Here is a 58,287-nt window from a genome sequence, read left to right as displayed (position 1 = left end):
TGTGGTTAAATGTCTGTTATGGTCATATGATTATGATTAGGTTGATTAAAATGCGCTTCCACTCGTATCGACACTTGGCCCGCAGCTGTGTATTAATGTGCGTCGCCTGCCGAGCGCTGTCCTTCCTCCGTTCGAGGAACATTCCCATTCAATTGCAATTGCGCATACGTCCTGTGGGCGACAGGATGATTCGACTTCACAGCAGCCTGCTCTCAGCAACGCCTTTCAATTTGCTCACAAAGGCACTCATTAGGACCCATCATTATGCACATCGAGATGCGCTTATTGGAATCCTTCGAAGGTTTTCTCCCTTTCACTTTTCAAGCAAACTGAACGACTGAATCCAGGTCGGATTCTTAGAGCTGATTCTGTTCAAATAGATTATATTGAATTGAATTGTTGTTTCTAAATATATTTTTTTTTTATCTTGAAATTATCTATGAAAGTACATAACTTATAGCCGCGACACTTTTATATTTAAATCTTACTTTATTCGGAGTTCGAAATCTTCTTAATTATAAATTTCTAAAATTGTAATTAGCTTGTAAACTTATTTTTTCCATGATGTCCGTGTCCATGACCATGTCCGTGTCCACTTCCGCCGGCACCACCGACAAGCACCGGCTTGACCACAACGACGGGCTTTGGAAGATAGGCCCTCCAGAAGCTGCTTAGGATCCGAAATAAAGGCGGGCTTCGGCTTGATAAGCTTGGATGACAGAGTGGATAGGAGTTGGCTTGGATCCGGAAGGTTGATCGGCTTCAGGGCGACTGCTTTGGACTTGCTGAGAGTGGGCGTGGCCAGGACACAGAGCGTCAGACAGACGGTCGTGGTCAGGAGCAGCAGATAGCTCTTGAGTGGATCCATTGTGAGTGTGGAGGCCACAGAATGTCGACATCTATTTATTGTGAGTGATGCGCGGCCACCGAAGCTCATTGGCATGCACCACAAGCTGCTCGATCTGTGCGAGCATTTATTCAAATTTCATTCGACTGATCGAGGCTCCTCAGCAAGCCGTCGCCAGGCGGAAGGTGGCAGGTGGCGGCATTCCATGTGCTTGTTGTTGCTGCATCGTCGGAAGAATTCCCCATGTGTAATTTGAATTCACAATTATGCGGCAGGGCAGGGTTTTCCTAGTCGTAATTCTGCCCAACTTTTGTTCATGATCGCTCCTAAAGTAGCCAGAAAGTGCTCACTTGATCCGAGTTGCCATTCAGAAGGCGACTCGCCAGATCCAAATCAGACATGACGTCTGTAGCTCTCCCGCATTCGCATGCTTAATGCTTAGCAAGAGTTGACATAATTTCTGATTTTGTTGTTCTACCCCTAGGCTGAAGACGGAAATAGAAATTTCCAGTATTTTATTAAGCCTCATAAATGATTTTCATGTTACAGGTACATATCAAGAAGCAAACAAACTAAACTCGAGTGGTTTTAAATTTTAGAAAATAAATAGCAAATAAAAGTAAATTGAATTCCGATTATATTTTAGAATTTCGCCCGCGACCTATCCTTGTAATATATACGTACTCTGCAACATTTCATCACTAACCATACAGTATATAGATGTGCCAGTTCATACCACGAAAGCGTCACACACTGGCTAGCGCGTTGAGTACCCCAGAGTACTGACGCGTCAACATGAGAGAGAACGCAGAGAGAACATCTTTGCATGTGTGGGTACACACGCAATATATTTCGACAAAAATATGTGATTGTATGCTTTTTCAGATTTTTTTAACTCTCTCAGGTCTGGTTCTTTTTTGCCTCCAGCATGTTTTAGTGTATGGGTGCACATGCATTCTCACGTACTTTGCGTGTGTGTGTTTAGTATTGCTGGCCGCTAGAACTGAAATTTGAGTTTGGTTCTTGTTTTGGGTCTTTTGATGAACTGACCTACCGCCACAAAATAAATAAAGAATGGGCAGGGGTGGGGGTATGGTACACATTTATTTCCTTTATAACTAAAACAATGATGTATCTAAATATACAATATAAGAAAAAATATATATATGTATACTAAAATAAATATGCATAAATATATATATTTCTTTCTATAAATAGAGGATATAGCTTAAGAATGTTCATATATGTAACTGCATACATATATATAGTTAAATATCCGCAACTCGATTTTAAGTTTTTTAAAAAAGACTTTTATTTTACAACTTAAATATCTTTATGTCACAAGATTTAAATGAATTCCCCGACTTGACTTTGGGTCTGCTTGTCTCAAACGGAACTGATCTCTCTGCTGCTGGCTAGTTTCCATGAGCCCTTCTCTTGGAACTCCCGACTCTGGCTTCGGGCGTTGCTTTCCTCGGCTGCATCTTCGTGTCGGTGGCGTACGTGCCTAGATCGATATTTGGGGATGCCTCGGCTTTGATGAAAGGCATCCACTGCTGGCGATCGGTGTTGCATTACATGGCGGAGCTAGGAATGTGATACTCCTTGGTTTTATGTCTAGCTTTGATTGGTCCTCATGAGTGGCGTGATTCTAAAGAATCGATTTCTCGTGAGTGGCGTGATTCTAATGTTGATGAAACAATGTGGTCCATTGTTTATATTATGGGGCGCCCTAGCTTGGAGTATGGGAAGAAACAGTTATTGATTCTTGAGTGGGGTCCTGTTACTTGTGTGGATGGGGTGGATGAATTGTACATAAACATAATGTGTATGGGATGTGGGGAATTATGGATATGTCACTCCCCCGTTTGTTATTAGCCTGTCCCTAGGCGATTACCCTCGGGTATAGTGACGGGGTGTCAAGTGCGGTGGCTGAGGTTGGTTCCTCTTCTGCTTCTATTATAGGGTTAATACATTTAACCGTGACTCTTTTAGAAGTTTTCTTAAATTTAACAGCTACATAACTTAGTAGTACTAATATAATTATGACAAATGAAACTAGTAGACTTATTTGTAATAGGTTACTATATTTGGTGTATTGCATTATTATTTCATTAGTTTGGACATACGACAGTGGTTTTATTTTAGTTATGTTGTTGTTGACATAAACATTCTGGGCAAAATCTAACATTGTGTTTGATATTGTAAATTCATTTAATTGGATTGAACAGTTGTAGATTTTTATAATGGTATTTCCTTCCGCTATGATTTCTTGGTTTACACAATTCTGGTTTAGCGTTGTTTTTGGAAGATTCCATGTGATTAGTATATTGGGTTCAATAAAGTTTATTTGAAAGTTTTGAAAAGTTTTGGAATATGGACATTTAGTGGGAATTTGCATTAAAATTCCTATTATACAATTGTCATTGGTTTTCAATCTAGTTTCTTTAACAAATACTTCTTCATTTTTTATGTAGTACTTGTCGTATGTCATATCTGTTAACATGTTATTTAATTCGTCTGGATACGGAACGATTTTATAGATTGGTACTTTTGTAATGTCTTTGGGAATGTTGGAAATTATTAGAATTTCGTTGGTATCGGATTTTAGCCATGTGGAGGTTTTTATATTTAGTATATTCTCAGAATTTATTTGTTCCAGGTAGTCTTGTTTTAATAATTTTGGATTAAATATACCGAGCCTAGTTAATTGCATACCTAGTTCTATATCTTCGATATATTCTGTGAAATGTTGTAGATTGAATATCAAAATTTCTATTTGTTGATTCCTGTCTTTTTCTTCATTTAGTTTGTTTATAACGTTTATTCCGCTATTAACTGCATCTATTACCAAATTTAGTTCATTCATTTGAATGCTATGGCTGGCTAAATTTTCTATTTTTTGTTCCAAATCGACTTTATCTTCCTGATCTAGTGTTCCAAAGAGATATTTGTAGGCTGTTCCTACTATATTGATTAGGCCTCTTTTATTTCTTTTGCTTATTTTTAGCCCGTTCATTTCTCTTTGCAATTTGTCTACTAGATATTTTATTTGGATTATGTCCTGGAATTTAGTGGCTTGCATTAATAAATTTTGGTATAGTTCTTCGGTTTTAGTTACATTAACAGTTAGATAATGGTATTCGTAATTGATAGGTATGTTAATCGATCCAGTTTTGAATATCATATATCCGTTTTGGGATTTTATAGGATTTATTTCTATGTTTTGGCCCTGTGCCGTTACGATGGTAATTATGAGGAAGATGAGGATTTTAATTGTGTTGAAGTTCGCCGATTCCATTAACTTCCTCGGTTTCTCTGGAATTATTATATTTGCTTCTATTAGATTTCTTCTTTTTCTTGAATTTTGATTTATAATGAGTTATTTTCCTACCCCTATTCTTTTCTTCAAAAAAAAACGAAAAACATTCGTCTACCTGTCTAATTTCGCCCGTCCTTTTGAAAGGATTTGTTACCTTAGACTTAACTAGAGGTGATAGTTTATAGCGGGTATCTACTTCATACTCTATGCGGTTTTTATTTAATTGAGTGATTTTATTCACTTTATTTAGTTGGGTGTCATACTCAGGTAAGCCTGCATAAATGAATATATCAGCTGGTGTCCTATTTGTGGTATTATGTTTGGTTTTATGATTATAAGTATAAAGAATTAATTCAAACTTCGTGAATCTATTTTCTGGGTTATCCTCGCTAGATATTATTCTTAATTTTTCATTTACTGTTTTATGAAATCTTTCTACGTCAGATATTCCATTTTTGCTGGAAGTGATCTCTATTATGACGTTTTCCGCCTTCAGCCATGCTTGCAATGCTGTGCACATAAAAGCTGAATCTTTATCGGCTTTGATTTCAATTGGTTTGCCCATCTCGTTAAAAACTTTCATGATGGCTCTTTTTGCTTCTAAACAGTCACGACTTTTTACTTCTACAAGAGTGGCAAACTTCGAGTATACGTCAATACATGATAAGAACTGTTGGTTACCAACCATATAGAAATCTATGACGTATTTCTCTCTGATGTTCAGTATTTCCGGTGTAGTTTCGAATGCCAACTTCGTATTTCTATGCTCTCTTTTGGCAATATTACAAGTAGGACATTCGTTTATGATGTTTTGGATTAGTGTTTGATAATCCGGGTAATAGTATTTTCCCTAAACCAATTGACTGTTTTCTCTATCCCTGGATGGAGTAAGCCTTTATGATTCTTTAATATGGTTTCTTTAAATTCAGTGTAATTCTGAATATCTAGGAGTTTCGTGCTTGATTTAATAGCTTTGGTTATATTGTTAGAATTAATGATTTCTAAATAGGCTTTTTGGAAAGGAGGAAAATCTATTTCGTTATGGAAATATAATGCGCTCTTTTTGGTGCATAGATATTCCTTTATTATATCCTTCGCTAAGGTGTTAGTCATTTCCTTATACGTGATCTTGATGATTAGCTTGTGAAAATAACGAATTGTTTCTACCTTATCTTCATTGCCTTTTATTAGCTCAATTTGCCGATTGAAATAGTTAATTGGTCTTTCCGTGATAGCAATGTGATTTGTATTGTCTTCCTGTGCGCTATGTACAGTTGCACCAACGCTATTGGAAGCTTCTCCAAGGAGATTTTCATTAATCTTTACCCTTGAAAGGCATCAGCTACATGATTTTCTTTGCCTGGTAGATATTTCCTTTTAAAATCAAACTCATTTAGTCTTATTTTCCTCCTTTGTAATTTCATATTTGGCTCCTTGAGGTTGTTCAACCAAATCAAGGGTTTATGATCGCTTTGTATCTCGAATGTTCTACCGAACAGGTATGAACGGAAATACTTGGTTGCCCATACGATCGCTAATAATTCCTTTTCGATGGCTGAATAGTTTATTTCATGTTCATTTAGGGTTCTGCTAGCGTAGCAGATCGGTTTGTGTTCTTGTGACAAAACCGCTCCCAATGCTATGTTACTAGCGTCGGTTGTTACCGTGAACATTTTGTCAAAGTCTGGGAACGCAAGGATAGGGTCTGAGGTGATGAGTACTTTTAGTCTCTCAAATGCCTCGAAGTACTTTTCTTCCTTGGGGTCTATGACAGCTCCTTTCTTTAGTTTGAGTGTCATGGGTTTTGCTATGTTTGCAAAATTAGGAATGAATTTCCTGTAGAACCCGCACAGACCTAAGAATGACTTTATTTGTTTAGTCGTTTCTGGTATTGGAAATTTGACAATGGAAGAGATTTTGCCTGTATTTGAAACCCTCCCTTCAGGAGTGCCTACATGACCTAGGAATTCAGTTTCCTTTTTCATGAATTCACATTTATCCATTTGTAGCTTCAAGTTGGCGTCTCTCAACTTTCCAAATACTCTCCTTAGTGACAACAAGTGTTCTTCCAATGAAGTGGAAAATATAATGATGTCATCTAAGTATACAAAGAAATCTTTGAAGATTAACTCTTCTAGCAGATTGTTCATACATCTTTGGAAGGTAGCTGGGGCAGTGGTTAGCGCAAAGGGCATACGAGTGAACTCGTAATGTCCATGCTTAGTGGAGAACGCAGTTTTGGGGATTGAGCTAGGTTCCATGGGTATTTGATGGAAACCTTTTGCTAAATCGATTGTCGTAAAATACTGACATTTACCTAGTTTGTCTAGGATTTCATCCATTCGTGGAGTTGGGAATTTGTCCTTAACTGTTATTTCATTTAGACTTCTATAGTCTACTACCATTCGATATTTTTGCTTTCTTGAAGCATCTATCTTCTTCGGAATGATAGATATGGGCGAGCAGTAAGGAGAATTCGACTTTCGAATTATTCCCTGCCTGATCATATCTTTGATTTGCTGGTTTACCTCCTGATCATGTATCTGGGCATATTTGTATGGTCGTCTGTAGACCGGGTCTTCATGTTGAGTTTTGATCTCGTGCTTGATTGTACTTGTGAAAGTCAAATTGTCACCTTCTCTGTACTGCACATCCTTAAACTCATATAAGACCTTCTTTAACTCTTCCCTCTCTTCGTCGATTAAGTGTTCAAATCTTAATTGATTACATTCCCTTAATTCACTGTCTAGAGCGGAAGCGAAGTATTGATCTCCCTCTGGAGATGGGTCAAGGCACTTAGGTGCGATCTTCTCTTCTTTTGTAGAGGGATCAGTGCACTTCTGTGCGGTCTTGCCGGCTTCAATAACTTCTCCACTCTGAATGATTGGGTACGACCTAGCTCCTAGTGTTACAGTGTCATTTCTGTAATCGATGAGGGCTTTACTTGCCATCAAGTATTCTCTTCCTAATAAAATATCATAATTTTCGGAAAAGTTATGTATGTAGAACTTTTGTTCGGACGGACATGTTTTGTTCGCATTCCTCATTATACTCTTAGTTAAACGGACAGGTCCATTGATGGTATGGACCGTAAGGTTATCGTCTTTTATCTCGGAATCTGTATAATTTTCTTTCATGATGTTGATCGATGATCCCGAGTCAGCGATACACCTTAATATTCTTTTATTAATGGTAATGTTTATATAGGGTCCTCCTCGGTTTCTTCCGAGGCGGCTTGATGAAAATTTACGTCCATCTTCGTTTGGCCACTCTGGCTCTCCCTCCCTCTTTTAGTAGGTTGGTTGGGTCCACTCCCACTAGCTTGGTTTTGAGATATTTGCTGATTGAATGGATTCTGAGCCATACCTTGATTCAAGGAATTTTTGAACTCATTGTATAATCCAGGATTTTGGAAATTTTGATTTTGATTTGTTCGATTAGTCTGACCTGTTCCAGATGAACTCTGAGTTTGATTGTGATAGTTAGTAGTATTATAATTTGGATAATAGTTTCCAACATTCTTTCGATTTGATTGAGACGATTTCGATTGATCTTTATTTGTACCTGAATCTGTTGTACTAGCTTCGTACAATCCTTCTTCTTGTGCTGCCTTCTTAAGATTAGACAATGTGGTAATATCTTTTCTTGCTAAGGTCATGAACATTCTGTCAGGAAGTTTTCGAGTAATGACATCTTTAATTGTGTTGTTCAAAGCGTTTTTATAAATGACATTATTTTCTGGAATGTTTTCTAAGTTTAGCTTATTGTTTATTAATAATGCTTTTATCTCTAATTATTCTATAAACTTACGAAGACTGCCGTTGAATATGGTGGTGTATAGTTGTCGTAAGAGTTCTTCAAGTGTGATTTTTGAACTCGTTGATCAGCGCCGTCTTCAGTTCGAGCCACGTGTTGGGTTGTATCATTTGCGATATGCGTTGTGCCTCTCCTGACAGTTGGATCTCGGTCGCTCCAAATAGGATCCTTTGTTGGCGAAGATCTTCAGTTGGATATAATCCGCATACATATTCGATTCGTTTGATAAATGAGCTTAGCTGTCCAGATGAACCGTCATAGGCAGGTATTTGTCTGATCGACAGCAGTGCCTGGTTCAAGTGGATTTCGCTCAATGATAGTGGTGGTAACGCCATGTTGTTGGTGTTGATTGGGTTTTGTTTTGTTTTCAGTAGTTTTTAACTTTATTTTGGTTCACTTGTAAGTTTTTTGATTTTGTATTTAGTGTTTCACTGTTCTTGGTGGATCACTATCTCCGCTTACTTCAGTTCACTTAATTTTAGTTTTGCAAATCGTATGTGCTCGTAACACATAGGTTCTTTGGCGGATTTCACAATTTTATTAACGATTCCGGGATTACGTGATCACAGTAATTAGAAATTACACAAGCTGACCATTACCGAAATATAGGAGTTAATTTTAAACGAAATCCTACCGACTGCGCCAGTTAAATATCCGCAACTCGATTTTAAGTTTTTTAAAAAAGATTTTATTTTTAGTACTTAATTTCTTTATGTCACAAGATTGGCTGAATTCCCCGACTTAACTTTACGTCTGCTTGTCTCAAACGGAACTGATCTCTCTGCTGCTGGCTAGTTTCCATGAGCCCTTCTCTTGGAACTCCCGACTCTGGCTTCGGGCGTTGCTTTCCTCGGCTGCATCTTCGTGTCGGTGTCGTACGTGCCTGGATCGATATTTGGGGATGCGTCGGCTTTGATGAAAGGCATCCACTGCTGGCGATCGGTGTTGCATTACATGACGGAGATAGGAATGTGATACTCCTTGGTTTTATGTCTAGCTTTGATTGGTCCTCATGAGTGGCGTGATTCTAAAGAATCGATTTCTCGAGAGTGGCGTGATTCTAATGTTGATGAAACAATGTGGTCCATTGTTTATATTATGGGGGGCCCTAGCTTGGAGTATGGGAAGAAACAGTTATTGATTCTTGAGTGGGGTCCTGTTACTTGTGTGGATGGGGTGGATGAATTGTACATAAACATAATGTGTATGGGATGTGGGGAATTATGGATATGTCACTATATACGTAAATACATATGTATGTATGTACTTAAAGTCGCCACTCAAATTGGCTCCCGATTGAAGATCGGTACCCAGGGAACACCACGAGGAGGCCATTATATATTAAATGGCATCAAAAATTAATCTGACCTTTGAGTCGACATGATATGACTTAATTTCAAGACTTTTAAGTAATTAAGTCACATCCATGTTCCCCGCCTAAAATTAAATCTGTTAGATATATGTACATACATATAAATGAAAATAAAAAATAAGCAAAATATAATAAACTTATACATAAATTTTACAAAATGAAATAAAATATCCTACTGCCGCAAAATTTTGAGCTTCTTCTCGTATGATTTTGTATTTTGATTCCCTATCATCCTATCTGTTAACCATTTTTTCTAATCAAAATCAATACAAACTGATTGAGCAGATGATTTCGGTGTACAAAGCACGGATCGGAAAATTTAAACCAGTCTGCATATTCATCTATTTTTATACCCGATACTGAAAATGAGTATTGGGGTATATTAGATTTGTGGTGAAAGTGGATGTGTGTAACGTCCAAAAGGAATCGTTTCCGACCCCATAAAGTATATATGTACATATATTCTTGATCAGCATCAATAGCCGAGTCGATTGAGCCCTGTCTGTCTGTCCGTCTGTCCGTCCGTCCGTCTGTCCGTCCCTATCAGCGCCTAGTGCTCAAAGACTATAAGAGCTAGAGAAACGACGTTTTATATCCAGGCTTCTGTGATATGTCACTGCTACCAGTATATTTCAAAACTGTGCCCCGCCCACTTCCGCCCCCACAAAGGACGAAAATCTGTGGCATCCAGAAATTCAAAGATACGAGAAAACAGAAAACGCAGAATCGTAGAGAATGACCATATCTTTAAGACTGCAGAATATGAGTTGGATCGTAATATTATTAAACCCAGCATCAAGAAAACAATTTCATTTTTTCTCGCCCTGTCTCTCTCTAACACACACGTAGCATAGCCGGCTTTGCTTAGAGTAAAACATTAGCGCCTAGATCTCAGAGACTATAAAAGCTAGAGCAACCAAATTTGGTATCCACACTCCTAATATATCGGACCGAGACGTGCTTGTTTCAAAATTTCGCCACACCCTCTTCCGCCCCCGCAAAGGACGAAAATCTGGGGATATTCAAAAATCTCAGAGACTATTAAGGCTAGAGTAACCAAATTTGGTATCCGCACTCCTGTTAGATCTTACTATAAAACGTGTATCTCAAAATCTGTTGCATCCACAATATTGCACATTCGAGAAAACTAAAAACGCAGAATCATAGATAATGACCATATCTATCAGATTGCTGAATCTGGATCAGATCAGATCATTTTTATAGCCAATAGGAACAAATCAATTTGCAGTGGCTACGCAGCGCCCGACGTCACGCTCAGACTGATTTTCTGTCTCTCTCGCACGCACTCTTTGTCGTGTCGTTTAATATTAGCGGCGTCTGCCGGAGGAGAGCCATACTGACTTAGTATCGGGTATAACCGTAGAGTTGCGGTCTCCGCAGCAACTCACAACGTTCCCCCTCGTTATACCCGATACTCAAAATGAGTGTTGGGGTATATTAGATTTGTGGTTAAAGTGGATGTGTGTAACGTCCAGAAGGAATCGTTTCCGACCCCATAAAGTATATATATTCTTGATCAGCATCAATAGCCGAGTCGATTGAGTCCTGTCTGTCTGTCCGTCCGTCCGTCTGTCCGTCTGTCCGTCCCCTTCAGCGCCTAGTGCTCAAAGACTATAAGAGCTAGAGCAACGATGTTTTGGATCCAGACTTCTGTGATATGTCACTGCTACAAAAATATTTCAAAACTTCGCCCCGCCCACTTCCGCCCCCACAAAGGACGAAAATCTGTGGCATCCACAATTTTAAAGATATGAGAAAACCAAAAACGTAGAATTGTAGAGAATGACCATATCTTTAAGACTGCGGAATCTGAATTGGATCGTTTTATTATTATAGCCAGCATCAAGAAAACAATTTCATTTTTTCTCGCCCTGTCTCTCTCTAACACACACGTAGCATAGGCGGCTTTGCTTAGAGTAAAACATTAGCGCCTAGATCTCAGAGACTACAAAAGCTAGAGCAACCAAATTTGGTATCCACACTCCTAATATATCGGACCGAGACGAGTTTGTTTCAAAATTTCGCCACACCCCCTTCCGCCCTCGCAAAGGACGAAAATCTGGGGATATTCAAAAATCTCAGAGACTATTAAGGCTAGAGTAACCAAATTTGGTATCCGCACTCCTGTTAGATCTTACTATAAAACGTGTATCTCAAAATTTCGCCCCACCCCCTTCCGCCTCCACAAAGGACGAAAATCTGTTGCATCCACAATATTGCACATTCGAGAAAACTAAAAACGCAGAATCATAGATAATGACCATATCTATCAGATTGCTGAATCTGGATCAGATCAGATCATTTTTATAGCCAATAGGAACAAATCAATTTGCAGTGGCTACGCAGCGCCCGACGTCACGCTCAGACTGATTTTCTGTCTCTCTCGCACGCACTCTTTGTCGTGTCGTTTAATATTAGCGGCGTCTGCCGGAGGAGAGCCATACTGACTTAGTATCGGGTATAACCGTAGAGTTGCGGTGTCCGCAGCAACTCACAACGTTCCCCCTCGTTATACCCGATACTCAAAATGAGTATTGGGGTATATTAGATTTGTGGGAAAAGGGGATGTGTGTAACGTCCAGAAGGAATCGTTTCCGACCCCATAAAGTATATATATTCTTGATCAGCATCAATAGCCGAGTCGATTGGGCCCTGTCTTTCTGTCTGTCTGTCCGTCTGTCCGTCTGTCCGTCCGTCCGTCTGTCCGTCCCCTTCAGCACCTAGTGCTCAAAGACTATAAGAGCTAGAGCAACGATGTTTTGGATCCAGACTTCTGTGATATGTCACTGCTACAAAAATATTTCAAAACTTCGCCCCGCCCACTTCCGCCCCCACAAAGGACGAAAATCTGTGGCATCCACAATTTTAAAGATATGAGAAAACCAAAAACGTAGAATTGTAGAGAATGACCATATCTTTAAGACTGCGGAATCTGAATTGGATCGTATTATTATTATAGCCAGCATCAAGAAAACAATTTCATTTTTTCTCGCCCTGTCTCTCTCTAACACACACGTAGCATAGGCGGCTTTGCTTAGAGTAAAACATTAGCGCCTAGATCTCAGAGACTATAAAAGCTAGAGCAACCAAATTTGGTATCCACACTCCTAATATATCGGACCGAGACGAGTTTGTTTCAAAATTTCGCCACACCCCCTTCCGCCCCGCAAAGGATGAAAATCTGGGGATATTTACAAATCGCAGAGACTATTAATGCTAGAGTAACCAAATTTGGTATCCGCACTCCTGTTAGATCTCACTATAAAACGTATATCTCAAAATTTCGACTGGCTACGCAGCACCCGACGTCACGCTCAGACTGATTTTCTGTCTCTCTCGCACGCATTCTTTGTCGTGTCGTTTAATATTAGCGGCGTCTGCCGGAGGAGAGCCATACTGACTTAGTATCGGGTATAACTGTAGAGTTGCGGTCTCCGCAGCAACTCACAACGTTCCCCCTCGTTTTTTTCTTCTGTTTCGACCCTCTTCTTAACGCTGACGTGTACTTTTAATTCGATTCTTCGCAGCGCAATTTAATTAAAAAGCAGACGCAACAAGCTGATTAAGGTAATCGCACTCCCGACCTGCCACGCCCGCTCCCCTCACACCACACACACGCACTTACCAGGGAGCATAGAACATAACCAATGTCGTCTCCTGCTGCTTCAGTGTGGATGCGAAGTTGTCGTCCCCCAGGTCCAGGACATCACTCTCGGCGGCTGATGTAGTGGCAATGTAGCCGAAAATTAGCATGGCAGCTGCCAGACACCGCATTTTAATCATGTTTAGTCAGTACTACAATCTGAAGCAAATATATTTCTCGACGCGGCAACTGCCTGCTGCGACTATACTAACTGTGCTATGTAGCCGTGTACTAGACCGGTAAATTTCTTTATAGCGATTGATAAAATTCGGATGTGCTTACACTAGTGTCTGCGTCTCGGCAATGTAAAGCTCTCGATTGTCGTCCAGCACGCGATTGAGCGCTTCCAGAATGTCGGTGGAGGCCAGATTCAGTTCGTCCAAGATGATCCAGTAACCCTGACGCATGGCCTGCACGAGGACACCCTCCTGGAAAGTGAGCTTGCCCTCCAGATCGGCCGCATAGGTGCCAATGTACTCCTGAAGGTCGGTATGCTCGTGGTTGTTGATGCGCAGACAGCGATTGCCACTTCGGCAGGCCACGTAGTCGATAAGACTAGTCTTGCCGGCACTGGTGGGTCCCTGGAGCAGGATGGGCAGCTTGCCAATCGATATGATGCGCGCGACAGTCCGTGTTGGGGTTCATGCAGGCGAAGATGCGAAAGTCCGGATGCCGCTTGACGGGCATGAAATCGCCCCGCTCCAGCAGCACAACCGATCCCTCTGGCTCTAGGATGGTCGACAGGCATTCCAGGGTCTCGGCCGATGCCAAATTGATCTCGTCCAGCAGCCTTTGCTGATGCAGTTCACCAGAGAACCGGGTATGAAGGCAAACGAAATGTTAATGCTCTTGTCCAGCTGTGTCTGCAGCTTCTGCAGCTTCTCGCAAAGCGTGCGCCAACGCGGCACCATCTGGTGGCTCGTTAGATCCGTGTTCCTGAACACCTGATAGCACAGGCTGATCATAGTGCGTATGATGACACTGTGCCGGCCGCTGTTGTAATGCGTGGCAAAGATCCGGAGGAACTGCATATTCTTCTCGGCATTGAAGGTCTCGCAGAGCAAGTGCACGTAGTTGAGTTCGACGGGCTTGAATCCGCCCACGAGATCCGAGACATCCGACTGGTTGTTCATGTTCACGACGACCAGCTTGTGTTCGGTGCGCTCGGCCAGATACTGCACGGAGGAGGTCTTGCCCACACCCGTCTCCCCCACCAGCAGCACGGGCTCCGAGTGGCTCAAACAGACGGCAATCCGTTCCAAGATGCAGCTGGCGAGACGTGTAAACGAGAAGGTGGCACGCTTGACGCTGGTCTGGCCGATGGCCCTCCTGGTCTGCTCGGTTAGTTTCTGTCGCTTCAGGTCTTGCTCTGAGAGCTGCTCCCCATTCTCATTATTGGACAGCAGCTCGGACGTGCCAGTCTCCTGGCCAAGTCCGATCTTGATAATCTCCAGTCCAAAATCCACATCCGGTTTGTATTCATTAGCGAAATGCTCGCATCTGGAGCGAATGATGCCCAACTTGGCGCCGATGCTCGTGATCAGCGTGATCTTCTCCCTACTCTGCGGCAGATACGAACAGAATACATCGACGGCATTCTGGAACACAAAGTAGGCACACTCGGCGCTGGTCACCGAGAACTGGGCATTCGAACGCTGGCACAGCTTGACCAGATCCCGGGTCGAGACCAGGCGGCCCGAGTTGGGACTGGATGAGAGTGTGACCTGCTTAAAGGGCAGCGCCACGTACTTCTCCGTGTTGTCCGCCTTGTCGTTCGAATCCTGCTGACGCAGATTGTCGGCGGCCATGTGATTGCCACTGGAGAAGGTAAGGAACACGTCCACCACTCGATTGGCGACGGTCGCCAGCTTGGGATAGTTGGTGCTGACCACCTTGCACAGCTCGTTGCGGGAAAGCGGCAAAACGTTGATCGTATACAGATATTTATCCAGAAGCGAATAGAGCGATTTCTGTCCCGAATTGCTGGCCGATTTGTTGGTCCTAAAACAGAGAAAATGTTTAGGATAAAGATGCTTTGAATGCTCCATGGACTCTTACCGCACTGTGACAAACAATTGAAAGCCTGGCTTAATCTTCACAGAGTCGCGAAAGCCGGGAACGCTCAGGCACTGCCTCTCCAGCAAACTGTTCAGAATTGTGTAGGTGTCTTGGGTGGCGGCATCCAGATCCTCCAGCAACAGCCAGTAGCCATGCATGACAGCCTAAAAGTGCAAATAATCATTCATATAATAGAACCCTCGTTCAGTTTAATCAATTCCTTCTCACCTGCGTGAGGACACCAGGAAGCTAAACGAATTCCCCAGGCACATCTGTGCAGCGATATTGGCCCAATAGCATTTTGCTGTCGGTCTGGTCGCCCAGCTGTATCCGTAGAAAGCCATGCTTTTGCGACATTTCACCCAGATCCAGCAATGCCTGGTCGATGGGAAGGTCCTCCTCCAGTTTCCGCTTCTTATGTTTCCCCTTTTTTCCTTTTTTTGGTGTCAATAATTTGTCCTCCTCTTCAGCCTTTCGCAGCGCCTTTTCGCGAGTGTCAATCTCCTTGGGCTTGGGGCAAATGCGTCCCGTCTTGCGGGCCAGATACTCAATAAGCGTCGTCTTGCCACAGCCCACAGGACCGGAGAGGCAAATCGGCTTGGTCGCTGCGACGCCGAGGGCAATGCTCCGCAGATTTACAACCGTCGAATCCACCTTTACAATGCGATCGTAGCAGCCGTCAGTGCTTGCATAGAATTCCTGATTCTTCTTGTTGAATGTCGGCAAGAGTACGCCCTCAATGTTGGTCACACTCTGGTTGAGGCTCAGGCTCAGCATCTTTTCAGGCGTTTCGTCTTCGGGAGAATAGCAGCAGCCCTCGGCCTGCCTGGCTACGGCCCATGACTGTTCCTTCTCGCGTTAAAATCGGAGCTGTGCTTTTGTGGATATCTTGGCATTTTGGGCATTCCGCTGTGTTGGGCTCATATTCGTGAGCATGGCCATGATGTAGTTGCAGTAGAGTTGTATCATCGGGCAGGGGGTCTCGAGGTGCGAGTAGGTGGCAATGAAGCCACAACTCACGGAAGTAGGACGTGTCACTTCGCAGCAACTGGTAGCAACATTTCAAGAGCTCCAGTTCATCTAACTTTTGGCTGGCCTTTGCGTTCTTTGCCCTTTTGCTGAGGACACTGCTGGAATTACTTTGGCTTTTCTCGAACGGTGCTGGCTTGTTGTGGAAGTAGCTCTTTGTAAACCTATACGGGTGTCAGAGGGAATGTGTGCTTTTGAGACTGGTCATCCGATACAGGGACCTCTACTTACCTCTGCGCATCCACAGAGATGTCCATTAGCTTTGACAGGGCGATGCACTCCTTATGATATTGATGGATATCGTCTCCAGCCGAGTCCCATCGCAGGGCCATGCTAAGGAGCAGCAACAGTTGCTCCTCAAAGCTCACTGCCAAGGGAACGGTGTAGGCCGGACACGCAAGTTGCTCGCTGAGACTGCAGAACAGACGATCCACGTCTTGAGGCACATATTTCTAAAATATGATCATACCCTTACCTTTTCTCTGATGAACTTCTGTACATTTTGAACAAACAAATTGTCTTGGGGCTCGTTGGCAGTCAACTGCAGAAGTCGCTGTGCACAAAGTCGTAGCTTGATGGCATTTACCTCCATTGCCTTGGTAGCCGGTCAACAGTATTCGGATACTGTTATTTCTTTCGAGCTACTTTTAACTGCTTTCGAATTAATTTCAGAGCTCAGACCCGGGAATGAACAAGCAACACACGCGAATTTGAAACATGTGCAGCGCACCTTGCAATGGTTGCCACACAGTTCAATGCGAACATCTGTGTGCGGTAGTCTGGCAACCTTCCGGTTTGTTTAGGTTTGGCATCCCCAAAACCGGCATTGCGCCAAATTGTTGTGAGTGGGAGTGGAAGCACAATAGAGCCTCCAAAATAATTGCTGAACCGGTGTGATTTGTAAAAGTTAAAAGCCAGCTTAGACAACACATTGCAACCTTGAACGATTAACGAAAGTTGTATATTGGAAGAAACATTAATATGTTTGCAAGTATGCGCATAGTATTTAACGCTGCCATTTTTTTTTGTTAAGCAACGCAAAACCAATTTTAGGAAAATTAAATCTTGCGTTTTCAGATGATTTCTGATGATATATTATTAAATATAAAACTTCACGTTATTACCAAAGCGGACCGATGTGACTTTCCAGAATTTTCTAAGCCAGTGGTTCACGGGGGCTTCAGCTTATCGCCATATGGAATATTTGAGAACAATTGTAGCATATTGGATATTACCAAACCTTCACGGAAGGCTGAGCACGTGATGGTTCGTCTCCCGTCCAGGCACGTGCTTGTTCCGGCTTCCGTCTCATCGGCAAGAAATGGGGGGGTTTTTTATTTCCCAGAACGGACGGGACACAGCTCTACTCCAACAATCATAATACTGACACAGTAACGTTCATTAAAATTTCACGTGCAAGCGAAGTATCGACACAAATATGTACAAGAGCAAATACACCTAACTACACACACGGACACATTCACACATACAAGTCGTGCCACGGTGTTGTTGTGACCACTCATGCCCACCCTACCATGATCACCGCTCCCGGTTCATCCGGTGATCCCATAAAGAAGGCTCTTACAGCCTCCTATCCAACCCCATTACCCTCCTTTGCCCAGCATGGTCCCCGCATATAGAACTCTAGCCCCGATTCATGTTATATCCTATATTTCATATTGAGCAATGGCACATGCATCGCACTAGTAAACTAATAAATGATTAACTCTTAATAATACACTTTAGATTGAAATTTAACTTACAAATTGAAAAAAGGGAAGGGTACATATCTCTAGCTTTTATGTTAGGCAAATAGATAATAATAATAAATAAATATGCAAAAGGGAATGTAAAAACTGTGCGCAGCGATCGTTATGGCAATAGGAACGTTTATAGCCAATAGGAACAAATCAATTTGCAGTGGCTACGCAGCGCCCGACGTCACGCTCAGACTGATTTTCTGTCCCTCTCGCACGCACTCTGTGTCGTGTCGCTTAATATTAGCGGCGTCTGCCGGAGGAGAGCCATACTGACTAAGTATCGGGTATAAATGTAGAGTTGCGGTCTCCGCAGCAACTCACAACGTTCCCTCTCGTTTTTTTTCCGGTTATGCAATAAATAGTTGCTCATAACAAACAAACTCCAATATTTATACCCGATACTCAAAATGAGTATTGGGGTATATTAGATTTGTGGTGAAAATGGATGTGTGTAACGTCCAGAAGGAATCGTTTCCGACCCCATAAAGTATATATATTCTTGATCAGCATCAATAGCCGAGTCGATTGAGCCATGTCTGTCTGTCCGTCTGTCCGTCTGTCCGTCTGTCCGTCCACTTCAGCGCCTAGTGCTCAAAGACTATAAGAGCTAGAGCAACGATGTTTTGGACCCAGACTTCTGTGATATGTCACTGCTACAAAAATATTTCAAAACTTCGCCCCGCCCACTTCCGCTCCCACAAAGGACGAAAATCTGTGGCATCCACAATTTTAAAGATATGAGAAAACCAAAAACGCAGAATCGTAGAGAATGACCATATCTTTTAGACTGCAGAATCTGAATTGGATCGAATTATTATTATAGCCAGCATCAAGAAAACAATTTAATTTTTTCTCGCCCTGTCTCTCTCTAACACACACGTAGCATAGGCGGCTTTGCTTAGAGTAAAACATTAGCGCCTAGATCTCAGAGACTATAAAAGCTAGAGCAACCAAATTTGGTATCCAGACTCCTAATATATCGTACCGAGACGAGTTTGTTTCAAAATTTCGCCACACTCCCTTCCGCCCCCGCAAAGGACGAAAATCTGGGGATATTCACAAATCTCAAAGACTATTAACGCTAGAGTAACCAAATTTAGTATCCGCACTCCTGTTAGATCTCACTATAAAACGTATTTCTCAAAATTTCGCCCCACCCCCTTCCGCCTACACAAAGGACGAAAATCACGAACGTTGTGAGTTGCTGCGGACCCCGCAACTCTACGGTTATACCCGATACTAAGTCAGTATGGCTCTACTCCGGCAGACGCCGCTAATATTAAACGACACGACAAAGAGTGCGTGCGAGAGAGACAGAAAATCAGTCTGAGCGTGACGTCGGGCGCTGCGTGGCCACTGCAAATTGATTTGTTCCTATTGGCTATAAAAATGATCTGATCTGATCCAGATTCACCAATCTGATATATATGATCATTATCTATGATTCTGCGTTTTTAGTTTTGTCGAATGTGCAATATTGTGGATGCAACAGATTTTCGTCCTTTGTGTGGGCGGAAGGGGGTGGGGTGAAATTTTGAGATACACGTTTTATAGTTAGATCTAACAGTAGTGCGGATACCAAATTTGGTTACTCTAGCCTTAATAGTCTCTGAGATTTTTGAATATCCCCAGATTTTCGTCCTTTGCGGGGGCGGAAGGGGGTGTGGCGAAATTTTGAAACAAACTCGTCTCGGTCCGATATATTAGAAGTGTGGATACCAAATTTGGTTGCTCTAGCTTTTGTAGTCTCTGAGATCTAGGCGCTAATGTTTTACTCTAAGCAAAGCCGCCTATGCTACGTGTGTGTTAGAGAGAGACAGGGCGAGAAAAAATGAAATTGTTTTCTTGATGCTGGCTATAATAATAATACGATCCAATTCAGATTCCGCAGTCTTAAAGATATGGTCATTCTCTACAACTCTACGTTTTTGGTTTTCTCATATCTTTAAAATTGTGGATGCCACAGATTTTCGTCCTTTGTGGGGGCGGGAGTGGGCGGGGCGAAGTTTTGAAATATTTTTGTGGCAGTGACATATCACAGAAGTCTGGATCCAAAACATCGTTGCTCTAGCTCTTATAGTCTTTGAGCACTAGGCGCTGAAGGGGACGGACAGACGGACAGACGGACGGACGGACAGACAGAAAGGGCTCAATCGACTCGGCTATTGATGCTGATCAAGAATATATATACTTTATGGGGTCGGAAACGATTCCTTCTGGACGTTACACACATCCACTTTTACCACAAATCTAATATACCCCAATACTCATTTTGAGTATCGGGTATAAAAACGACAGTCGTTGCCGCCGGCTTCACATCTGGGCACTCCTCGGCACTTCGTATGGGGAAACGAAAATAGGTCGAGACCCAGCTCTATATTTCGGGTAGAAATTGGCTGACCGTTTACATAGCTTTAATAATTTCCGCAGAATTGGACGGCCTCCAATATATCGCGGGTCCGTGACACATAAGTGGCTCGCGCCCGCAACGCGACTGATGAGCCGAGGCCCTAATATCGGGGAAATTGTTGTTGCGAGCTTTCGTATTGGGGTTCAGACAGGTACCCAAACGATTGCCCGAAGTTTAAGCCGGTACTAACCGCCAATCAATTGAGATTGGCACTTAACACACTTTTACTTTATAAACGCACAATATTTCTTTCTTTTTGCTGTATTCAGCTGTTAAGATCTTTTCCCGGTTTTTATACCGGGATAAAATACTCAAAATGAGTATTGGGGTATATTAGATTTGTGGTAAAAGTGGATGTGTGTAACGTCCAGAAGGAATCGTTTCCGACCCCATAAAGTATATATATTCTTGATCAGTATCAATAGCCGAGTCGATTGAGCCCTGTCTGTCTGTCCGTCTGTCCGTCTGTCCGTCCGTCCGTCCGTCCGTCCCCTTCAGCGCCTAGTGCTCAAAGACTATAAGAGCTAGAGCAACGATGTTTTGGATCCAGACATCTGTGATATGTCACTGCTACTAAAATATTTCAAAACTTTGCCCCGCCCACTTCCGCCCCCGCAAAGGACGAAAATCTCTGGCATCCACATTTTTAAAGATACGATAAAACCAAAAACGCAGAAACGTAGAGGATGACTATATGTTCTAGAGTGTAAAATCTCAACCAGATCGTATAATTATTATAGCCAGAATCAAGAAAACAATTTCATTCTTTCTCGCTCTGTCTCTCTCTAACACACAGGTTTCATGGTCGTCTTTGCCAATTGCAAAATATGAGTTCAAGGATCTCAGAACCTATAAAATCCAGAGAAACCAAATTTGGTATCCACACTCCTGTGATATCGGACCTTGACCGTTTCGTGTCCAAATTTCGCCACACCCCCTTCCGCCCCGCAAAGGACGAAAATCTGGGGCATCCACAAATCTCAAAGACTATTAAGGCTGGAGTAACTAAATTTGGTATCCGCACTTCTGTTAGATCTCACTATAAAACGTATATCTCAGATTTTCGCCCCACCCCCTTCCGCCTCCACAAAGGACGAAAATCTGTTGCATCCACAATATTGCACATTCGAGAAAACTAAAAACGCAGAATCATAGATAATGACTATATCTACAAGATTGCTGAATCTGGATCAGATCGGATCATTTTTGTAGCCAAAAGCAAGAAATCAATTTGCAGTGGCCACGCAGCGCCCGACGTCACGCTCAGACTGATTTTCTGTCTCTCTCGCACGCACTCTTTGTCGTGTGGTTCAATATTAGCGGCGTCTGCCGCAGGAGAGCCATACTGACTTAGTATCGGGTATAACCGTAGAGTTGCGGTGTACGCAGCAACTCACAACGTTCCCCATCGTTTTAAATTGAATTTGTGAGACTTTGTCTCGAAATGCCGATTAAGTATATCAAAATAAATTTTAACTAATGTAACAAATCTTCAGAAGGAGCTTTAAGTTTCAAACTACTGCTGACATAGCCAACATTTTTATTGAGTATTAAATACTCGGAAGAACATCGGACCTCGTCGGACGATTTTAAAAGTTCAGAGCATTTATTGCAGTCATACTTTTTCAGCAGCTTATGCAATAAATACCCTTCATAATATCTTAATGCATTCTCATTAAATGCGGCTTGGATACTTAAATCTGTTGCTTCTATCGAAAGTTCTAACTCTGCATCTTCGTTAGTGGAAATAAAGATATCGTCATCAAAAGTTTTAGACTCTGATGTCGACTCACTTGACACATTATCTTTTATAATGTTAATTAACATCGTATCTTCATCGGGCGAACAGTTCCCAGATACTGTAGTGGAAGTTAGAACTTTCATAGAAAGCATTTTACTAATAATTACATTAAATTCATACATAGTTGGATTATTGTTGGTAACACCGCGAGATCTGATTAAATAAAATAAATTTTCTAATGGGTCTTGGTTTAATTTGGATGTAGCAATATAAAAAACTTCAGCACTTTGACTCCAAACATTTTGGGCCAATGAAAGTATGGAGTTGATTGTTAAAATCATACCCTTTATGCATTAGACTTCCTGTGGATATCTAAATTCTTCAAAATACTTTCGCATATCCAACAGGGTCTCATTGACAAGATTTTTGTCTTGCAGTGCACTCCTAAATGGGTTTTTATCGTAGAGGACATGACTATTTAGACAGTCGAATAATCTATTAATTTTTTCAATAAATGTAGCCGTCGCTTCTGCATTTTCTTTGCACTTTAAGAAGCCTCCAGAACTAATCATTGTTCGAAGAGCAGCGGCCACACTATGGCTAAACACTTGAGTGGCATATTTGACCTTCATTTTTTCAAAGCTATTTGGATATATATTCTTTGTTGTTCATTTCGGGCAGAGTCGCGTTGAATTTCTGGAATCGATTTCATACAGTTCTTCGACTATTTTCCATGAAACAACGCCATCAGGGGTATAAAGATTTCTATTTCGGACAACGTTCCTTAGCGATTTAATCAAATGTGGAACATTGTAAATCGCAAATATTTCTTTATCTTGAACTTTAAAGCTGGGGTTCTTAATGTCGACTCCCAGTCTTCTGAAAACAGCTCTATTATTTGAGCCCTGGTCGCAAATTGCTGCTCGTATATTAAGCCCTAAGGCTTGTGCTTGTTCAATATTAGCTGTCACTTAAGTTAAAAGGGCATCGTGTTTTATACCGTTTGCAGTTACAGTATAGCTTAAAACGTTATTTACAGTTTTCAAATAGGCCTCTTATTATGAAAACACAGATTTTATATTAGAACGAGGGGGAACGTTGTGAGTTGCTGCGGACACCGCAACTCTACAGTTATACCCGATACTTAGTCAGTATGGCTCTCCTCCGGCAGACGCCGCTAATATTGAACGACACGACAAAGAGTGCGTGCGAGAGAGACATAAAATCAGTCTGAGCGTGACGTCGGGGGCTGCGTAGCCAGTGCAAATTGATTTGTTCCTTTTGGCTATAAAAATGATCTGATCTGATCCAGATTCGGCAATCTGATATATATGATCATTATCTATGATTCTGCGTTTTTAGTTTTCTCGTATCCTCAATATTGTGGATGCAACAGATTTTCGTCCTTTGTGGGGGCGGAAAATGGTGGGGCGAAATTCTGAGATACACGTTTTATAGTGAGATCTAACAGAAGTGCGGATACCAAATTTGGTTACTCTAGCCTTAATAGTCTCTGAGATTTGTGGATGCCCCAGATTTTCGTCCTTTGCGGGGGCGGAAGGGGGTGTGGCGAAATTTGGACACGAAACGGTCGAGGTCCGATATCACAGGAGTGTGGATACCAAATTTGGTTTCTCTGGATCTTATAGGTTCTGAGATCCTTGAACTCATATTTTGCAATTGGCAAAGCCGACCATGAAACCTGTGTGTTAGAGAGAGACAGAGCGAGAAAGAATGAAATTTTTTTCTTGATTCTGGCTATAATAATTATACGATCTGGTTGAGATTTTACACTCTAGAACATATAGTCATCCTCTACGATTCTGCGTTTTTGGTTTTATCGTATCTTTAAAAATGTGGATGCCACAGATTTTCGTCCTTTGTGGGGGCGGAAGTGGGCGGGGCGAAGTTTTAAAATATTTTTGTAGCAGTGACATATCACAGAAGTCTGGGTCCAAAACATCGTTGCTCTAGCTCTTATAGTCTTTGAGCACTAGGCGCTGAAGGGGACGGACGGACGGACGGACAGACGGACAGACGGACAGACGGACAGACAGACAGGGCTCAATCGACTCGGCTATTGATGCTGATCAAGAATATATATACTTTATGGGGTCGGAAACGATTCCTTCTGGACGTTACACACATCCACTTTTACCACAAATCTAATATACCCCAATACTCATTTTGAGTATCGGGTATAAAAACGACAGTCGTTGCCGCCGGCTTCACATCTGGGCACTCCTCGGCACTTCGTATGGGGAAACGAAAATAGGTCGAGACCCAGCTCTATATTTCGGGTAGAAATTGGCTGACCGTTTACATAGCTTTAATAATTTCCGCAGAATTGGACGGCCTCCAATATATCGCGGGTCCGTGACACATAAGTGGCTCGCGCCCGCAACGCGACTGATGAGCCGAGGCTCTAATATCGGGGAAATTGTTGTTGCGAGCTTTCGTATTGGGGTTCAGACAGGTACCCAAACGATTGCCCGAAGTTTAAGCCGGTACTAACCGCCAATCAATTGAGATTGGCACTTAACACACTTTTACTTTATAAACGCACAATATTTCTTTCTTTTTGCTGTATTCAGCTGTTAAGATCTTTTCCCGGTTTTTATACCGGGATAAAATACTCAAAATGAGTATTGGGGTATATTAGATTTGTGGTAAAAGTGGATGTGTGTAACGTCCAGAAGGAATCGTTTCCGACCCCATAAAGTATATATATTCTTGATCAGTATCAATAGCCGAGTCGATTGAGCCCTGTCTGTCTGTCCGTCTGTCCGTCTGTCCGTCCGTCCGTCCGTCCGTCCCCTTCAGCGCCTAGTGCTCAAAGACTATAAGAGCTAGAGCAACGATGTTTTGGATCCAGACATCTGTGATATGTCACTGCTACTAAAATATTTCAAAACTTTGCCCCGCCCACTTCCGCCCCCGCAAAGGACGAAAATCTCTGGCATCCACATTTTTAAAGATACGATAAAACCAAAAACGCAGAAACGTAGAGGATGACTATATGTTCTAGAGTGTAAAATCTCAACCAGATCGTATAATTATTATAGCCAGAATCAAGAAAACAATTTCATTCTTTCTCGCTCTGTCTCTCTCTAACACACAGGTTTCATGGTCGGCTTTGCCAATTGCAAAATATGAGTTCAAGGATCTCAGAACCTATAAAATCCAGAGAAACCAAATTTGGTATCCACACTCCTGTGATATCGGACCTTGACCGTTTCGTGTCCAAATTTCGCCACACCCCCTTCCGCCCCCGCAAAGGACGAAAATCTGGGGCATCCACAAATCTCAAAGACTATTAAGGCTAGAGTAACCAAATTTGGTATCCGCACTTCTGTTAGATCTCACTATAAAACGTATATCTCAGATTTTCGCCCCACCCCCTTCCGCCTCCACAAAGGACGAAAATCTGTTGCATCCACAATATTGCACATTCGAGAAAACTAAAAACGCAGAATCATAGATAATGACTATATCTACAAGATTGCTGAATCTGGATCAGATCGGATCATTTTTGTAGCCAAAAGCAAGAAATCAATTTGCAGTGGCCACGCAGCGCCCGACGTCACGCTCAGACTGATTTTCTGTCTCTCTCGCACGCACTCTTTGTCGTGTGGTTCAATATTAGCGGCGTCTGCCGCAGGAGAGCCATACTGACTTAGTATCGGGTATAACCGTAGAGTTGCGGTGTACGCAGCAACTCACAACGTTCCCCATCGTTTTAAATTGAATTTGTGAGACTTTGTCTCGAAATGCCGATTAAGTATATCAAAATAAATTTTAACTAATGTAACAAATCTTCAGAAGGAGCTTTAAGTTTCAAACTACTGCTGACATAGCCAACATTTTTATTGAGTATTAAATACTCGGAAGAACATCGGACCTCGTCGGACGATTTTAAAAGTTCAGAGCATTTATTGCAGTCATACTTTTTCAGCAGCTTATGCAATAAATACCCTTCATAATATCTTAATGCATTCTCATTAAATGCGGCTTGGATACTTAAATCTGTTGCTTCTATCGAAAGTTCTAACTCTGCATCTTCGTTAGTGGAAATAAAGATATCGTCATCAAAAGTTTTAGACTCTGATGTCGACTCACTTGACACATTATCTTTTATAATGTTAATTAACATCGTATCTTCATCGGGCGAACAGTTCCCAGATACTGTAGTGGAAGTTAGAACTTTCATAGAAAGCATTTTACTAATAATTACATTAAATTCATACATAGTTGGATTATTGTTGGTAACACCGCGAGATCTGATTAAATAAAATAAATTTTCTAATGGGTCTTGGTTTAATTTGGATGTAGCAATATAAAAAACTTCAGCACTTTGACTCCAAACATTTTGGGCCAATGAAAGTATGGAGTTGATTGTTAAAATCATACCCTTTATGCATTAGACTTCCTGTGGATATCTAAATTCTTCAAAATACTTTCGCATATCCAACAGGGTCTCATTGACAAGATTTTTGTCTTGCAGTGCACTCCTAAATGGGTTTTTATCGTAGAGGACATGACTATTTAGACAGTCGAATAATCTATTAATTTTTTCAATAAATGTAGCCGTCGCTTCTGCATTTTCTTTGCACTTTAAGAAGCCTCCAGAACTAATCATTGTTCGAAGAGCAGCGGCCACACTATGGCTAAACACTTGAGTGGCATATTTGACCTTCATTTTTTCAAAGCTATTTGGATATATATTCTTTGTTGTTCATTTCGGGCAGAGTCGCGTTGAATTTCTGGAATCGATTTCATACAGTTCTTCGACTATTTTCCATGAAACAACGCCATCAGGGGTATAAAGATTTCTATTTCGGACAACGTTCCTTAGCGATTTAATCAAATGTGGAACATTGTAAATCGCAAATATTTCTTTATCTTGAACTTTAAAGCTGGGGGTCTTAATGTCGACTCCCAGTCTTCTGAAAACAGCTCTATTATTTGAGCCCTGGTCGCAAATTGCTGCTCGTATATTAAGCCCTAAGGCTTGTGCTTGTTCAATATTAGCTGTCACTTAAGTTAAAAGGGCATCGTGTTTTATACCGTTTGCAGTTACAGTATAGCTTAAAACGTTATTTACAGTTTTCAAATAGGCCTCTTATTATGAAAACACAGATTTTATATTAGAACGAGGGGGAACGTTGTGAGTTGCTGCGGACACCGCAACTCTACAGTTATACCCGATACTTAGTCAGTATGGCTCTCCTCCGGCAGACGCCGCTAATATTGAACGACACGACAAAGAGTGCGTGCGAGAGAGACATAAAATCAGTCTGAGCGTGACGTCGGGGGCTGCGTAGCCAGTGCAAATTGATTTGTTCCTTTTGGCTATAAAAATGATCTGATCTGATCCAGATTCGGCAATCTGATATATATGATCATTATCTATGATTCTGCGTTTTTAGTTTTCTCGTATCCTCAATATTGTGGATGCAACAGATTTTCGTCTTTTGTGTGGGCGGAAAGGGGTGGGGCGAAATTTTGAGATATGCGTTTTATAGTGAGATATAACAGGAGTGCGGATACCAAATTTGGTTACTCTAGCCTTAATAGTCTCTGAGATTTGTGAATATCCCCAGATTTTCATCCTTTGCGGGGGCGGAAGGGGGTGTGGCGAAATTTTGAAACAAATTTTGAAATATTCTTGTAGCAGTGACATATCACAGAAGTCTGGATCCAAAACATCGTTGCTCTCGCTCTTATAGTCTTTGAGCACTAGGCGCTGAAGGGGACGGACAGACGGACAGACGGACAGACGGACGGACGGACGGACAGACGGACAGACGGACGGACGGACAGACGGACAGACAGACATGGCCCAATCGACTCGGCTATTGATGCTGATCAAGAATATATACATATACTTTATGGGGTCGGAAACGATTCCTTTTGGACGTTACACACATCCACTTTTACCACAAATCTAATATACCCCAATACTCATTTTGAGTATCGGGTATAATAATTATCCATGAGAGTATTCAAGGTGCGACCGGCATCTAAATTTTTTCTTTCCACATTCCCGTCGGAAAGCTGGTTCACAGTTTATTCGAAATACATATATGTAAAACCAATTCCATTTATATTTATGCATATTTATTTTAGTATACATATATGTACATATATATTTTTTCTTATATTGTATATTTAGATACATCATTGTTTTAGTTATAATAAACAAAAAAGTCGAGAACCGACGGCGTTTACATAATTTTTATAATTTGAAATCAACCAGCTTAAAATAAGGAAATAAATGTGTAATTATATTATTGTAATATTTTATATTTTGTGATATAAATCAAACAAATAACAGCTTTTATTTCATTTCCCGCGCCCTAGTGTACCATACCCCCACCCTCTGCCCATTCTTCATTTATTTTGTGGCGGTAGGTCAGTTCATCAAAAGACCCAAAACAAGAACCAAACTCAAATTTCAGTTCTAGCGGCCAGCAATACTAAACACACACACGCAAAGTACGTGAGAATGCATGTGCACCCATACACTAAAACATGCTGGTGGCAAAACAGAACCAGACCTGAGAGAGTTCAAAAAATCTGAAAAAGCATACAATCACATATTTTTGTCGAAATATATTGCGTGTGTACCCACGCATGCAAAGATGTTCTCTCTGCGTTCTCTCTTTCTCATGATGACGTCACTCTGGGGTACTGAACGCGCTAGCCAGTGTGTGACGCTTTCGTTGTATGAACTGACACATCTATATACTGTATGGTTAGTGATTTCATGTAGTAATCATGTAACATGTGAGGTAAAAATTTAACCGACGGTATATTTACGGTATATCGGTATATCATGGTATATTTGGTCAATTTTCAACGTTATCAAGTCAATCAAGTAGAAAATTGATTCATCAATCGTATAAAATTATGTGGGCAGGGCTGAGAGATCAATCTTGCTAGTAATATTCCACGGAAGATCAAAAACGAAGAATATTTTCAAGTATTTTTCGGTTTTTTTTTTGTATTTTTTGGTATATTTAAAAAATGTTAAAATAATCAATAACAGCATCGATTTCAATTTTATCATCGATATCAATCGCTGTCGCGATTTATCGAAGCACTGCCATCTCAATTGGATTTGGCGCTCAAGTTTGGTGGGACTTTTTTTGGATTTTTCCTCGCCACAATGTCCTTTTTCCCCTCAACAATGTCCCTTACATTCCACACTCACTTACGTTTTATTACGTGTTATGTTGCTGGCAACATTTAATTTGTATGGGCCAGACTCATGTGCCGTGAAATCGAGCAGCATTGTTCCACAGCATTGCGCGGATTGAGCAACATTTTGCATACCCTGGGAAATGGATGTTATAGAACTGAGAAAATATTTGTCATCTAATGCACCAATAAAGGCCAAAACTAGTCAGTTTCTGTTTTAAAGGTATTTCAACGATATGTTGAAGGTTTTGGTCTTCTTACAGAAACCAAGAATGGGTATCGGGATCGAGATATATTTACAAGACTCTAATCATATGCATTAATATGTCCCAAACATAACAGCTTGGAAAAACAGTTTCTTCATATATATCAACGAAATAGGGTATACCTGTGCCCACACTCAGGTTGACGTGACATTTCACACTAACTTTTTTTGTTGACCTTTTTTGCTTAAACCTTGTTTTCTACACTATACAATAAAAGAGAGTACTTAAAAGTAGTCAATCAGGTAGAAAATGTATTCATTAATGGCCTAAAATTATGTGGGCAGAGCTAATGGTTTTAGTTAGGCAGCATTATTCAACGGAATAAAGAAATTGAACAATTGGAACGATTTTTCTCTTACGTCTAACGTTTCATTTGTTTGACCTTTTTCGCTAAAACCTTTTTTTAAGCAAAATCCAATAAAAGCAAGTATTAAAAATAAGCCAGTTAAGTAGAAAATTGATTCATCAACCGTATAAAATTATGTGTTCAGCGCTGAGGGTCCTAGCTAGCGAGTAATATCAAATCGAATATCAAAATCGAGGAATATGATTTCTGATCGTGGACATAAAACGATAGGTCGATAGGTCCACTAGGTAAACTAGATGTTTAATTTTTAGTAAATAAACTAATTGCGCGCAAGTAATGCTATGTCGTGTGAGTATAAACTGCCAGAGATTGATGGCACTCACAGTACAGTGAAATTCTCCTCCCATTCAGCCTCCATCGAACGTGGGGACCCATCTACCGATACTACCAGGCACGTGGACGACAACATGCCTTCCCAGGAGTGCGTATTATATTGCAATTTTTGTGGAAATGTGTACGAGAACGAAGAGGCATACGAGGAGGACCATCATAGTGGCTCCTGCCTCAGCGGCATCGGCAGGGATGAATTCCAAACAAAAGGAACTGAGGAGACTAATTTGGTTGAGGAAGAGGAAATAGTGAAAGCAGATGTGCCGCTTTGGGACGTGATAGATGACCCACAGCAGGTCGATGCAGAGTCGGAACGTTACTTTTGCTTTGATTGCCACATTATATACGAGAGCCACAGCAGTGCCGAAAACCATGTGTGCCCACCAGAAGGGGCGGGCAATGTAGCCAGCCAAAATGCGAGCATGCCCAGGCAGCCCACCCGACGCAAAGTTGCAAGAGCAACTGCCGACGGAGATTGCCCAAAATTTAATTGCAAAATTTGTAATACCGTTTTCAACACGCAAAAGAGTCTCAAGTTCCATATGCGCATACACGACGAGCCCAAGCTCAAACGAATTCAGGATGCCCTTCCTGTGGGCGCCCTTCAGGAATATAGCGGACTGGATTTGTTTTTCTGCGAGATCTGTCAAAGAGAGTAGGTGCTCAGATAAGCCAAAAACGGCTGCCCTCCTTACAGTGCCATCATCTTTCAGATTTGATTACGGCCTCAAGACGGTTCACCAGAAGATGCATACGGAAGCCCCGAGCAAGTTCGTGTGCGGCACTTGCAATCGCCAGTTCGAAAACTCCACCAACTACCGGATGCATTTGAAGATGCATGAGAAGAAACAAGCGGAGCCTTCTACTTCATTGTCAAAAAAAGATCCCGTCGACATAAGTAGACCGGAATTTCCATGCCAGTACTGCGGCAAGGTATTCTATCGCCCATTCGAAAAGGTCAAACACGAACGTGTTCACACAGGAGAGAAGCCCTACGCCTGCGAGGCGTGTGGCAAAAGGTTTCGTGTCTCATACTCCCTCACCCTGCATTTGCGCTCCCACACAGACATTCGTCCCTACGTGTGCATTGTCTGCAACAAGCGGTGAGTCAACAGAATACAATAAAAATCATAAATAATAATTATCCTTTCCATGTAGCTTTAAATTGCAGTCAAATTACGCACATCACCTCCACATCCATGACGCGGAGCGCCAGTTTTCCTGTGATATGTGCTCAAAGTCCTTCCGCACATCGGTGCAGCTGAACGCTCATAAGAATTCGCACACCAAGCCTTTCGAGTGTGAAGTTTGCAACCGTCCCTTTTCCTCGCTATACGCAGTCAACAATCACATGAAAACCCACAAGAATGATCCAGCCAGCAAAATTACCCTGGTGATTGTTTCGTCTGAAAAGAAAGACCCTGTCAAGGTGCTTGCTGGTGGAAAATTCTCGTGTAGTGAATGCGGGGCGGAGTACTCGCGTATTTATGCGCTGCGCCAGCACTTAAAATCAGCCCACGGCAAGGTAGAGGGTGCTCATGCACAGAAGAATAAGCCACCGTCCATTAAGGAGTCTCATGTGGCCGAGGCGAACGACTCTGAGGCAGCCATACGCAAAGCAGCAGCAGAGGCGGATGCTGCTTACAGGAATGCTGCGGTAAACGATGTGGACGTCAGTGGTAGCGTGCCCACCTACCAGGAGGCTGTTGTAGTAAGTACAGCTGTGTCAAAATGTAATTGCCCAATCATTAGCAACTTATCTCCCCTCTCAGTTCCATGTGGATAACTTCGACAGCGAGGTAATCATCAGTGATTGGCTGAAATAGGAGCACATAGGTTTACTCCATGTATATGTATTTTCCTATTGAATAAACCTTAAAACTATTCATTTATTTGGCAATTGTTACAATCAACAGATTAGGAAATACGTTTTATTGGGAACATCATAACTGGCAATTAACAGGTAAATATATTGCTGGCTCTCACTGAGACCAGTCCGTTGGGTTAGGGAACATACATGGGTAAATTATAAAATGAAGGAATTCGTTAACTACAACTAATTGTATAATTTTAAATAAACAAATCATGTGCACATGGTAGCAGCATGGGCAGGCAATTAGTTCTGAGCGGCTTCAGTCTCGTCCTCCTCCACCTCGCTGGTGTCCTCGTCACAGATTTCCTTGAGCACCTCCACCAGATTCTTTGCCTCGTCTAGTTCCTGCCGCATCGTATCCATTTCCTCCTCCAGCCCCTCGATGCGTTCATGCAGATGTCGGTTCTCTGTCAGCGAGTCCTCCAAGGCAACCCGCCGCTGTTCAGCCAACAATTTGTAATAGTTCTCCCCGGGCTCACACTCACTGGTGAGATCGTCTGCTGTGATGGGTTTGTCGGCGTCGTTTTGCGGCTCCTCCTGAGCCTCAGTTTGTGTATTAGCATCCTTAGTCGATGTTGCAGCTGTTGCCGTGTCCACGCATTTGCGTTTGCCGTATTTGGTACTGGGCGTAATTGGGACGCCGGCCTTCAGGCGACTCAGTTGATCCACGATGGAGGCGCGTCCCGACAGATTCTCCTTTTCGTTGACGTTGCCGTGCAGCGGCTTCAGTGTCTTGCGTTGTTGCTTCAGATGCTCCTGCTGCTCGGCCTCGCTTTCGACTTGGATGTAGACTCTTGCAGCTCCCGTAGACATCTTCAATGCTGTTCGTTATTCGTATTTATCAATGGTTAAGCGAACGTGTTATTTGCTCGCCGTTTTGTTTACGCATTAATTTTTTCCACAAAATTGCCGCCAAAAATGCTGAACAGTTGATATCGGACTTATCGATAAAATATACCAATATATATAAAATATACCAAAATATACCGGTAGCGAATCAAACCGTTCTTATTGCTAAATGTTGATATTCCGTTGAATAATGCTGACTAACTAAATTCCTCAGCCCTGCCCACATAGAGCGAAAACGAGAGCCTTAACCGATTTGAAGAAGAAAGCAGTTCGGCCATCGATACTATCGACGGAAATATTTCTGGTATTTTTGAGGTCAAAATTGAACCGACGGTATATTTACGGTATATAATGTTATTTCATTTTGTCAATTTCATCAATCTATTAATTTCATTTTCAACGTTATATAGAAATCCAATAAAATCAATTATTTTAATTAAGCCAATCAAGTAGAAAATTTATTCATAAATCGTATAAAATTATGTGGGTATGGCTAAATGTTCTATACAGCTAGTAATATTCCACGGAGTACACAAATTGAGGAATATAGAACTTGAATTCTTCAGTATATTTACGGTATATTTTGGTATATTTGTGAGGGTCGGACAGAATATTTTATCGTTACGTTCGCGGTCACACTGGACTCCACCCATTCGAAAAAAAAAAAAACATGTAAAATCTGCTAATAGCGTTATTAAATCGTTCACCTTTTTATTTCCACTCGACGCACACCCACCACACAACAGCATCCTGCGCCCATAGCACAGAACATTTTACTGGTGGCAAAGATGGACCACAACAAGATTTCCATGTGTATGGAAGTCAAGTTGGATACACACGATAAGCGCGCAATGGCGCTGCGCTATAAGAGGTGGACTCGATGCCAAGTGAAAATCGAAGCCATCAAATGTGTGCCCTGCTTCCTTCGCCTCACATTTCAGGGATCTGCGGACAATGAAGAGCCGCCAGCATCTTCCAAAGCGCTGAGTGTCTCGGTGAATGTGCCCGGCGTCAGCATGAGCTTGGCCACCTCACGGACCAAGCAGCACTCGTACGTGCTGTTTTGGACCCAAAATCGGCGCGAATGCTTCATTTACTTTGCCTTGGAAACTGAGTTGTCCTGTCGGCGCCATATGAAGTGGATGAAGAAGTCCATTAAGAATCTGGAGCTGTACAGACAGGTTTTCCTGGAGCAGCGCCGATTGAGCAGGGGTCCTGGTGCCTTGGGTCCACTGCCAAATCTGCCAGATGCTTTGGACATCAGCCATTTCTCGGCGCGTGTCTCGCAGATCTATGAAGAAATCTTTGACGGAAGCCGAATATCGTGCGCCTCCATTGCCTCGGGCATATATGAGGAGATGAAGCCAGCTGTTATGGAGACGCCTTCGCCACCTCCCCTACCAACGCACCCATATCGTAAACGCATAAACACATTTGAGTGCTCTCCTTTGGGCGATATTCCGCGATCCTGCACCAACCCCGAAGTAGAGCTAGCCAAGAAGAAGAAATACAAGAACATGCTGGACAAACTTTTCGGGAGTACGCGCCAGAAACGCTCCGGCAGTGTTAGTGAACCCGTCCAGCAGCCGAAGGACGACCAGTTGCCCCTCTACGAAAATGCGCCGACTCCAGAGATGGCTCTGCCCTTGAAGCGCACTTCCCAGCTGAGCAAATCCCAGCGGAATAGCTTCTCAAGTCCCGACCTTTCGAAGCTCAACTTTCTGGACACCTTTGGGGAGGATATTTTCACGCAAAGCCACGAGTCTAGCGTTGAGCTGAACATCAGTCTGGATGACTCGGCCATTGAACCAATCTCACGGGATCAGTTGGTCGCACAGATCACGAGACACTTGAGCAAATCCGGCTCCCTAGAGAGCTTAAATGTATCTGAGCAACTGCCGAATCCCAAAAACTTTTCCGCATGTAATACATCAACCATTAATCTGATCGGATCCCATGGTGCAGTGCCGCACAGCAATCGTGTGAAGAAAAATAAGATCATGGTGGACGATCTCACCGGATACTGTGTGATGGCGCCCATCGTGAAAATTTTAGAGAAGAAGGTGCTGCCGCAGCCAGCTGGAAGCACTGCCTCCACCTCGTCTGGATATTCCACGGGTTCCTATTGCTCTTCCACCAGCAGCTGTAACACGGAGGACCAACCCACCAAGACATTGGTGGCTGCCAATGAGAGTGACATCTACGAGGCCATGCATGGCAGCTCCTTGAACAGCACCACAGCAGCAGCTGCGTCCGGTTTTGCCGAGCATTTGTATGAGAATCTCTTGGCTGTCAAGGCCGCCCAGGAGCTAGAGGCCGAACCTCTAGACATTGGCATCAGCACCAGCACATCCACCGAATCTCCTTTGCCAGCCTTGCCGCAAAAGGGAACACCTAAAGAGAAGCACAGCTATCAGGAGGAGGAGGAGGAGGCCTACTACCAGACGCCCAGGAAGTCTATTATAAGCGTAGACGACAAGGTGCCCTCGTACTATCCAAACAGTTGCGATACTCTTAAATCCAAGCGACGAAGTCCCACCGAACATGGCCCAAGCCTGAGGCACCTTGTTAGTTCCAAGTTGCGTCGCGAACGCAAGGAGAATCTCTATATATCGTCGCCACAGCAAATCGTCGAACAGCGTCAGGTAGCCAACAACGCATCGGCAACAGCAACATCATCATTATCCACCAAGACTAAAATCTCAACGATGAAGACTGCCGCCCACAAGATCTCCGAGGGAGTCTATGCCGTGACTCATCCAATAATCCAATCACAACAACAATAATATGGAAGGAATAGAGGAGGAGCTCTTACACTTAACAATGCTCAAGAATATTGATTTCAAGTTCGATGACGGTCAGTCCACTGAGGTTAAATCCCAGGGACAGCCAAGATACCCCACCATGAACGGGGGCATTGTCCAGCCCAAACTGGAGGATGAGTACGAGAACCACTATCAGGCGGCCGAGCAGGCAACTCGATTGCTCCAGAAGTATGCCACGCTACTCACGTCACTGTGGAAGCACACACCTTTTAATTGTCTAAAGTATCGCTTAATTTATGTTATAGGTTATCTTGTGATTGTGATCTCTCCAGCTTTGTGTTGTTTTGATGAGAAGCTGATATCATCAGCTTAATATTATTTTATCCATGTATGTAATACCAAAGACTATACAATACCAAGATGTTGCATGATGAACAAATGCTTTTTCAATTTTCGTTTGACGCTTCATGGTACGGGCGCGCGGGTTTAGTACTTCAATTCTCTTTTACGCTACCTTCGCCTCCGAAATGCTACTCGGCTTCGTCAATGCCTCGGTCAGCGTCGAGTCGGTGTGAAAGCATGTCAGTGTCTGCGTGCCAAAACCGTAGGGCAGCGTGGTCGCTGATGTCTTTGGCGCGGCACAGTGCGGACTCAGTCGAAATAGTCAAAAAATTGTATGAGTGCTTTAGATAAATTTAATGTACGCATCTAATAGAGAATTTTCCAATCGAATTTTCAAGATAGTTTTAGTTTAGGAGATATAAGCACTCAAAGTTTAACATTTTTTCAGTGTGCAAATATTTATTGAACTCATATTCACTAACTAATTTAGAAAGCTGAGACGGCCAAAGGTCCCACTGTGCCGCTCCAAAGACATCGGCGTTCCGCGACCACCGCTTCGACGGTGCTGAGGCTCGAGAGTCCAGAATTATTTCGTTGCTGGTGAAGGCATTGCCGAACAGACGAAACCGATGGGCAGCGGCGTCGCGGTAGAGACGAAGTACAGGCGAAAAGGCAATAGAACAGCTTTTTGGTCGCTCATGCAACATCTTGGTATTGTATAGTCTTTGGTAATACGCTTTCCAACGTTGCACTTAGTCTATATAGTATAGCCTTATATGTTGATCCAGCTTTGTCATAAGTACTCTAACGAATCATATCCAGTTCCATTTAAGGAGTGCTCCTAGTATTACTGTTGTGAATTGATTGTCTACTCTACGATTTATACATACATATTCTAACCTAATTATATAATGTAATATTACACTCGGCTCGCGCCTTCCCAGATATTTGGGGGCGGTGTGTGGCTGGGACTACGCTTTTTGGCTTCGCATAACATATCAAAAACTGGTTAGTCCTATTTAATAAATGCTTATATAGCCCCACCAACGCTCAATTGTACCGTGACTAAGATGTAAGCTTAATAAAAAGTATTTGCTGCAACCGAAAAAAACATTTTAATGGAATCTGGCTCGAGTCAGAGTAGGGAGAGCAAAATAGTTGTGTAATGGAACAGTGGAACACTTTATTTCGTCATAGCGTCAACTGTAGACCATTGGCCGTCGTTGCTCATTTAAAAACTCCTGCTCAACCCGCGTATCCTTCGGTACCACATAGAAGAGCATTGCTCCTCCAGAGACAAAAATGCCCTTCTTATTGATAATTTCGCTTAGCGATCTCTCGGGTTCCCCCTTGTGGACACAGGCCGCTTTGCGGTTCTCGTAGTACACATTCACATTTCCCATTCGGTAGTTATGCGACTTGTCGCAGGGCAGTGGCTCGGCAAATAGCGTCGTAAGGCAATCCATCATGGTGGCGGTCTCCGGCAGCTGCTGCTGAAAATCGCTGAAGAGGAACTCTGGATAGGAGAAGGCCGCAGGCCAGATTAGAGTCCTGCCATCGTCGTCGAGGTGCACTGGGTGGTCCTCTAGTGGCAGGAACTTGGGACGCAGCAACTCCTCGGTAATGTTGGCCTTTTTTCCTACCTTTTGATCGTCGAATTTGATGGCACGCTGCTCAATGGCGTCCCGAAGCTTTTGGAGTCGGGTCAGACGACGCTTGGACTCGGCAGCCTCTTTCCGCTGATTGCGTTCCGTTTCCAGCTGAAAGAAAAACCAGAGCTTATATGGCGAACATCGGGAATTATCATCGCAGTCACCTTCTTCATCTTGTTCTAGTGCAGCAGCTCCTTAGCCTCCTTGTGGTCGATATCCACCTCCAGCAGTTCCTCGCACATCTGCGTGCACACATCAAACTTATCCAGTTCATAAGCACATTGGACTGCCTTCCAGCGGGCCTTTGTGTAGTCCGGCTTAAAGAATAAGGCTCGTTGAGCATCGCTCAAGGAGGATTTGTAGTTCTTGATGAAATAGTGGGCCGCTGAGCGATTATTATACAGTACGGCCAATACATCGGGGTTGTCAGACTTCGACTTGATGCCCTCGGTGAAGCTGTACACGGCCATGCGGAATTTCTGGTGCTTCATATAGAAATTTCCGTCTTCTTTGTAATTGAAAGCAAGCTCGTCGCGTGTATTCTCCTCGGGATCGTACTTGAGCTTCTGCAGGCCCTCGAACATGGGATGGACATCATCGCCAGGTTGTGGCGCCTTCTTCATGAAGAACGGGTGCTTGTCCATTTCCTCCTGCCATCGATCCTCGGGCCAGCCCTCCTCATACCGCTTTTTCTCCAGACAATCGATGAAGGCATCCAGCTCGGCAGCTAGCTTGGTAGCCAGCTCCAGACGTTCCTCATCCGTCCAAGTTTTTTGGGCATCCAGCTCATCCATAGCTCAAAAAAAACAAAAACAAAGGAATCGCACATGCTGAACGTTGTGTGGCCAGATGCCGTATATTTTATCAATTAATCCGCGGTCACACTGACAGTGTCGCCTTCGATTACATACAAATGTATTTCATATGTAGCAACTGTGTAGTTAGAATGTAGTTACCATGTACAAACATTCATTTAGTGGAATTGTGGTTGACCTTTTTCGCTAAAACCGTTTTCTAGGCAAAGTCCAATAAAAGCAACTGTAGGCGTGGCTAAATGTTCTTTATAGCCAGTAATATTCCACGGAATATCAAAATCGAGGAATTCGGTTTCCAAACCTAGACGGATAATGATTAACCCATTGTAGTCCAAGGGGGTATTTCAATATTCCACCGAAACTAATGAAAACTAAATAGGAAGGATAGGACGGATCTACGAGAATAACTTACAAACACAATTATTTTCCGCCATTTACCTCAAGTCGTTGAACTATTGAAAGATAGTGGGCTTAAGTGGGCTAAGTTCGGTTTTTCATCAGTATTTTGTTGAACCAAAATTGAGACAAAAACAATCAAAGCAATCGCCGCAGCAGGAAAACAAGTCAAGTATTTAAAACAAGCCATTAAAGCAGACAATTGATTCATTAATCGGATAAATTTATGTGGGCGAGGCCACTAACCATACAGTATATAGATGTGCCAGTTCATACAACAAAAGCGTCACACACTGGCTAGCGCGTTCAGTACCCCACGTCATCATGAGAGAGAGAACGCAGAGAGAACATCTTTGCATGTGTGGGTACACACGCAATATATTTCGACAAAAATATGTGATTGTATGCTTTTTCAGATTTTTTGAACTCTCTCAGGTCTGGTTCTGTTTTGCCACCAGCATGTTTTAGTGTATGGAGGCACATGCATTCTCACGTACTTTGCGTGTGTGTGTTTAGTATTGCTGGCCGCTAGAACTGAAATTTGAGTTTGGTTCTTGTTTTGGGTCTTTTGATGAACTGACCTACCGCCACAAAATAAATAAAGAATGGGCAGGGGTGGGGGTATGGTACACATTTATTTCCTTATTTTGAACAGGTTGATTATAAATTATAAAAATTATGCAAACGCCGTCGGCTTTAATTAAACATTTATTTCCTTATCTTAAGCAGGTTGATTATAAATTATAATAAAAATGATAATTGGGGGATATTAGATTTGTGGTAAAAGTGGATGTGTGTAACATCTAGAAGGAATCGTTTCCGACCCCATAAAGTATATATATTCTTGATCAGCATCAATAGCCGAGTCGATTGAGCCCTGTCTGTCTGTCCGTCCGTCCGTCCGTCCGTCTGTCCGTCCCCTTCAGCGCCTAGTGCTCAAAGACTATAAGAGCTAGAGCAACGATGTTTTGGATCCAGACTTCTGTGATATTTCACTGCTACAAAAATATTTCAAACCTTCGCCCCGCCCACTTCCGCCCCCACAAAGAACGAAAATCTGTGGCATCCACAATTTTAAAGATATGAGAAAACCAAAAACGTAGAATTGTAGAGAATGACCATATCTTTAAGACTGCGGAATCTGAATTGGATCGTATTATTACTATAGCCAGCATCAAGAAAACAATTTCATTTTTTCTCGCCCTGTCTCTCTCTAACACACACGTAGCATAGGCGGCTTTGCTTAGAGTAAAACATTAGCGCCTAGATCTCAGAGACTATAAAAGCTAGAGCAACCAAATTTGGTATCCACACTCCTAACATATCGGACCGAGACGAGTTTGTTTCAAAATTTCGCCACAACCCCTTCCGCCCCCGCAAAAGACGAAAATCTGGGGATATTCAAAAATCTCAGAGACTGTTAAGGCTAGAGTAACCAAATTTTGTATCCGCACTCCTGTTAGATCTTACTATAAAACGTGTGTTCGGAGCAGAACCCAGCCGATTAGCTGCTTGCCAAATAGCACCTAATTCTTGGCCCTCAGCCGCTTATTTTGTTTGTTACTTATGTCTATGTCACTCATTTGTTTGTTAAAGCTTTGCGCTTGCTTGCCCTGCTAAACGCTCTCTGCCAGCTCGCTCTTCGCTATCTCCGCTTTGCGTCTGCCTACCGACGTCGGCCGAGCGAAGCTGCGCTTAGCGATCGGAGCGGCAATGCAAAGGGCAGGCAAGCCACACTTGCAATTTGGATGTCACGCATTAAAGAACATATCGTAATTTTATTTCTGCGCCGAGTTTTATTTAATTCGAAATAATTAGTCGGCCGATTGGGGATAAAAAACATTATCTCCACAACGTGTATCTCAAAATTTCGCCCCACCTTCTTCCGCCCACACAAAGGACGAAAATCTTTTGCATCCACAATATTGCACATTCGAGAAAACTAAAAACGCAGAATCAGAGATAACGACCATATCTATCAGATTGCTGAATCTGGATCAGATCGGATCATTTTTATAGCCAAAAGAAACAAATCAATTTGCACTGGCTACGCAGCGCCCGACGTCACGCTCAGACTGATTTTCTGTCTCTCTCGCACGCACTCTTTGTCGTGTCGTTCAATATTAGCGGCGTCTGCCGGAGGAGAGCCATACTGACTAAGTATCGGGTATAACTGTAGAGTTGCGGTGTCCGCAGCAACTCACAACGTTCTCCCTCGTTTTATATTGAATTTGTGAGACTTTGTCTCGAAATGCAGATTAAATATCAAAATAAATTTTAACTAATGTAAAAAATCTTCAGAAGGAGCTTTAAGTTTCAAACTACTGCTGACATAGCCAAAATTTTTATTGAGTATTAAATACTCGGAAGAACATCGGACCTCATCGGACGATTTTAAAAGTTCAGAGCATTTATTGCAGTCATACTTTTTCAGCAGCTTATGCAATAAATACCCTGCATAATATCTTAATGCATTCTCATTAAATGCGGCTTGGATACTTAAATCTGTTGCTTCTATCGAAAGTTCTAACTCTGCATCTTCGTTAGTGGAAATCAAGATATCGTCATCAAAAGTTTTAGACTCTGATGGCGACTCACTTGACACATTATCTTTTATAATGTTAATTAACATCGTATCTTCATCGGGCGAACAGTTCCAGTTTCATAGAAAGAATTTTACTAATAATTACATTAAATTCATACATAGTTGGATTATTGTTGGTAACACCGCGAGATCTGATTAAATAAAATAAATTTTCTAATGGGTCTTGGTTTAATTTGGATGTAGCAATATAAAAAACTTCAGCACTTTGACTCCAAACATTTTGGGCCAATGAAAGTATGGAGTTGATTGTTAAAATCATACCCTTTATGCAGTAGACTTCCTGTGGATATCTAAATTCTTCAAAATACTTTCGCATATCCAACAGGGTCTCATTGACAAGATTTTTGTCTTGCAGTGCACTCCTAAATGGGTTTTTATCGTAGAGGACATGACTATTTAGACAGTCGAATAATCTATTAATTTTTTCAATAAATGTAGCCGTCGCTTCTGCATTTTCTTTGCACTTTAAGAAGCCTCCAGAACTAATCATTGTTCGAAGAGCAGCGGCCACACTATGGCTAAACACTTGAGTGGCATATTTGACCTTCATTTTTTCAAAGCTATTTGGATATATATGCTTTGTTGTTCATTTCGGGCAGAGTCGCGTTGAATTTCTGGAATCGATTTCATACAGTTCTTCGACTATTTTCCATGAAACAACGCCATCAGGGGTATAAAGATTTCTATTTCGGACAATGTTCCTTAGCGATTTAATCAAATGTGGAACATTGTAAATCGCAAATATTTCTTTATCTTGAACTTTAAAGCTGGGGTTCTTAATGTCGACTCCCAGTCTTCTGAAAACAGCTATATTATTTGAGCCCTGGTCGCAAATAGCTGCTCGTACATTAAGCCCTAAGGCTTGTGCTTGTTCAATATTAGCTGTCACTTAAGTTAAAAGAGCATCGTATTTTATACCGTTTGCAGTTACAGTATAGCTTAAAACGTATTTACAGTTTTCAAATAGGCCTCTTATTATGAAAACACAGATTTTATATTAGAATAATTATCCAGGAGAGTATTCAAGGTGCGACCGGCATCTAAATTTTTTCTTTCCACATTCCCGTCGGAAAGCTCGCGATTGACAGTTTATTTGAAATACATATATGTAAAACCAATTCCATTTATATTTATGCATATTTATTTTAGTATACATATACATATATATTTTTTCTTATATTGTATATTTAGATACATCATTGTTTTAGTTATAATAAACAAAAAAGTCGAGAACCGACGGCGCTTACATAATTTTTATAATTTATAATCAACCAGCTCAAAATAAGGAAATAAATGTGTAATTATATTATTGTAATATTTTATATTTTGTGGTATAAATCAAACAAATAACAGCTCTTATTTCATTTCCCGCGCCCTAGTGTACCATACCCCCACCCTCTGCCCATTCCTCATTTATTTTGTGGCGGTAGGTCAGTTCATCAAAAGACCCAAAACAAGAACCAAACTCAAATTTCAGTTCTAGCGGCCAGCAATACTAAACACACACACGCAAAGTACGTGAGAATGCATGTGCCTCCATACACTAAAACATGCTGGTGGCAAAACAGAACCAGACCTGAGAGAGTTCAAAAAATCTGAAAAAGCATACAATCACATATTTTTGTCGAAATATATTGCGTGTGTACCCACACATGCAAAGATGTTCTCTCTGCGTTCTCTCTTTCTCATGATGACGTCACTCTGGGGTACTGAACGCGCTAGCCAGTGTGTGACGCTTTCGTTGTATGAACTGACACATCTATATACTGTATGGTTAGTGATTTCATGTAGTAATCATGTAACATGTGAGGTAAAAATTTAACCGACGGTATATTTACGGTATATCGGTATATCATGGTATATTTGGTCAATTTTCAACGTTATCAAGTCAATCAAGTAGAAAATTGATTCATCAATCGTATAAAATTATGTGGGCAGGGCTGAGAGATCAATCTTGCTAGTAATATTCCACGGAAGATCAAAAACGAAGAATATTTTCAAGTATTTTTCGGTTTTTTTTTGGTATTTTTCGGTATATTTAAAAAATGTTAAAATAATCAATAACAGCATCGATTTCAATTTATCATCGATATCAATCGCTGTCGCGATTTATCGAAGCACTGCCATCTCAATTGGATTTGGCGCTCAAGTTTGGTGGGACTTTTTTTGGATTTTTCCTCGCCACAATGTCCTTTTTCCCCTCAACAATGTCCCTTACATTCCACACTCACTTACGTTTTATTACGTGTTATGTTGCTGGCAACATTTAATTTGTATGGGCCAGACTCATGTGCCGTGAAATCGAGCAGCATTGTTCCACAGCATTGCGCGGATTGAGCAACATTTTGCATACCCTGGGAAATGGATGTTATAGAACTGAGAAAATATTTGTCATCTAATGCACCAATAAAGGCCAAAACTAGTCAGTTTCTGATTTAAAGGTATTTCAACGATATGTTGAAGGTTTTGGTCTTCTTACAGAAACCAAGAATGGGTATCGGGATCGAGATATATTTACAAGACTCTAATCATATGCATTAATATGTCCCAAACATAACAGCTTGGAAAAACAGTTTCTTCATATATATCAACGAAATAGGGTATACCTGTGCCCACACTCAGGTTGACGTGACATTTCACACTAACTTTTTTTGTTGACCTTTTTTGCTTAAACCTTGTTTTCTACACTATACAATAAAAGAGAGTACTTAAAAGTAGTCAATCAGGTAGAAAATGTATTCATTAATGGCCTAAAATTATGTGGGCAGAGCTAATGGTTTTAGTTAGGCAGCATTATTCAACGGAATAAAGAAATTGAACAATTGGAACGATTTTTCTCTTACGTCTAACGTTTCATTTGTTTGACCTTTTTCGCTAAAACCTTTTTTTAAGCAAAATCCAATAAAAGCAAGTATTAAAAATAAGCCAGTTAAGTAGAAAATTGATTCATCAACCGTATAAAATTATGTGTTCAGCGCTGAGGGTCCTAGCTAGCGAGTAATATCAAATCGAATATCAAAATCGAGGAATATGATTTCTGATCGTGGACATAAAACGATAGGTCGATAGGTCCACTAGGTAAACTAGATGTTTAATTTTTAGTAAATAAACTAATTGCGCGCAAGTAATGCTATGTCGTGTGAGTATAAACTGCCAGAGATTGATGGCACTCACAGTACAGTGAAATTCTCCTCCCATTCAGCCTCCATCGAACGTGGGGACCCATCTACCGATACTACCAGGCACGTGGACGACAACATGCCTTCCCAGGAGTGCGTATTATATTGCAATTTTTGTGGAAATGTGTACGAGAACGAAGAGGCATACGAGGAGGACCATCATAGTGGCTCCTGCCTCAGCGGCATCGGCAGGGATGAATTCCAAACAAAAGGAACTGAGGAGACTAATTTGGTTGAGGAAGAGGAAATAGTGAAAGCAGATGTGCCGCTTTGGGACGTGATAGATGACCCACAGCAGGTCGATGCAGAGTCGGAACGTTACTTTTGCTTTGATTGCCACATTATATACGAGAGCCACAGCAGTGCCGAAAACCATGTGTGCCCACCAGAAGGGGCGGGCAATGTAGCCAGCCAAAATGCGAGCATGCCCAGGTAGCCCACCCGACGCAAAGTTGCAAGAGCAACTGCCGACGGAGATTGCCCAAAATTTAATTGCAAAATTTGTAATACCGTTTTCAACACGCAAAAGAGTCTCAAGTTCCATATGCGCATACACGACGAGCCCAAGCTCAAACGAATTCAGGATGCCCTTCCTGTGGGCGCCCTTCAGGAATATAGCGGACTGGATTTGTTTTTCTGCGAGATCTGTCAAAGAGAGTAGGTGCTCAGATAAGCCAAAAACGGCTGCCCTCCTTACAGTGCCATCATCTTTCAGATTTGATTACGGCCTCAAGACGGTTCACCAGAAGATGCATACGGAAGCCCCGAGCAAGTTCGTGTGCGGCACTTGCAATCGCCAGTTCGAAAACTCCACCAACTACCGGATGCATTTGAAGATGCATGAGAAGAAACAAGCGGAGCCTTCTACTTCATTGTCAAAAAAAGATCCCGTCGACATAAGTAGACCGGAATTTCCATGCCAGTACTGCGGCAAGGTATTCTATCGCCCATTCGAAAAGGTCAAACACGAACGTGTTCACACAGGAGAGAAGCCCTACGCCTGCGAGGCGTGTGGCAAAAGGTTTCGTGTCTCATACTCCCTCACCCTGCATTTGCGCTCCCACACAGACATTCGTCCCTACGTGTGCATTGTCTGCAACAAGCGGTGAGTCAACAGAATACAATAAAAATCATAAATAATAATTATCCTTTCCATGTAGCTTTAAATTGCAGTCAAATTACGCACATCACCTCCACATCCATGACGCGGAGCGCCAGTTTTCCTGTGATATGTGCTCAAAGTCCTTCCGCACATCGGTGCAGCTGAACGCTCATAAGAATTCGCACACCAAGCCTTTCGAGTGTGAAGTTTGCAACCGTCCCTTTTCCTCGCTATACGCAGTCAACAATCACATGAAAACCCACAAGAATGATCCAGCCAGCAAAATTACCCTGGTGATTGTTTCGTCTGAAAAGAAAGACCCTGTCAAGGTGCTTGCTGGTGGAAAATTCTCGTGTAGTGAATGCGGGGCGGAGTACTCGCGTATTTATGCGCTGCGCCAGCACTTAAAATCAGCCCACGGCAAGGTAGAGGGTGCTCATGCACAGAAGAATAAGCCACCGTCCATTAAGGAGTCTCATGTGGCCGAGGCGAACGACTCTGAGGCAGCCATACGCAAAGCAGCAGCAGAGGCGGATGCTGCTTACAGGAATGCTGCGGTAAACGATGTGGACGTCAGTGGTAGCGTGCCCACCTACCAGGAGGCTGTTGTAGTAAGTACAGCTGTGTCAAAATGTAATTGCCCAATCATTAGCAACTTATCTCCCCTCTCAGTTCCATGTGGATAACTTCGACAGCGAGGAAATCATCAGTGATTGGCTGAAATAGGAGCACATAGGTTTACTCCATGTATATGTATTTTCCTATTGAATAAACCTTAAAACTATTCATTTATTTGGCAATTGTTACAATCAACAGATTAGGAAATACGTTTTATTGGGAACATCATAACTGGCAATTAACAGGTAAATATATTGCTGGCTTTCACTGAGACCAGTCCGTTGGGTTAGGGAACATACATGGGTAAATTATAAAATGAAGGAATTCGTTAACTACAACTAATTGTATAATTTTAAATAAACAAATCATGTGCACATGGTAGCAGCATGGGCAGGCAATTAGTTCTGAGCGGCTTCAGTCTCGTCCTCCTCCACCTCGCTGGTGTCCTCGTCACAGATTTCCTTGAGCACCTCCACCAGATTCTTTGCCTCGTCTAGTTCCTGCCGCATCGTATCCATTTCCTCCTCCAGCCCCTCGATGCGTTCATGCAGATGTCGGTTCTCTGTCAGCGAGTCCTCCAAGGCAACCCGCCGCTGTTCAGCCAACAATTTGTAATAGTTCTCCCCGGGCTCACACTCACTGGTGAGATCGTCTGCTGTGATGGGTTTGTCGGCGTCGTTTTGCGGCTCCTCCTGAGCCTCAGTTTGTGTATTAGCATCCTTAGTCGATGTTGCAGCTGTTGCCGTGTCCACGCACTTGCGTTTGCCGTATTTGGTACTGGGCGTAATTGGGACGCCGGCCTTCAAGCGACTCAGTTGATCCACGATGGAGGCGCGTCCCGACAGATTCTCCTTTTCGTTGACGTTGCCGTGCAGCGGCTTCAGTGTCTTGCGTTGTTGCTTCAGATGCTCCTGCTGCTCGGCCTCGCTTTCGACTTGGATGTAGACTCTTGCAGCTCCCGTAGACATCTTCAATGCTGTTCGTTATTCGTATTTATCAATGGTTAAGCGAACGTGTTATTTGCTCGCCGTTTTGTTTACGCATTAATTTTTTCCACAAAATTGCCGCCAAAAATGCTGAACAGTTGATATCGGACTTATCGATAAAATATACCAATATATATAAAATATACCAAAATATACCGGTAGCGAATCAAACCGTTCTTATTGCTAAATGTTGATATTCCGTTGAATAATGCTGACTAACTAAATTCCTCAGCCCTGCCCACATAGAGCGAAAACGAGAGCCTTAACCGATTTGAAGAAGAAAGCAGTTCGGCCATCGATACTATCGACGGAAATATTTCTGGTATTTTTGAGGTCAAAATTGAACCGACGGTATATTTACGGTATATAATGTTATTTCATTTTGTCAATTTCATCAATCTATTAATTTCATTTTCAACGTTATATAGAAATCCAATAAAATCAATTATTTTAATTAAGCCAATCAAGTAGAAAATTTATTCATAAATCGTATAAAATTATGTGGGTATGGCTAAATGTTCTATACAGCTAGTAATATTCCACGGAGTACACAAATTGAGGAATATAGAACTTGAATTCTTCAGTATATTTACGGTATATTTTGGTATATTTGTGAGGGTCGGACAGAATATTTTATCGTTACGTTCGCGGTCACACTGGACTCCACCCATTCGAAAAAAAAAAAACATGTAAAATCTGCTAATAGCGTTATTAAATCGTTCACCTTTTTATTTCCACTCGACGCACACCCACCACACAACAGCATCCTGCGCCCATAGCACAGAACATTTTACTGGTGGCAAAGATGGACCACAACAAGATTTCCATGTGTATGGAAGTCAAGTTGGATACACACGATAAGCGCGCAATGGCGCTGCGCTATAAGAGGTGGACTCGATGCCAAGTGAAAATCGAAGCCATCAAATGTGTGCCCTGCTTCCTTCGCCTCACATTTCAGGGATCTGCGGACAATGAAGAGCCGCCAGCATCTTCCAAAGCGCTGAGTGTCTCGGTGAATGTGCCCGGCGTCAGCATGAGCTTGGCCACCTCACGGACCAAGCAGCACTCGTACGTGCTGTTTTGGACCCAAAATCGGCGCGAATGCTTCATTTACTTTGCCTTGGAAACTGAGTTGTCCTGTCGGCGCCATATGAAGTGGATGAAGAAGTCCATTAAGAATCTGGAGCTGTACAGACAGGTTTTCCTGGAGCAGCGCCGATTGAGCAGGGGTCCTGGTGCCTTGGGTCCACTGCCAAATCTGCCAGATGCTTTGGACATCAGCCATTTCTCGGCGCGTGTCTCGCAGATCTATGAAGAAATCTTTGACGGAAGCCGAATATCGTGCGCCTCCATTGCCTCGGGCATATATGAGGAGATGAAGCCAGCTGTTATGGAGACGCCTTCGCCACCTCCCCTACCAACGCACCCATATCGTAAACGCATAAACACATTTGAGTGCTCTCCTTTGGGCGATATTCCGCGATCCTGCACCAACCCCGAAGTAGAGCTAGCCAAGAAGAAGAAATACAAGAACATGCTGGACAAACTTTTCGGGAGTACGCGCCAGAAACGCTCCGGCAGTGTTAGTGAACCCGTCCAGCAGCCGAAGGACGACCAGTTGCCCCTCTACGAAAATGCGCCGACTCCAGAGATGGCTCTGCCCTTGAAGCGCACTTCCCAGCTGAGCAAATCCCAGCGGAATAGCTTCTCAAGTCCCGACCTTTCGAAGCTCAACTTTCTGGACACCTTTGGGGAGGATATTTTCACGCAAAGCCACGAGTCTAGCGTTGAGCTGAACATCAGTCTGGATGACTCGGCCATTGAACCAATCTCACGGGATCAGTTGGTCGCACAGATCACGAGACACTTGAGCAAATCCGGCTCCCTAGAGAGCTTAAATGTATCTGAGCAACTGCCGAATAACTTTAACTTTTCCGCTTGTAATACATCAACCATTAATCTGATCGGATCCCATGGTGCAGTGCCGCACAGCAATCGTGTGAAGAAAAATAAGATCATGGTGGACGATCTCACCGGATACTGTGTGATGGCGCCCATCGTGAAAATTTTAGAGAAGAAGGTGCTGCCGCAGCCAGCTGGAAGCACTGCCTCCACCTCGTCTGGATATTCCACGGGTTCCTATTGCTCTTCCACCAGCAGCTGTAACACGGAGGACCAACCCACCAAGACATTGGTGGCTGCCAATGAGAGTGACATCTACGAGGCCATGCATGGCAGCTCCTTGAACAGCACCACAGCAGCAGCTGCGTCCGGTTTTGCCGAGCATTTGTATGAGAATCTCTTGGCTGTCAAGGCCGCCCAGGAGCTAGAGGCCGAGCCTCTAGACATTGGCATCAGCACCAGCACATCCACCGAATCTCCTTTGCCAGCCTTGCCGCAAAAGGGAACACCTAAAGAGAAGCACAGCTATCAGGAGGAGGAGGAGGAGGACTACTACCAGACGCCCAGGAAGTCCATTATAAGCGTAGACGACAAGGTGCCCTCGTACTATCCAAACAGTTGCGATACTCTTAAATCCAAGCGACGAAGTCCCACCGAACATGGCCCAAGCCTGAGGCACCTTGTTAGTTCCAAGTTGCGTCGCGAACGCAAGGAGAATCTCTATATATCGTCGCCACAGCAAATCGTCGAACAGCGTCAGGTAGCCAACAACGCATCGGCAACAGCAACATCATCATTATCCACCAAGACTAAAATCTCAACGATGAAGACTGCCGCCCACAAGATCTCCGAGGGAGTCTATGCCGTGACTCATCCAATAATCCAATCACAACAACAATAATATGGAAGGAATAGAGGAGGAGCTCTTACACTTAACAATGCTCAAGAATATTGATTTCAAGTTCGATGACGGTCAGTCCACTGAGGTTAAATCCCAGGGACAGCCAAGATACCCCACCATGAACGGGGGCATTGTCCAGCCCAAACTGGAGGATGAGTACGAGAACCACTATCAGGCGGCCGAGCAGGCAACTCGATTGCTCCAGAAGTATGCCACGCTACTCACGTCACTGTGGAAGCACACACCTTTTAATTGTCTAAAGTATCGCTTAATTTATGTTATAGGTTATCTTGTGATTGTGATCTCTCCAGCTTTGTGTTGTTTTGATGAGAAGCTGATATCATCAGCTTAATATTATTTTATCCATGTATGTAATACCAAAGACTATACAATACCAAGATGTTGCATGATGAACAAATGCTTTTTCAATTTTCGTTTGACGCTTCATGGTACGGGCGCGCGGGTCTAGTACTTCAATTCTCTTTTACGCTACCTTCGCCTCCGAAATGCTACTCGGCTTCGTCAATGCCTCGGTCAGCGTCGAGTCGGTGTGAAAGCATGTCAGTGTCTGCGTGCCAAAACCGTAGGGCAGCGTGGTCGCTGATGTCTTTGGCGCGGCACAGTGCGGACTCAGTCGAAATAGTCAAAAAATTGTATGAGTGCTTTAGATAAATTTAATGTACGCATCTAATAGAGAATTTTCCAATCGAATTTTCAAGATAGTTTTAGTTTAGGAGATATAAGCACTCAAAGTTTAACATTTTTTCAGTGTGCAAATATTTATTGAACTCATATTCACTAACTAATTTAGAAAGCTGAGACGGCCAAAGGTCCCACTGTGCCGCTCCAAAGACATCGGCGTTCCGCGACCACCGCTTCGACGGTGCTGAGGCTCGAGAGTCCAGAATTATTTCGTTGCTGGTGAAGGCATTGCCGAACAGACGAAACCGATGGGCAGCGGCGTCGCGGTAGAGACGAAGTACAGGCGAAAAGGCAATAGAACAGCTTTTTGGTCGCTCATGCAACATCTTGGTATTGTATAGTCATTGGTAATACGCTTTCCAACGTTGCACTTAGTCTATATAGTATAGCCTTATATGTTGATCCAGCTTTGTCATAAGTACTCTAACGAATCATATCCAGTTCCATTTAAGGAGTGCTCCTAGTATTACTGTTGTGAATTGATTGTCTACTCTACGATTTATACATACATATTCTAACCTAATTATATAATGTAATATTACACTCGGCTCGCGCCTTCCCCGATATTTGGGGGCGGTGTGTGGCTGGGACTACGCTTTTTGGCTTCGCATAACATATCAAAAACTGGTTAGTCCTATTTAATAAATGCTTATATAGCCCCACCAACGCTCAATTGTACCGTGACTAAGATGTAAGCTTAATAAAAAGTATTTGCTGCAACCGAAAAAAACATTTTAATGGAATCTGGCTCGAGTCAGAGTAGGGAGAGCAAAATAGTTGTGTAATGGAACAGTGGAACACTTTATTTCGTCATAGCGTCAACTGTAGACCATTGGCCGTCGTTGCTCATTTAAAAACTCCTGCTCAACCCGCGTATCCTTCGGTACCACATAGAAGAGCATTGCTCCTCCAGAGACAAAAATGCCCTTCTTATTGATAATTTCGCTTAGCGATCTCTCGGGTTCCACCTTGTGGACACAGGCCGCTTTGCGGTATCGTAGTAGTACACATTCACATTTCCCATTCGGTAGTTATGCGACTTGTCGCAGGGCAGTGGCTCGGCAAATAGCGTCGTAAGGCAATCCATCATGGTGGCGGTCTCCGGCAGCTGCTGCTGAAAATCGCTGAAGAGGAACTCTGGATAGGAGAAGGCCGCAGGCCAGATTAGAGTGCTGCCATCGTCGTCGAGGTGCACTGGGTGGTCCTCTAGTGGCAGGAACTTGGGACGCAGCAACTCCTCGGTAATGTTGGCCTTTTTTCCTACCTTTTGATCGTCGAATTTGATGGCACGCTGCTCAATGGCGTCCCGAAGCTTTTGGAGTCGGGTCAGACGACGCTTGGACTCGGCAGCCTCTTTCCGCTGATTGCGTTCCGTTTCCAGCTGAAAGAAAAACCAGAGCTTATATGGCGAACATCGGGAATTATCATCGCAGTCACCTTCTTCATCTTGTTCTAGTGCAGCAGCTCCTTAGCCTCCTTGTGGTCGATATCCACCTCCAGCAGTTCCACGCACATCTGCGTGCACACATCAAACTTATCCAGTTCATAAGCACATTGGACTGCCTTCCAGCGGGCCTTTGTGTAGTCCGGCTTAAAGAATAAGGCTCGTTGAACATCGCTCAAGGAGGATTTGTAGTTCTTGATGAAATAGTGGGCCGCTGAGCGATTATTATACAGTACGGCCAATACATCGGGGTTGTCAGACTTCGACTTGATGCCCTCGGTGAAGCTGTACACGGCCATGCGGAATTTCTGGTGCTTCATATAGAAATTTCCGTCTTCTTTGTAATTGAAAGCAAGCTCGTCGCGTGTATTCTCCTCGGGATCGTACTTGAGCTTCTGCAGGCCCTCGAACATGGGATGGACATCATCGCCAGGTTGTGGCGCCTTCTTCATGAAGAACGGGTGCTTGTCCATTTCCTCCTGCCATCGATCCTCGGGCCAGCCCTCCTCATACCGCTTTTTCTCCAGACAATCGATGAAGGCATCCAGCTCGGCAGCTAGCTTGGTAGCCAGCTCCAGACGTTCCTCATCCGTCCAAGTTTTTTGGGCATCCAGCTCATCCATAGCTCAAAAAAAACAAAAACAAAGGAATCGCACATGCTGAACGTTGTGTGGCCAGATGCCGTATATTTTATCAATTAATCCGCGGTCACACTGACAGTGTCGCCTTCGATTACATACAAATGTATTTCATATGTAGCAACTGTGTAGTTAGAATGTAGTTACCATGTACAAACATTCATTTAGTGGAATTGTGGTTGACCTTTTTCGCTAAAACCGTTTTCTAGGCAAAGTCCAATAAAAGCAACTGTAGGCGTGGCTAAATGTTCTTTATAGCCAGTAATATTCCTCGGAATATCAAAATCGAGGAATTCGGTTTCCAAACCTAGACGGATAATGATTAACCCATTGTAGTCCAAGGGGGTATTTCAATATTCCACCGAAACTAATGAAAACTAAATAGGAAGGATAGGACGGATCTACGAGAATAACTTACAAACACAATTATTTTCCGCCATTTACCTCAAGTCGTTGAACTATTGAAAGATAGTGGGCTTAAGTGGGCTAAGTTCGGTTTTTCATCAGTATTTTGTTGAACCAAAATTGAGACAAAAACAATCAAAGCAATCGCCGCAGCAGGAAAACAAGTCAAGTATTTAAAACAAGCCATTAAAGCAGACAATTGATTCATTAATCGGATAAATTTATGTGGGCGAGGCCACTAACCATACAGTATATAGATGTGCCAGTTCATACAACAAAAGCGTCACACACTGGCTAGCGCGTTCAGTACCCCACGTCATCATGAGAGAGAGAACGCAGAGAGAACATCTTTGCATGTGTGGGTACACACGCAATATATTTCGACAAAAATATGTGATTGTATGCTTTTTCAGATTTTTTGAACTCTCTCAGGACTGGTTCTGTTTTGCCACCAGCATGTTTTAGTGTATGGAGGCACATGCATTCTCACGTACTTTGCGTGTGTGTGTTTAGTATTGCTGGCCGCTAGAACTGAAATTTGAGTTTGGTTCTTGTTTTGGGTCTTTTGATGAACTGACCTACCGCCACAAAATAAATAAAGAATGGGCAGGGGTGGGGGTATGGTACACATTTATTTCCTTATTTTGAACAGGTTGATTATAAATTATAAAAATTATGCTTTAATTAAACATTTATTTCCTTATCTTAAGCAGGTTGATTATAAATTATAATCAAAATGAGTATTGGGGTATATTAGATTTGTGGTAAAAGTGGATGTGTGTAACGTCCAGAAGGAATCGTTTCCGACCCCATAAAGTATATATATTCTTGATCAGCATCAATAGCCGAGTCGATTGAGCCCTGTCTGTCTGTCCGTCCGTCCGTCCGTCCGTCCGTCCGTCTGTCCGTCCCCTTCAGCGCCTAGTGCTCAAAAACTATAAGAGCTAAAGCAACGATGTTTTGGATCCAGACTTCTGTGATATGTCACTGCTACAAAAATATTTCAAAACTTCGCCCCGCCCACTTCCGCCCCCACAAAGGACGAAAATCTGTGGCATCCACAATTTTAAAGATATGAGAAAACCAAAAACGTAGAATTGTAGAGAATGACCATATCTTTAAGACTGCGGAATCTGAATTGGATCGTATTATTACTATAGCCAGCATCAAGAAAACAATTTCATTTTTTCTCGCCCTGTCTCTCTCTAACACACACGTAGCATAGGCGGCTTTGCTTAGAGTAAAACATTAGCGCCTAGATCTCAGAGACTATAAAAGCTAGAGCAACCAAATTTGGTATCCACACTCCTAACATATCGGACCGAGACGAGTTTGTTTCAAAATTTCGCCACAACCCCTTCCGCCCCCGCAAAGGACGAAAATCTGGGGATATTCAAAAATCTCAGAGACTGTTAAGGCTAGAGTAACCAAATTTGGTATCCGCACTCCTGTTAGATCTTACTATAAAACGTGTGTTCGGAGCAGAACCCAGCCGATTAGCTGCTTGCCAAATAGCACCTAATTCTTGGCCCTCAGCCGCTTATTTTGTTTGTTACTTATGTCTATGTCACTCATTTGTTTGTTAAAGCTTTGCGCTTGCTTCCCCTGCTAAACGCTCTCTGCCAGCTCGCTCTTCGCTATCTCCGCTTTGCGTCTGCCTACCGACGTCGGCCGAGCGAAGCTGCGCTTAGCGATCGGAGCGGCAATGCAAAGGGCAGGCAAGCCACACTTGCAATTTGGATGTCACGCATTAAAGAACATATCGTAATTTTATTTCTGCGCCGAGTTTTATTTAATTCGAAATAATTAGTCGGCCGATTGGGGATAAAAAACATTATCTCCACATAAAATTTGGTGACCCCGACGTGATCTCTGAGTTGCAGTGTCAATTAATAATCATTCGCGATCGACATTCGTTAGCCCTAGCAAATTTTCGGCGGTTAAGCACAATTCGGTGCTAAAACACACTTACATACACCTACATACACGCATTGCTGGCTATTAATTTCTCTGTCGCGACAATTCGGTCAGTGCAGTGCGGTAGGCAGTGCAGCGAACTCACTAATACACACAAGCGGAGTACAAAGCGGAATCGGACAGCTCGCACAGCCGCACAGCTAAAGGCATTAGCTGTAATCCCTTTGCTTTCGGTTCCCACGTTTATACGTATACAGGGTGTCTTTTTCAGTCGTGCTGAGTGACTCTTTTAAAACCTCAACATGGCAGCACCTGAGCCTACCAATGTCGCGAACGCAGCAATGCCGAGTGATGTAGATTTCTACAAGCACAAGGCCGAGTCCATCGCGCGCCAACTAAAGGCCATGGATCGCTTTCTCACCAAGGAAGAGCTTGCCGAGCTAGATGAGGCAGAACTTCAAGCTCGCTTAGAGCAAATCGAGCGAATGATGCGGATTTCGATGCCGCTCAAACGAGCCTTGAAAGGCTGGATTTCCTGCCCGACTGTACTTTTCGAATGTTTATGTGAAGGTTAGGTCCAGGCTGTCGCGGGAGTTGATGGCTGCTCGCACGGTAAATGTTGCCAATTCAACGGCTCGGCATACTCTCGAGGGGAATTCGACGTTGTTCGCCTATAATAGTATAGGCCGTGCTCCAATGCCCGAGTTGCAGCTTCCGCGATTCGGGGGGAACTATATGGATTGGCCAGAATTCCACTCGATGTTCGCGACAATGGTGCACAAAGACCATCGTATACCAATCATCGAAAAATTCCAATATCTTCGTGGATGTCTAGATGGTGCTGCGCTGGATACGATTCGTTCCTTGGAACTTTCTGAGGAGAATTACGACAAGGTGTTGAATTTGCTAATGTTGCGATTCGATAATAAACTGTTACATTTTCAGGCACACGTCAAGGCTATTTTCGGGCTGCAAGGGGGGGAGAAGGGCTCAACTATCGGCTTGCGCGCGCCCAGCGACAAAATCAAATCGCACTTGCGTGCACTTCAGACCTTGGCGACCCCGCAGGAGATTTCGGATGGGTTGCTGATCTTCATCATAGGCACGAAACTGGACCACAAAACAAAGGAGAAATGGGAAGAGAACTTGCCGACGTCAGGATTGCCTCGGTGGTCAAGCATGGCCTCATTTTTGGAAGCGAGATGTCGGATGCTGGAGAATTTGGGATCAGCCATGGCAACAAGTCCTAGTCAACAGGTGGGAGAAGACAAACCTGTCACCCTTATCACCTCCAGTAACGACCATCCTAACCCCATATGTAACCATTGCAATTCCTCCGAGCATTACATATCTAGATGTCAGGCATTCCTGAATCCCTCTGCGTTTGAACGATACAAAGAAGCAAAGAAGAGCCGCTTGTGTTTGAACTGCCTCAACAAAGGCCATGAATTGCAGAGGTGCAGGTCAGGACTTTGCAGGCATTGCCAGGCCAAACATCACACGCTACTCCACATTCCATCGGGAACTGGTGCTTCATCTTCCTCTTCACCGGCCGAGGAATCGATCCAGCAAGAGGCCGCGACTGTGCTTCTAGCAAGCGGGTGTTCTAGCCCTCCCCCCTCGATCCAGAAATCTCAGCCTAGCCAGAACGTGTTGCTACCTACTGCCCTCGTCCATGTAACAGATCGTTAGGAGCACTTATCCCATGTCGCGCCATTTTGGATTCTGCATCACAGGAAAACTTTGTAACATCTAGACTCGCTGATCAGTTGCAGTTGGATCATCGCTCGTCTTATGTTCACATCTCTGGAATCGGAGATTCCATTCTACCTTCGAGCAAGTCTATACATATAGTTGTACAATCCCAGGACGCAAGCTATCGAGCTTCCTTCGCTGCAATTGTCACCAACTCAATTACGGAAATGCAGGCTAACTTCGGCGTAGAGGCAAAGGATTGGCCAATGCCGAATAATCTAAAACTAGCTGATCCTAATTTCTCCAAGCCCCAACGTATCGATCTGTTGATAGGTTCTGGTTTGTTCTTCGATTTAATGTGCGTCGGACAGATTCGACTATCAGCCCAATTGCCAACATTGCAGGAGACAAAACTTGGTTGGATAGTATCAGGAAGCATTGATAGCTCGGAGAATAAGCGTGCAGCTTTAACCGCTTTTGAAAATTCCTCGTGCATCTCTATTGACGATTTTCGACCCACAACGCTGGAGTACCAAGACTTAGAGCAGCAATGCAGGAAGCAGCTGCTCGAGTGCCAGGTGCAAGTGGAAAAACTGCGATCGGAGAATCAGGAACTGCAGCGCGAACTTTTCCATATATTAAAAACCTACATATCCACGCCAAATGAAATTCAACTTTCAACAGTTTCTACATTGCCAAATTTCCTGCCATTCTATGCAATTACAGAGGTTCCCGATGATCAAGACGTAATCACGACAAGCCGCCTTCGTAAAGAAGAGCCGATTGCTGCGTTCGACGATCATCCCAGCGTAGCCGCCAGCTGCACCCAAGCAAGCATCTTCAAGAGGGCCGTTGGAAAAATAGCGGTTCTGCTATTGGATGGATCTGTTGAAAGCCTTTGCCTTCCAACGGGGGGTGAATGTTCGGAGCAGAACCCAGCCGATTAGCTGCTTGCCAAATAGCACCTAATTCTTGGCCCTCAGCCGCTTATTTTGTTTGTTACTTATGTCTATGTCACTCATTTGTTTGTTAAAGCTTTGCGCTTGCTTGCCCTGCTAAACGCTCTCTGCCAGTTCGCTCTTCGCTATCTCCGCTTTGCGTCTGCCTACCGACGTCGGCCGAGCGAAGCTGCGCTTAGCGATCGGAGCGGCAATGCAAAGGGCAGGCAAGCCACACTTGCAATTTGGATGTCACGCATTAAAGAACATATCGTAATTTTATTTCTGCGCCGAGTTTTATTTAATTCGAAATAATTAGTCGGCCGATTGGGGATAAAAAACATTATCTCCACAACGTGTATCTCAAAATTTCGCCCC

General features: G+C 43.0%; 3 protein-coding genes and 6 pseudogenes across 3 annotated transcripts; 4 read left to right on the top strand and 5 right to left on the bottom strand.

Moving 5' to 3' along the window:
* Positions 1–13,099: 13,099 nt before the first annotated feature.
* Positions 13,100–16,842, bottom strand: LOC117193378 (annotated as a pseudogene).
* A 13,210-nt stretch (positions 16,843–30,052) lies between these two features.
* Positions 30,053–32,077, top strand: LOC117193334 (zinc finger protein 184-like). Its single transcript, XM_033398063.1, has 5 exons — positions 30,053–30,143; positions 30,207–30,840; positions 30,899–31,288; positions 31,344–31,896; positions 31,958–32,077. The coding sequence occupies exons 1-5, from the start codon at positions 30,137–30,139 to the stop codon at positions 32,009–32,011; spliced, it is 1,638 nt and encodes a 545-aa protein (XP_033253954.1). The 5' UTR covers positions 30,053–30,136; the 3' UTR covers positions 32,012–32,077.
* A 17-nt stretch (positions 32,078–32,094) lies between these two features.
* On the bottom strand, positions 32,095–32,983 carry LOC117193335 (geminin-like). The gene has a single exon (XM_033398064.1). It carries the CDS (start codon positions 32,869–32,871, stop codon positions 32,302–32,304), a length of 570 nt encoding a protein of 189 aa, XP_033253955.1. The 5' UTR covers positions 32,872–32,983; the 3' UTR covers positions 32,095–32,301.
* A 569-nt stretch (positions 32,984–33,552) lies between these two features.
* Positions 33,553–36,827, top strand: LOC117193159 (annotated as a pseudogene).
* A 286-nt stretch (positions 36,828–37,113) lies between these two features.
* On the bottom strand, positions 37,114–38,517 carry LOC117193160 (annotated as a pseudogene).
* Positions 38,518–44,530: 6,013 nt separating this feature from the next.
* LOC117193332 lies at positions 44,531–46,555 on the top strand (annotated as a pseudogene).
* Positions 46,556–46,576: 21 nt separating this feature from the next.
* LOC117193333 (geminin-like) lies at positions 46,577–47,461 on the bottom strand. The gene has a single exon (XM_033398062.1). The coding sequence runs from the start codon at positions 47,347–47,349 to the stop codon at positions 46,780–46,782; it is 570 nt and encodes a 189-aa protein (XP_033253953.1). The 5' UTR covers positions 47,350–47,461; the 3' UTR covers positions 46,577–46,779.
* Positions 47,462–48,028: 567 nt separating this feature from the next.
* On the top strand, positions 48,029–51,304 carry LOC117193157 (annotated as a pseudogene).
* Positions 51,305–51,590: 286 nt separating this feature from the next.
* Positions 51,591–52,999, bottom strand: LOC117193158 (annotated as a pseudogene).
* Positions 53,000–58,287: the final 5,288 nt, after the last annotated feature.

The sequence above is a fragment of the Drosophila miranda genome (genome assembly GCF_003369915.1).
Source record: "Drosophila miranda strain MSH22 chromosome Y unlocalized genomic scaffold, D.miranda_PacBio2.1 Contig_Y2_pilon, whole genome shotgun sequence".
NCBI lineage: Eukaryota > Metazoa > Arthropoda > Insecta > Diptera > Drosophilidae > Drosophila > Drosophila miranda.
The sequence above is the reverse complement of the archived record's forward strand: the minus strand, read 5'-3'. Positions and strand labels throughout refer to the sequence as shown.

Coding starts and splice junctions, on each gene's coding strand:
- LOC117193334 (XM_033398063.1), top strand. Junction 31,289..31,343: donor TGCATTGTCTGCAACAAGCG/GTGAGTCAACAG, acceptor CTTTCCATGTAG/CTTTAAATTGCAGTCAAATT. Junction 31,897..31,957: donor CCTACCAGGAGGCTGTTGTA/GTAAGTACAGCT, acceptor CTCCCCTCTCAG/TTCCATGTGGATAACTTCGA.
- LOC117193335 (XM_033398064.1), bottom strand. CDS start 32,871: ATGTCTACGGGAGCTGCAAGAGTCTACATCCAAGTCGAAAGCGAGGCC.
- LOC117193333 (XM_033398062.1), bottom strand. CDS start 47,349: ATGTCTACGGGAGCTGCAAGAGTCTACATCCAAGTCGAAAGCGAGGCC.